Source organism: Diceros bicornis, chromosome 4 (assembly GCF_020826845.1).
Source record: "Diceros bicornis minor isolate mBicDic1 chromosome 4, mDicBic1.mat.cur, whole genome shotgun sequence".
In the NCBI taxonomy this organism is placed as follows: Eukaryota; Metazoa; Chordata; class Mammalia; order Perissodactyla; family Rhinocerotidae; genus Diceros; species Diceros bicornis.
Genome location: NC_080743.1, coordinates 6,067,098 through 6,128,045, shown reverse-complemented (window position 1 = coordinate 6,128,045; position 60,948 = coordinate 6,067,098). Strand labels below are relative to the sequence as shown.

The 60,948-nt window shown below is 40.0% G+C and overlaps 1 protein-coding gene and 1 non-coding gene across 2 annotated transcripts; both read right to left on the bottom strand.

Moving 5' to 3' along the window:
* Positions 1-1,624: 1,624 nt before the first annotated feature.
* On the bottom strand, positions 1,625-55,830 carry IL23R (interleukin 23 receptor). Its single transcript, XM_058537045.1, has 11 exons — positions 55,723-55,830; positions 54,980-55,082; positions 52,123-52,419; positions 45,513-45,636; positions 32,757-32,917; positions 28,092-28,237; positions 21,853-22,009; positions 10,859-10,948; positions 8,426-8,531; positions 5,996-6,086; positions 1,625-2,461 (listed from the first exon to the last, which is right to left on the bottom strand). Exons 2-11 carry the CDS (start codon positions 55,047-55,049, stop codon positions 1,811-1,813), a joined length of 1,893 nt encoding a protein of 630 aa, XP_058393028.1. The 5' UTR covers positions 55,050-55,082; positions 55,723-55,830; the 3' UTR covers positions 1,625-1,810.
* LOC131405067 (U6 spliceosomal RNA) lies at positions 36,094-36,200 on the bottom strand. Its single transcript, XR_009219928.1, has one exon. It is a non-coding gene; the product is annotated as a U6 spliceosomal RNA (small nuclear RNA).
* Positions 55,831-60,948: the final 5,118 nt, after the last annotated feature.

Below are 60,948 nucleotides of genomic sequence, written 5' to 3'. Positions count from 1 at the left end.
TAAGCCGGACAAAAGCTTTTTTGATGTGCGGCAAAGTTACAATCATACTGAAATACACTATGAAAATATTTCTCACATGTTAACAGATGTCTTCATCAGGTTGGTAAACATCAAAGATTTGTCTGTCTTTTGTTATTTCTATCTCAAATACTACCTGCCTCTTTGCTTCATGATGTTCTCCCTTTGGAGAGGAATAAAGCAAAGACATACAATTATTTACAAGTCAAAATATTTAATGTTAGCATTTCATTAGTGATTTAAAATATACTCCTTTCCGAATATTTAAAGTACAACAAATATACACACATTTTAGGATAACTAGATTAGAATTTCACAGCAGGGGATACTTTTTTTTACACTGTGAATAGTAATGATCCATTTTGAGGCAAAATGGCTTTAGTAAATGATGCAAAGTAAAGTAAAGAGGATTGTCAATGCAAAAAAAGAGATGAATTGTGATAAATTGCTTATATGCTGGACATTAAACAGTCTTCATAGATGGAGTGGCCATATTATTTATCATCCCAATGGGGTGCTTCTGAGAGAGAAGGGTGCATTGGTCATAATTAACACTGGCACAACAGACAGAAAGCAGGACAAACCAGGATGTATGGTCATCCTCCGCATGGGGACACTTAATGATAAAAAAACAAAATAGCTTGCTCATATGCTAAACACATGGTAGGCAACTAGTCCTTTTTGTTTAACTGCTTGAAGTGTTATAATAAAATTAAGCTATTACATCTGAATATAAATTGTTATTTTTGACAACTGTCAGAAGAGAAAGAGAAATTCAGTGGGTAATCTACCCTATTTCCAAATTGTTCTGATAGAAAATTTTTCCCCTTGACCATAAAAATTAATCAGAATAGAGAAGTCTGCTGGGTACCATTTCTCAGCTTAAAACACGCATTTCAGTTTTTAAGATCACTCACCTTTCAATATTGACCTGGTTGGCAGATAGAGTTCATCTCGAGTCCCAGCCCTATTGACTGTGGCAATCAGGAGCACTGTGTTGAGAGGATTCTGAGGCCACCTTAGGCTCGGCAGGAAGGCACATGGTGATCAGTTAGCAAGGTCTGCAGGAGACGGGGATACGGGGCAGTGTGGCAAGTATTGCCATCCCAGATTTGGAAAATGTCTGTTTTAACAATAATTCTCTGACATATATCTAATACATAGTTGATTACAAAACAAATAGTTTCATCTTTTGATCCGCTGCATCTGCTACCTCATTAACTCTACTACAGTGTAATTAATGCACCAACTACGCCACAGGAGAACAATGCCATTGCTCTAACTTGAATGAAGACAGCAACCGCATGACTTGCACACATCGCTGTTTTATAGCTCTCTCAGTCCAAAATCAAAATAAGGAAAGTTCAAATCCCTAACACCTGAATGGAAAGTGATAGAAAAAAATAATACAGCAAACATGCTAGTTAATGGCTCCTCTGTTTCTATCCTTTACTTATTTTGTTGTTGGGGGCTATAGTTTTATCTACTCAAGAGAATTTTCAGCATTTATTTCATGACCACATATTTTGTATTATTTATCCTTCATGCGACAGAGAGATCTGCTCTGTTCCTTGCAATGAAGGAAAATAAAAAGGATATAGTTGATACTTTTTAAAAAGTACAGGCGGTGTCACTAATATTGCTGCTGCTTTTGTGACCATGAAGTCTGTTCTGTCTTTGGATCTCAATTTTCTAATTGTGAAGAGCAGGCAGAACTGAATTTACGTGGAGGGGGAGCTCCAACTTCGGATTGCAAGGCAGCTGTCCCGGAATTCGTCTTGACTCCGCAGCTCTACTTTTCCAAGAGTGAAATCCTATTGAAGTGGCTTTCCAAAATATTTTGTGGAAAATAAGAATTAATAGATGGCAGCTCCTCATTCATGATCCCCAAACAGGAGACAAATTCATCGGGCAGCAGATTCTGTTCTGGAACAGTTTCGTCAGGTGAAGTATTTTCTAGAAGCATAGTGCTTTCCCCCTCTGCTGAGCTTTGCGTGTCCAGAAGACTGCATTCTCCTTGATTTAAAATGAGGCTTAATTCTCCAAAAAATAGTTTGTTGCTTAGTGAATTCATACTTGAGATAGAGAGAGGAAAATTAGGATATGTTTTAACCCTGGCATTCTTTCCCAGGTCTAAGGAATCTACTGGTTTGAAGGTTGAGGAAGCCGTTTCATCATCATCGCTGAGATGGTTTCCCCCAGTGAGAAAATTTGAAATCTGGGGTCTGTACCCAGTGTTGAGGTCAGGAATATACACGACTGTTGTATTGGTGAGCAGTGACTTTTGCAGGCAGCCTCTGGCCTCCAGGGAGCCTGTATCCTTGTCCTTCCTGTAGGCCGTGGGCTCGTGTTCTTCTGGGAGAAAGATTTCTATCTCTGTAATCACCGGATCAACATATTGGACCTGTTCGCTGGAATTATTATTCATAAATTCACTTTTTTCCTGGGAAGAAAAGACGTTTTATTTTACAAAAGACATTTAAAGGGGCCAACTGGGCAACTGAATAAGCACTGGAATTCTGCTTTCCCTTGCCTTTCGCTTCCCTCCCTCTTCTATTGTTTCTCTTCCCATACGATTTCCCACTTTTGTGTTATCCTGCTCGATTTCAAATCTTTGTTAAATTCAGCCATGAGGAGCTGAAGCAAAGGAACAATAAAAATAATCCATAGTTTAAGCACATGTCTTGGTTTAAAAATTTTAAAGAGGAAGAAGTGTCTTGCATATTAACTTGCACATTATTTCAGGGCCTTTAAAATTTGGATTTTAGAATATGTTAGAATATTTCTTAAAATCATGGAGGCTTACTACAAGAAAATATTTTGTTGCTTAAGTAAAAGAAATGGAGAGAGGAGAATCCTATTTTCCTTCCATTTGAGAATAAGATTGTAATAAATGCTTTGTGCTGCATTTCTAAACGTGTGTGGGCACTCACAATTCAGACATGTTCATGATGATCAGGAGGTGGAGGGAGGTTTTTATTTGTATAAAAGCCTGATGATTCTTCTGGGTAAGGAAAGGACTCAAGGCCTTCCAGTTGACGGCTGGCTTCCCAGGGCAAATAACTCTCACCCAACACGGTTATAAAACCATAGCCACCTGCTATGGACTGAATGTTTGTGTCCCTCCAAAGTTCATATGTTGAAGCCCTAATCCCCAATGTGATGGTATTGGAAGGTGGCGCCTTTGGGGGGTAATTAGGTCATGAGGGTAGAGCCCTCATGAATGGGATTAGTGCCCTTATAAGAAGAGATGTGAGAGAGATGATCTCTCCCTCTGCCATGTGAGGATACAGCAAGAAGGCAGCTGTCTGCAAGAGAGCTCTCACCAGGAACCAAATGGGCCAGTGTCTTGATCTTGGACTTCCCAGCCTCCAGGACTGTGAGACATAAATGTTTAAGCCACCCAGTCTGTGGTATTCTCTTACAGCAGCCCGAGCTGACTAGAACACTACCCCTTAGTCTTTGGGCAGAAAACAAAACCTCATCTGAGGGAAACCCTAGGGTTCACTTCTAATTCCAGGAGCCCAGAATGGGAAGGAAGTTTGGCAAAAAGGAAGACCTTGGACAAAGCAGTGTGAAGTGTCATTCAAATTTTCTTCAGGCTCAGCCTCCCCAGGGAACTTTCGAAGTGTGGGTTGGGATGGGCAGACATGTAGTTCAAGGTCAGACGAAGTCCAAGGAACTAGACGTGCTACAGGAAACCAGGAAAGCAAGGCGGCTGTGTGCTGAGGAAGGAGGCGTTCCCTTCAGGCTGAGTGGAGAAGTGGGTAGAAGCAGGACCACAGTGGAGGACACAGAAAAGCTACGGGGAGTATTCCAGCGTGAGGACAGGACAGGAAGAAGGGGATCTGATCACAACCAGGTCAGGGACGACGCTCTGAGCCGCGGGCGTCCCCGACTCCCTAGGGTAATTCCTGGAGGAGCGAGATAGATCTGTCAGCGGAATGAGTGTCAAGACTACAGTACCTGTAGTTTGGTGAATATACGCTTGTCCTTCGGTTAATTAACTATGTACTTCCTTACATATGTGGGTTCAGTTGTTCTAGATCATCCCTCCACTGTTAGTAGGCAGGATTACCTCCTTCAAAATTAGCCCCGTCCACTCCTTTTTCTCCTTCAAATATCAAGGATCTCTCCTCCTGCTCAAGCTGAACATTTCCACCTCATCCCTTCAGACCATCCCCTCCCCTCTTCTTCACAGTATTGTTCGATCAATTTCCCCTCTCCCTCCTTGATAGTTCTTCTCAAGCCTGTCCAATTTAGTACAAACACGCTTCTGACTCCATACCCCTCTGGAGCTACTGTTATTCATTCCATGAGTATTTGAGAGCTTACCCCTGTCAGCATAGCCCTTTTCTTCACTTCCCTTCTAGTCTACACCCATCAAAAGATGTCTCCATTCTCAGTCTTCACTTCCTCACTTTCCATTCACTTCTCAACTGAGCCTCTGGACCAGGATTACCAGTGACCTGCTCCTTGTCACGTTCCACAGACTCACTTCACTTCCTCCGTTATGGACCCTCCACAAAGTGGTCAGCACGGTGGAGCCTTGCTTCTCGACACTTTGCCCACACCTCGCTACACTCATTTCTCTGACCGTCCTGTTCTGCCTCCTTCCTCGGACCACGTTTGTTCCAACTGAGAACTCCTCACTGACTCCGCATTGTCTTAAGCAGTAGCTTTCAACCCCTGACAGCGTTCTCAACATCGGCTGTGCAGTGGAATCACTTGGGAAGCCTATGTGTCCCCAACCCTCCCTCCCCCAGAGATCCTGGGTTGTGGCCTGCGTAAATTGGGAAACTAACATGCAACCAAGGCTGAGAACTGTTGTCTTAGGGACTTCTCTGGGGCTGGGGAAGGAGTTGATTAATGGGCCTGCCAGAGCTCCAAATAGAGCCGCTTTTATTTGTTTTACAAATACTTATCTTCCTTACATCATTTGAACAAACGGTTCCTAGGCTAAAAAAAAAAAAAAAAAAATTTAAGTTTGAAAACTATTGGTCAACAGAACGAAGTCTGAGTTCCATAACAAGACCTCTGTGACCTGATCCCACTCACCATTCCAGCATTATTCCAGCCACTCCTCACGTCAAGTTTTTCGATAAGGCAACACACAACATGCTCTTCTCACTTCTGTGCTTTTGTTCTTGTTGTCCTCTCTATTTTGAATGTTCTCTGTTTCTCCTGAGCGACTCCTTCTCATCTTTCAATGTGTTTCCTCTATGCTCCCATCATTTCTGTCACTGCACTTACATCACCAGATTGCAATGCTTGGATGGTGTGTCTGTCGCATCGACTGGGTTTTGAGCCCTTTGTCGGCCAGGCCAGAGTGCCGGAAGGTAGAAGGAGCACACAGAGCACATTCCTTCCCCTCCCCCACAATCAGCAGCGGTTCCTCCATAAGCCACAAAGTCCCCTATATCCTAAGGGTCTTCCCAGCACACCCTTCTCTTTGCTGAACTGGAAACCTGGCCGACCCCTGGTGACACCATCTGACCCCATCTCCCACAGTCCTCTCACATTTATTTTCTCTAATTCCACTGGGTCTCAAGGAGTGAAGTGGTGTCCTCTTGGGATCCATCTACTTCTCCAATCTCAGGTGAAATGGAGGCCCCTTTTGTGTCTTTGCGGCTCATTCTGTTGAGCTTTTCTGCCCTCTTCCTTTCATGCCTGAAGACACCTACCAAATTGCTTGGCCACCAAGTGACACCGGCACCTGGCCCACCATCTTCCACTTTACTTTTCTCTTGTGAATAGTGTTGTTTCTTTCTTCCATGTCTCTTTTCTTCCCCTAACTCCATTCTCTCATCTCTCTTAAGTATGATTTGAGATATGTATAATTTTGTTTCTACATATGTTTACATAGTTATGCTAATATGCACACATTTGTTAATTTGAACAGAAATTCTACTCTAATTATTGGACTGCACTCTTGGTCTCAGCTGCCACTTAGTTTTTATTTGATGGTTTTAGTTACCTGTAGCATTTTCACAACATTACTGTTTTCCATATTAGGAATATCTTCATGAAGCCACTTTGGTATTAGCAAGAAGATTCTTCGTTTAATTCTAAAAAACAAAAATGATGCAATAGAAGAAGCATTTTACTTTAGGACTGGTGCAGGCAATCATGCAGAAGATTGGAAAATCAACTAGAATGGTATGCATAATAAAAATAAAACTTTCTGATGCGTGAGCAAAGATTTCCATCTCTTACTTTAAAAAGTTAAGTGGGAAGCTGCTTCAATATCTTTTCAGATTTTCCTCCTTTCTCTATTGCTCTGCTTCTCTCTAATGAGTTGGAACATTTAAAAACACACTAGATTTGAGATAAGTGGGAGAACCACCCTGGAAGTGATACTGTACACATGTTAAATGTGGCCAACCATTATAAGCAGGAGAGATCAGTGTGGAAAAATCTGGAAGACTTAAGGGATATTTTGTAGAACTTTCCAAGGTGACCATAACCACAGAAAAATATAAAGAAGAGAATGTTAGGTAATAAAACTGTATACTTCCAGCTCCTCTAATTCTGAACTTGTAGTGACTCCAAGTAGTGTTGAGATGATAGTGATGGCGCCAAACTTTGTTGCTGTGGATGGAGTAGGAGGCTGAACACTGTCCTGCAATTGTGTGGTGCAGCGAGAATGCTGGTTTTTACTTAGGCTGGGTGCTTATGAAGGATCCCTGGGGTGGGGTGATGGAAAGAAGAGGGAGAAGCTGTGAACGCCCTACTTCTGCTCCCAGGCTAGCTACCCCTTGGCACCACCACTGTGTTGAAAACACTTTCTGCATTTACAGTACAAATTGACTTGGGCAAACAGGTTGACCAGGAATTTAGAAGAGACTAAGCTGATCTCTGGCACATTTTTAAGTGTCAGCAATGGATCCGTTAACCACAGATCTGACTTGTTTATCTGTTTAGGCCGCTTCTCTAAGGACTTTTACTCAGTAACAACCAAAATGGCTGGATGAGCTTTGCAAGCCCAATTTGACCTTGAACTTCGGGGTAAAAATAATTTCTTTACACATATCTATACAATGTTTAATGATTCAGCTTTTTTTTTTTGCTAATTCACACTCTCTTTCTATATCTAAAATTAGACAAAATTAGTAAATTCACACTATTGTAGAAAAGTTTTTATACAGCATGCTGATACAGTGAGAACATATATATATATCTACCCACTCTTGGTTTCATTATTTAAAATGTTTTACCCTCCATTTTCCAGTTGTATTTCTGAAGTAAGGTTTTTATAAATAATGTATAGTTATAGTAAATAACAGTATCTGCTCATATGTAAAATAGTTATATTGGAATTATCCCATTTCTTTTATCTTTTTAAAAAGAATACTTATTTAAATAATTAAATTAGCAAAGAATTGTCCTATTTTCTTATTTGTCATTACCAATGGGAAGTTAATTTTTAGGTTATTCTTAGTAACAAACTTGATGTTATTTAAAATTTCACACTAGGACATCTTTGGGTAATAACACAAATATTAATATTTTTATGTGGTACAAGTTTGAACATTAAGATATTTCAAAGGGCTTTATATTCAAGTATATATTAAAACAACCGAAAACAAAGTTCCTTTAGTTTGCCCACCTCACAAGGGTACACATTTTTTAATGTGTGATTTAAATACTTAAGTTCTGAGGGAAAAGCCACATAAACAAGCAAAAAAAATTAGTAGTATACTTTATTTAGAATAGCTTATTATAAATCTTTCTACTGCATTGCAATTATAAATTTAAAAGAAAGATTATCTTATGAAGCAAATGATGGCAAGATAGAGAAACCCAGTGCCAGTTGGGCAAAGAACATTCCTATGTGTTAAAATCTGTGAGTCATCAGATGTGCTGGGAGACTGCCCCATCAAACAACTCTAGTCTATTAGCAGATTAGAACTACTCAGGGCAGCTAGGAAAATTTATGAAATTGAAGGCCTTGTGCTCCTCAAAGTCTCATTTTTCAATAACTAGGCATAGATCTTTACTAATACCATATTGGAAAAAAATGATTGAAGGAGGCCGAAGAGAAGGGGCCTTGGGGCTAGATGTTAAAACCCCAACACAACTAGTATAAAAGTGAGGGATTCAGACCTTGCCACTTCTCTTCACACACTTCACCATGAAGTGGTATGAGGAGAACACACAGCCACACGTGAGTCGTCTGTGAAACAGGCCTTCGAGGTTTTCTGGCAGGGTCATTGTGAGGATAAATGAATGGTGTTTGTAAAGAGTTTGGCATGAGTAGGTACTCATTTAACACTGATCCTTTTGTTTTTCCTTTCTCTGAATAAAAATGTTTATGGAATTTTCTAGGAAATAACTGAATTGACTACATTTTGGTGGCACAAATATATGGTCTAAATCAGAAAACAGAAATTCTACAAAAACCTACCCAGTTCGCAGCGATCTGTTAAAGATCCCAATCAAAAAAAGAATTGACAACGTAACGGCAAAGAAGACCATTCCCGATAACAGTCCAATGTCTTGTTGCCTGTTGTCTGAAAGGAAGGAGAAATAATTTTAGCTAAGCATTCACGTCCATGTGATGCCAGAATCATCATTCTCTCTACTCTGCTCAAAGTGAAGGTCATTGGTCTCAAAGGAAAAGAGGAAGTGGGGAACAAAATTAACCTTTACCTTGAGCTATAAAGTGAACGCCCTTTCAAACCTCAGGTTACCTTTCGTTTGAGAATTGAGCTGATGTGTCTGATATCAGTGGGCTCTAGAAGTGCATCTCTGGCCAATGCGGTCAGCATTAGACATTTTTCTGAGCTTAGGCATGCATATTTTATATAAAAATGTTTAGTGATGAACCTCATTTGGTTTGTCTGACATAAGTGAGAATTTATAGTTGCTTGTAACAGAGTCTAAAGCTGGCCACAATCAAAACTGAGGTTTTTATTTTTTTTAGCCTTTTGTTCAAGACAGAAGTAATGTACCACTTGTCATCATTCTTCAAAATCTATTGTTCATGAATTTTTTCCTGCTGAGAAAAGACATTCACTCTACTTAAAACAATCTATGTTATAGGAAAGAAATCCAAATTGCTATATATCTTGCACTCACATTTTATGTTAAAAACAATGCTTTTCTTGCATTTTGAAGTTGAATTAATCACCTGAAATTTTTAAATAATTAATATAATATATTCAACATGTGTTACCTACCAGGGTCATCACATTTTTTCCCTAGTACGTGAAAAACCCTATTTTCGAATATAGACTATAATTGAGACATATCACACTGGAGTTGGTTCTGAGCCATGCTGGGTACTGGCGTCCCTTCCATCCTCTTCCTGCCTTCCTCCCTCCCTTTGGCAAATGTTTATGGGATACTTACCATGTGGCAGATGCTATATGTGCCAGGCCCTGCTTATTTCCCAGCTGCACCCACCGTACACTTGGGGGTCTCCAAGCTGTCCAGTCCTTCTCCTAAAGCTGACTGGTGGGCAGGGGCAGTCCCACTGGGTTAGGGAATTAGTGCTTTCCTAAGACTAAAACTCGATTTCAAGCAACTAATGGGGGATCCTGGCTGCCACATACCCTTGGGCACTCATGCCTGGAAGAGGATAGAGAATCCTCACGTTAACATGGGGCCAGCAAAGGGATATAAGGAGGAGAGCAGAGTGACCGAGAGCACAACCTGAGAAACCTGGGTTCGAAGTGGACTGCCATTTATCAGCTCCGTAACCTCGGGGCATAGTTACAAACTTGCTGAAACGCCGGTTTCCTCTTCTGTCAAATAGAAATAATAATACCTATCTAATAGACTGCAGTGAGCTCCTAGCCTCCACGATTCCACACAGATATCAAGGTGCAGGTCTGTAATTAGGGGTCTGTTCTGAACCTTAGCACTTCGCTCCTAGTTGATTGACATCTACAAGTTCAGGGCGCCCTTACCTTGCTTCATGTTTCTTCATAGCACATACTGCCACCTGACTTTCTCTTGTTGTTTTCTTTTTCTCCCCCATCTATCTAGAATGGAACCTCCATGAAGACAGAGGCTATGTTCCTTTTTTCACTGCTGATTCTCCAGCACCCAGGACAGTGCCTGGCACATCGTAGTGCTTAATGAATATTTGTTGAGTAAATAAAAGAATATAATATGTTGTCAATATAACCTGCAAAAGTTCTTATACTATTCCTGCCAGGTTTCTGCGCAAGGAGACAAATGGTCTATGCGTGGTCAGTGGTGAAATAGTCAGGCCTAAAGGTTTTCAATTTGAAATTTCTATTTAGAGTTATATTTGCCCATTGCCTAACCTGATCTAATATCTTTTTATGCCTAAAACATTTAGTTATGCTCACCAGTGGAAAATACTGAGTCATTTTAACAAATAAAATGGAAGCTGGTTTGTATAAGAGAAAGAGCAGAGACTTCAGGATTTGAAAAACAGAATTTGAATTTTAGTCTTTCACTTAGCAACTGTGTGACCTTGGACAAGTTCCTCAAACTCTCTGAGCTCCAGTTTTCCCATCTCGTCTTAAAGATTGAAAAAGATGATGTATATAGCACTCCTAACACATGGTAGACACTCAAATAATGGTATTATTTTTTTAGAAAGAAGACATTTTGGGGTCTTGAGCCCCAGCGCCTATTGAAATGAAAATGTATCCAACTCATAGCAAAAGCTGGCAAAATCCACCCAAATCACTCCTTAAATTCAATTTTAAGCATATCTTTGTTGACTATTTTCCTGTAGAAATCATATAGCATATAGTCTAACCATCTAGAAACTTATGCCTGACACATGATTTTTCAGTATGGAGGGTTCAAGGGATGATTAGCAAAGAATATTCAAAAAACCTAAGTAGTATTTTCTCACCAGAAGTAAGGTGTCCTTTAAAGATGGAAGTAATCAGAAGCCGAGAATTCCGAGTATCATGTTGGAATGATTTCCACGTGTCCTGGGGAACTTAAAAAAAAGGAGGATAGCGTCAGTTTCTTACATTTTGCAGTCAGGTTGCCCAATTTCCTAAGAGGGTTTCTTCACTTATTTGGAGATGATTAAAGTAAAACGGTAACTTTAACAGGCTTGAAGGATGGACTAAAAGCAGTGTCCTTCAAGTATGTGTGTCTCTTCTCCTTTTTATTTAATTGGGTAAATCCCAAAGAATAAAACACTGAAAAGACAATGAAAACTACCTAGGGTTTGTAAAACTTCCAAGCATGTCCACTAATTTCATGAGGCTTCTAGGCAACAAATACCAAAGAGCTTTACTTCATTCACTGAGCCAGAAAAATGCACAATAACTGGTCTCTACTTGATTCCTTCCAGTAGATGATGCAATAAAGTTCAGGTTTCCTTAAGAGCCTCCAAGATGTGTCACTTCTGCCTTTGCACAACCTTTGAGATGCTGTTGGGGAACAGCATCTTGGCTCCATATAAGAAGTTTTGATTAGCAGCCACTTTGATGTCGTAACACAGGGATGGAATGCTATTAATGACTTCCCTCTGCTCCTTTCCCACTGGCAAGGATCCTGGCCAGCCCTGTCTAGTCATAAAGGCTGTCAGGACACTGCTGATGAAAGCTTCTGACCAGGGTGTGGTGAGCAGCCTTGGCAACTAACTCGCTTTTAGTCTGAACTTGAAAGAGTCCTGGAGCTTCCTTCCCCTTCTCCTCCCTCCTGATAATTAAAAGCTGTCAGAGGCGACTTCAAGGACGCGATTCCCCAAGCTGGCGGAAGACATTCCTGAAAATGGTTCTAAGCTCTGGATTCCCAAGAGTGCCTCAAGCCCTATTTATTCAGTGTTCAAATTCTTTTTAAAGAATTACTTTTGGGGCCAGGGAGAAATCACAACTTGAGGCATGCTTAACTGCCACTGAGATATCACAGGCCTATGTAACAAGCCCTGCGGCCCGGGCAACTCTCTTTGAGAAAAATATCATAGAGTTCCCATAAAAAGGTTCCTATGGGTCTTTGGAAATTTTTGAAAAAGGCTGATCTGGGTGCAGGCACAGGCTCAACTGATAGGTAGTTTTCTAAGAATAATGGGTGGGAGATTTTAGAAGATGAAAACATCGGAAAAGCCAAAAGATCTTTCCTGTGTTTTTATTCTGGCTTCTCTGCAGCAAGAGGGAAACATTTCACTGTGAATTGTGACAAATCAGAAATTCTTTTTGGCCTCTCAGTGCTTCATTATGTCTCTTTTATTCCCAAGTATGTGGTTCCATCAAACTCAGAGGGAGCAAGGTTAGGCTCCAACGGCCAACAGCCAGGTTTATTCACCTAAATTAGTATTTTATAAGTTTAAGTTCATTCTCAGGGATCCCAAGCAGGAGTCTGTATCTACATTACTTTGAAATTTTAAGAATAGAAATATTATGTTAAAATGTAACACAATTTTCAATTTGGCAAGATCATGGGTTTATAGCATATGCTGCTGGATTATTTTTGTTTTCACTTTCATTATTTTAAAATTAGCATTTTTATTTAAAAGTAGTACATGGTGCTGTTGGTTTTTAATACAGGTTAATGTAATTCTGTTGCATAAACTATGGGAGGTTATTTGGCAATGAAACTTCAGTTATTAATTTGCATCATATAAAAATAATATTCATATATGACTAGGGCTTTATTAATCCTAATAGAGAATAATCATCCTCCTTTAGAATCTTTTTGTTTCCATAGTTTCAAATCAACCAAGTGCTTTCATTTAAATTAGATTAAATTAAAGTCATTTGAAAGAGATACTTAATTATCAGAGGATAATTTCACAAAGAGTCAGATATCTGAAGTAAGACAGTTGATAAACAAGATTGTCAGAGAAGAATCAAGCCAATGACAAAATCTTTAGGCAAAGGATTGAAATGAAGCCATATAGACTATATTCTTCACAGCATACCGCCACCAAGTGGCTATGTCATTTCTTTTAAAATCATACTTAACAGTTTTCATTATAAAAGCAGTAAGTGTAAGAGAGAAAAGAATTTTAACAAGAAAAACAAAAGGGAGAGAAAAAGAACCATCCCTAATGCCATCCCTTTAATCCACTCGCTGTTAGTATTTTATAGTATTTCCAAGAATGTTAACACACAGAAGCATTCACGAACACAGAATGATGTACACACACACACACACACAGAGCCCCGATGGCTGAAAACATTGTCTATTCCAGCTCCGGTCATCAGTGGATTGCCTAACGTGCTAGAAAATTCTCATGATGTTTTCATTATTTATTTAACGTCTATGGTGTTCTGTGCATAAGGAGACAAGTCTGCCCCTGCAGCAGAACATTAAATGGTGCTTATTACTCCACAGCACGCACTTGAGGATACTCAGCAATCTCAAATCGTCTGTAATCTGGGAAGAATTTTTATGTAACTGACACACAGTGACATTGGACTTTAGAGTTGGTCTTACAGAAGACGCATTCAGAGGAAGTTAGAGTGGTTTCAAACAAAAAGACGTGGTTCCTTATTCCTGGACGGAGCTAGGAGCATAACATAACAATATTCTTTGGCCCAATGAATACCAGGCTAATTTAATCAAATCTGTGCAAAAGGACTCAGTGTTAGCCATAATGTACTCCATCTGTTTCCTCGGGATGATGCCCAATCAGTCTCCCAGCCTCCCTCTGTGTGTGCCATGGGGCAAAATGTGTTTGTTATTCTTTTTAAGCCACCATTTATTGAGGACTAATTATGTTCCTGGTAGTGTACTAGACTTTACCTGCTGTCCTTCATTAAATCCTTACAGCAACCGAATCAGGCAGATAAATACTATTGTCCTCATTTTATGGGTGAGGAGACAAAGGCCTAAAAAGGGTAAGTGACTTGCCCAGAGTCACCTTGGTTGAGGTCAAAGACTGAAAATTCCCATCCAGTCTGTGCCAGTCACTGGCCCCATTAGTTGATAACATCACTTCTGCAGCAGGACAGCTCCAGACGGGGCAGCTCAGGCAGCCCTGTGAGCAGCCCCTCCCACGCTGCAACTTGGCTGTGGCTCCTCTGGGTGTGGGCCACAGTGCATTAGAGCTGCTTGGCCTTGCAGGACTCCGGACCCCACCCCAACGAGCTATGGTTGGGCAAACCCATTTAGCACTGATTCCTAGAATCTTCTAGCCTGGAGTTATTTTCTTCTGACAGCCAACTATTTTCCTTGATTATACAAGCAATACATGCTAATTATAGGATGCCTGAAAAGTATAAAAGAGTATAGAGAAGAAAGTACAATTTTATCTTTGCTCACAAACTAGAAGCAATCATTTTTTATATTTGTCATCAGTCTTTTGTGTAGGTCCGTGCCCTGGTGGAAATCGTGCTCTTGACTAAGCGTTGCGTCTGGGTGTTTTTTATTTCAATATTATATCATGATTCATTTTCTTCATTTTATTAAAAATTGCTCAAAACCATCATACTAATGACAATTTAATATTTCATCATGTTTGTACTGTATTTATTCAATCATCTCCCCCATTGAGAAACTGTATAGCTTGTTGGTTTCAAATACCAGTTTTGGACTCAGACAAAAGTCAGTTCAAGTCCTGGCTCCACCACTCGGAGTTGCATGGCCCTGGGGAAGTTGCTTAACCTCTCTGTGACTTAGTTTCTTCATTTGTAAAATGGGATGATAACAGCACTTCACTCCTAAGGTTTGATGGGACAGTTTATATGAAGTACTTAGTACCATGCCTTACACACATTGAAAGCTTAGTACATGTTAGCTACGCTATTGTTGGACTTTTAGATTGTTTCCAAATTCTTACTATTATAATTAGCTTAGGGTAAATATCATTGTACATGAATCTCCTTTCCACATCTCTGCTTGTTTCCCAAGGCTAGATTTCTATAAGTGGAATTCCTGGGCCAGAGGGCATGGACATTTATAAGCCTTCTTTATTTGCTTTTGCCTTTGCCAATCTTGGTATCTAAGCCACGCTGACCAAGGTCTGCATCTTAAAGGCTTTGACCAGAGCTGACACAGGGAACTTTCTAGACCTTTCTTTCAGAAGGTTCTAGATATTCAAGAAAGAGGAGTCATATTGAAAGAGACAAAGGGTGTGTTTTTCAAATTATGGGAGGTTTTTTTTCTATCCTATTTTTCTTAAAACATAAACTTTCCTTTGGTTTCTCTCTTTCTAATCTCCTTCTTCTAATAATCTCAGCTGTTTCAGAGCATTTAAGTGCTGTCTCCCCAGGCCACTTAGCTCTGTGTTTGGAATTCAACATTACGGGGCTGAGGGTAAAGATTTGACACCAGCCCACGTCAGTTGGCAAAGCAGAAGACAACGGCCAGACGTATCCAATAGGCCGCAGAAGCTTGGGGAGAACAAACTCATTACCACACCTTGAAAAACAAGTCAAACGATGAATCATTTCTTGAGTCACATTGCCACCTCTGTATATTCAGGAGAGGAGGATGTGCCTAGACATCATCAGGGGACTATCTTCAGGCTTATACTCCTAGACTGTAAGTAGTTGGTACGTTAGGGAGAAGAAGGTAGGAAGTATATGCATGGCAATGATATTGTTCAAGAGAATGAATAAGAGGAGGAAAAGGTACAAAGCAGCAGCCACCAGGAAATTTTCCTGAGTGATATTGACCACACGGAGGTGTAGGTCTGATGTCAAAGTGTAGCAAAAATGTTCGTGATATGATATTGAAAAAAAAAAACCAAGACACACTTCTTCTATGTGCAAGAATGGGCAGCTTCCAAGTTTTACCCAGGGGTTTAAGATTCTTCAAAAGCGCAGCCTTGCTCTCAAGCATAACGTGCACCTGTTCCTGAGTGTGAATAGTCTAGTGGACATTTGCCATTTTTCAGTTGCTCAGCACCAGGACATGCGTCTTTGTGGGCATCCTTAAATAGGTAAGAGGCAGAGAGGGCTTCCCTCTCTGGAAGCCTCAATGGAGCAGAGACTCCCTCTCCCCACAGCCAGCAAGTAGCCACACCCAGATGCCCTCAGCCTGGCCCAGCAGATGCCCTCCTCCCCCACTGGCACAGGACACACAGCTCCAGGAAGTCCCCTAGGTTCTGGTGACAGCAGCACCAGTGGGGTGCCCAGGGCACAGGGCAGACAGGTGCAGTGACCACAGTGCCAGCTGCAGGGTCCTCACCAGATCCTTCCTAGGTAGTGATTTTGGCTGAGGTTCTGGCTCGTGCTGTCCCTTGGATACTGCTCCTGGCCATTTTGCCAGCTTTCCTACTGATTTCCAGCTATCTTTCCAATAATTCCCTCTCTGCTTAAGAGAACCAGAGTTGATTTCTTTTGCTTGCACTTAATCACAGTGACTAGTAGAAATTGCAATAGTACATGGTGGGTGGATAAGTGAGGAGATGTGGTAGGACAAATAGTGACCTCCCTGCCAAAGATGTCCATGTCCTAATCCCCAGAACATGTGAATAGATTACCTTTTTTTTTCTTTCTTTTTTTTTTTTTTGTGAGGAAGATCAGCCCTGGGCTAACATCTGCCAATCCTCTTCTTTTTTTTTTTGCTGAGGAAGACTGGCCCTGGGCTAACATCTGTGACCATCTTCCTCCACTTTATATGGGACGCTGCCACAGCATGGCTTGACAAGCGGTGCGTGGGTGCATGCCCCAGATCCGAACCGGCGAACCCCAGGCCGCTGCAGCCGGGCTCGAGCACTTAACCGCTTGCGCCGGGGCCGGCCCCTGAATAGATTACCTTATATGGCAAAAGGGCCTTGAGATGGGGAGATTATCCTAGATTATAGGGGTGGGCCCAATAAAATCACAAATGTCCTTATAAGAAGGCGGGAAGGTCAGAGTCAGAGAAAGAGATTGGAAGATGCTATGCTTCTAGATTGGAAGATGGAAGATGGGGCCACAAGCCAAGAAATGCAGGCAGCCTCTAGAATTGGGAAAAAGCAATGAAACTGATTCTCTCCTAGAGCCTCCAGAAGGAGCATAGTCTTGCTGAGATCTTGATTTTAGCCCAGTGATATTTATTTTGGATTTCTCACCTCCAGAACTATAAGATAATACATTTGTATTGTTTTAAGCCACTAAGTTTGTGATAACTTGTTACAGCAGCAAAGGAAACTAACACAGGAGATTATTACTTCCTCATAGAAAAGCATAATCTTTATTCCTTATTAGTGGATATTGCAGATCTCAGAGAGACTGTGAAACTCTGAGGAGCTGTTTTTTATTCTATAGAACTCTGGTGATTTATTAGGGACCGGAAATGAAGAAGATTACATAAATCCAGATGAAGAGTCTAAAATGATTAGTATTTCAAGGACCACTGTGTGTCAGTTTAACCCAGTTTAGTAACCATGAATCTACAAATTTATAACCCATCTTAATATGAATGAATCAGAAATCTCTAACTACAAATAATGGAATTTTTGAAAAGTACACTCTGTGTGCCATCCTCTAATTTGCGTTATATTTAATATCACCTATATTTAGCTCCATTGACATAACATTTGTTTTTTCTCTTTTAGTTACTAAATGTCCAGAAAAATTAGTAAGAATCTCTAACGAGTCATTGGTAATGCACAACCAATGGTGTGTTGTGAGAACAAAATGCACTGTGGTTCAATGTCTTGCTCGTACTTGCCTTCCTCTGGAGAACAGTCAAAAAAAGAATAACATGATTTCTCTGGGAAACTTTTCTACTGCAAGTAGCAATTCCGGCAAGTTGATTAGTCATCATGAAATGTGACTGCCCTTCCCTCACGCCTCTGACTTGTTGTTAGAGGGGTGATAGAGCCTGCACCTTTTCTGCATCGCGGAGGACCTGGATCACAGCGAGGAACTGGACAACAGTCCTGCCTAGAAGTCGTCTTTTCACCTTTTCTACAACAGTAGTAGTGAATTTAGGGAATTGACTTGCACATTTTCAGTGTTAGTTTCTACGCTAAGTTATCTTTTCCCCTTCAGGGCTTTTTCTATACTGCATACAGACCCCAAGAATTTTTACAGCGACTATCCAGGTTGGAGGTCTGGAAGCTCCAACCACAGCCCCCGGGGGTTCACAGAACCTTAGCTGAAACCTCACATCCAGAGGCAGGGTAGAGTCTAGGCAGAGGGGGTAACGTGGGATGTGATGGTTCTCTGGGGCAATGGTTCCACATCCTGTGCTTCTGGGGCTCCTGAGCTGCTGAGGTGGGCTGGGGTGATCAGCGACTCAGGAAGTGGTGGGCAGGAGGAAGAGGAAGCAGAAAGGTGACCAGATAGTACAAGAGATGATGGCCTGAGATTCTCACCTGACCACCCTTTTCCGCCCCCACCAAACCACTCTTACTAAGGCAGTGGCTTGGGCAATCAGGTCTCCCCCTTTCTGTGCACGTTTCCTGCCCACCCTCTACGTCATCCTTCCTGACACTTCTCCCTCTTGAAGGGTGTCTGATCTCTCCAGCAGCAGTTCTTACACTGCACTGCAGAAGTATCGCTTGGCTAGAGGCTCAGGAGTCTGCATTTAAACTCGTTTCCAAGCATTTCTGATGCAGATGGACCACAGGCCCCACTCTGAGAAGAACTGCTTTCTAGACACTTTACTGGGCCAGGACCAGCTGGAAAAACACATTATGAATTGCCCTGCGGTGGTCCTGTCTGGGCAAGGCCACCTGTTCCACCGGTACTTTGTCCTCATTTAGGACTGCCCTGTCCAGTCCCAAGGTCCCTGGAGTCCTGTGGTTTCATGCTCCTCGCCTTAACCCAAATCCGCTTCCACATCTTGTATTCATGCCCAAGGAGAAATAGTTGATAGCATCATATGATTAATAGTTTTTGCATTTTCATAACAAACATTACATTAAAAATGAAGCTCTTTTGGCATAGTTTTATTATTAGCTCATGTGTAGAGGAGGATTTGGTTAGGTGGTTGAGGGAGGCAGACACAGGACACTCCTAGGTCTCCTCGGAAGGAAACCAGCAGCGCTATGATTCGGGTGCTAGAATCCCACAGCCTGATTATGCCCTGGCTCCACCATTTACCAGCTTTGTGACGTTTGGCAAAACTGCTTAATCTCCCTGGGCCTCATCTTCTGCATCTGCACAATTGGAATAATAATATTTTAGGGCTGCAGTGATGAGGAAAGGACAGTTCATATGTAAAATGCTTATCACAGTGCCCAACACACAGTGAGCGTCTGATCAAGGTTAGCTATCATTATTTATTATCCTGAAGTCACCCTGGGTTCAGTCAATTAGCCTCTTGCTATTGTACCAGGAGAGAAAAATGTGAGTCTCTAACCCAGAAAAACTTCTCCCGTGTGTTTTCTAAAGCCTGATATTATATTCTAAGATATTGATTTTTTCTTTTTCTTTTTTAGTATAAGGTTTTGTTTTCCCTTGAAGTCCAACTACTCCAGGGAAGGAAAAGATAATAAGTCTTGTAAGTCATTGAACCCTTACTGTAACGGAGTTTGTTCAGTTTCTTTTGGAGACTAGGTTTTTAAAGGCCAAGGAAAGGCATTATCCAGAGGGGAAGTGAACCAGAAGAATGCTGAGGGCCCGTAGGACAAGCCGTACCTACTTTACGATTTTCCCTGCAGTGCCATCTGGACATAATTTTGAAAATGCCTTGTTTTGAGATGAATCAATTCAGTTACACACACGTAAGAATTTTAGAGAACACCTAGTGCATGGTAGGGTGTAAATGAACACTTCATGAATGACTAAATGAATGACTGGCTTTTCACGGATACCTTTAAAAAAAAGTAATTGATATTAAAGATTTACTAAAAAGCAATTTGGCAATTTGCAACAAGCATCTTAAAATGTGCTTAACTCTTGATCCAATAAGACCTAAAGACATAGGAGAGTTTATATACAAAGCTATTCAAAGAAGTTTATTGTTAATGGAAAAAAATGCAATAACCTAGATATTGTTAAAATAGGGAAATGCTTAAATAAATTATAGTACGTTCATAAACTGGTATGCTGTGCAGCCATTAAATAGGTTTTTTAACTCAACAAGATAGATTAAATAAGAAAATCAGAGCATAAAACAGTGTATACACCATAGCACCAATGGTTAAAAAATATGTGCATAGGAAAAAACTAGTATTAAATCCGTTAAAATATAAACAGCAGTTATATCTAGATTATAAATTACAATAAACTTGTATTGCTTTTACAAGCAGAAGAAAAGAGATAAATTTTCAAACAGATTTAAAATTAGTACTTTCCCCAACATTCACTGTTTCTCCTTTAACGTGTCTTAGAAAGGAATCTGTCTATGGTTCCTTTTCGCTAACCTGTTAAACTTGGATAGACACAAGTTTTCAGGGATATTTAATTTTAACTGATATTTTGCCTCTTACGTGATTTTTTTTCCTTAGGAAACAAAGACTTTACATCTAGACGTGTTGCAGGGTAGTGGTGTTGTTCCTTTCGCTTCCACCCGAGGGTTAAGACCTTTACTTTAAAGGAGAGCATCTGTGATCCAGGACTTGACCTGCTGGATACTTTAGTCAGCCGCTCCTCCACTTGGATGTAATTGGTTAGGAAAGAGATTGACGCGATTGCTGAGGGCTGGTGGTGAGTTAAGAAAACTTGTGTTCTAGTTTAGGTGCCGTTACCCACCGGCAACGTGCTATTTAGCAAGCCATGCCTCAGTTTCCTCATTTGGAACATTGTGCCGATTACACTACGAGACATGGCTGATGTAAAGGTCAAGCCAGCTTACACCTAGTAGTCCTTGGTGCGTGGTAAGTCTCAATGTGAATAATCTTGCTAGACAATTTCAGATTTAATTTAGAAATAATTGGATTATCAACTACATTCTGACTATTATAAAATGGCATGTAAAGTCCTAAGAATTTTTAACCGTACCGGCTTAGGACAGAATATCATAAATTAAAAACTAACTTGGAAAAAAGAGAACTGGGACTTGGTATTGCATGAGTCCCTTAATAGTGTGTTTCTAAGATTTGAGCATTAGGGGGCACCAAAAGAACTTTTTAGCTAGACTTGGTGGCTTCAACTGCCTTATTTGGCGGCCATCAATATTTACAATGTATGTCAAAGTACTTTGAAACATAAAATACAGTTTCAAGATGTTACGTTATAACAAAGATGATATTAACAATACTGTGATTATAATTAAGCCCTTCAGTTCTGAAAGACAGATTTAAATCTAATGTATAAGCTACCTAACAGTAGGGAGACATCTTCAGGTTAATGGGGCCGTTACGGAGTATTACAACAATTACAATAGATTCATTTTATTGTTTGCTTACAACTGAAGTCTGTTGGGCTAAGATTTTATTGAATGACATGTGTAAATGGATAGAAAATTAAACTGATAATATTAAGAGCAGGAAATATCTAAAGATAAAAAATAGGTTAGCTAGATCTTATTGAGAAGAATATTAAATAATTCCATATATTTAAGTGTTTTAACTCTTTCTAATTGCTTTGCATATAGTAAGTAATCAATATTCATTGATAAGATTTAATTTGTGTCTCTCTTAGGAGAATATATTTTATCAGTAGTGGCCTAAACAGTTTAATGTAACTTAATATTTTTCGAAACGAGGTCTTAAATTATAATAAGCCTCACAATCACCCAGGGTCTTTGTAACAAATGCTGAATTTTGAGCACCCCTCTCCCCTTACCTCAGACCCGGGGACTCAGACCCTCTGGGAGCAGGGACGGTAAACATGCATGTCAGGCAGTTTTCAGTGTTTTTTATGCCCAGGAATGTTTGAAAACCATTACATAAATTGTGGTCAGCCTTAACAAAATCAAAGTGAAATGACAATTTAAATGTTACCACCTGCCCTAGAATAGTTTTGTCAACTTTGATAGAAGTCAAGGAGAAAAAATATATATACTTAGAAGAGAGACAGAAGTCCAAAGAAAAGCCTAAGTGATCAAATATATAAATACACTCACCTCTATCAGGTGTTTTATGAAAAAAAGGTGAACTCCAGGGCTGCCAGTACCTTTTACCTGTTTCTTGACATCTCACTTGAAATACGTACTTAATGTTTGAGTCCAAGTAGAATTCTGACTGTTGCATGTATGTAAAATTGGTGTCAAATTCTTTAACCTAAAATGGATGAATAACAATAATGAAATGATACAGTGTGCCTTTAAAACAAACAATTACTCCATTTAGCAGAAATGTATGGAGCATCTACAATGTTCCAGGCACTCTTTAGACACTGAGAAAACAAAGAGCAATAGGGTGCTTTGCATAAAACATGGCCATACCGGTGGCGCAGCAGTTAAGTGTGCATGCTCTGCTTCGTTGGCCCGGGTTCGCAGGTTTGGATCCCGGGCGCGGACTGACGCACCGCTTGTCAAGCCATGCTGTGGCAGCATCCCATATAAAGTAGAGAAAGATGGGCATGGATGTTAGCCTAGGGCCAGTCTTCCTCAACAAAAAGAGGAGGAATGATGGGTCGGCCCCGTGGCTTAGCGGTTAAGTGCACGCGCTCCGCTACTGGCGGCCTGGGTTCGGATGCCAGGTGCACACCGACGCACCACTTCTCCGTCCATGCTGAGGCTGCGTCCCACATACAGCAACTAGAAGGATGTGCAGCTGTGACATACAACTATCTACTGGGGCTTTAGGGGAGAAAAAAAGGAGGAGGATTGGCAATAGATGTTTGCTCAGAGCCGGTCTTCCTCAGCAAAAAGAGGAAGATTAGCATGGGTGTTAGCTCAGGGCTGATCTTCCTCATAAAAAAAATAAAATAAAATAAAAAATAAACTAAAAGAGGAAGAATGGCAACAGATGTTAGCTCAGGGCTAATCTTCCTCACCAAAAAAAAAAAAAAGAATAAAAAATAACCAAATACATGTTATTTAACATTAAAAGTGAAATGCACATTGTTTTGTGTTTGACAGCTCTCTCAAGCTTTTAAATTTCAAGAAGGTCCACAGTGTAATAAATTCTTTTTTTCCTCCCCAAAGCCCCAGTACATAGTTGTGTATCTTTGTTGTAGAGTTGTAGCTCTTCTATATGGGACGCCGCCTCAGCATGGCTTGATGAGCTGTGAGTAGGTCCGTGCCCAGGATCCAAACCGGCAAAGCCCGGGCCGCCGAAGTGGAATGCGTGAACTTAACCACTATGCCACCAGGCCGGCCCCAATATAGTCTTAATTTTGTAACAGCTGATTTTAACAGGGTAGGAGAAGTGGGGGACTTAATAGCAATTGTTTGAATCCAGTCTCTCTTCCCTTCTTCTCAATCTCTCTCCCTGGAGTTGGATATTTAGATCAATAATTCTTCATGAGTGACGAAATAATTTCACTTGCTAATGATGACTTTTGGAAAAAATTACTCATAAGCTAAGCTGTTAAATTGATACTTATTGCAGATTTATGCAGATTCTATAAGGCCTAATATATATATGTGTGTGTGTGAGAGAAAATAAAACATTAAGAATGTTGAACTGTGAAAACCCAATGGAAGATAAGCAGAAAATAGCTGAAGTATAAAGTTACACATCATTTTCTGGGGCACTACAACCTGTTATAAAAACATGGTAAACGGCCACAAACAAGCTGGTTGAGACAGGAGGGAGAAACCAAGGCATTTACACAGCACCTTCAGTAGGTTGTGACAAGCGGATTTAGTGAAAAAAGTGAAGCACAATTGAAAGGTAAACATAACGTATGTCTAGAAACGCATTTATGCAGCAACTGAGAGAAAACAGTTACCAGACACTTACAGAAGAGAAAGTTGAAACTATTAAGATTAAAAAAGAAAAGAACAAGTTATCAACCTTATTTAGGGATTTTTCTGTTAAAACTCAATCTTAACATAAATCTTTAAAACTTGCATTGCATTGAAAATGTGAAAATCATGAAAATTTCGATTTGGGGATGTCATGTTCCCCATAAGACATCATTCAGAGTTTCCGTAAGCCACATCTCTACCCGTGGCCCTTGGAATTTTCTGCTCTGTAAATATGACCAGTGGCATCTGGGGTCTCCTGGTACCCAGGAGAGACGTTACTTGTGCCACAAGTTTGACTTTCAAATGCACTCTGCTTCATATTAGCTTCTCTTGGAGGGGAGTTGTTATTCCTTAATATGTCTCTTGCCGTTATGTTGATAGATAAGTCCTCTTGAAGAAGAGAAATACCCTAAAGTACAGCCAGAATTCCAACAAAGAAAGAAGAACTTCTTGCTGTTAGTGCTGCCGAGTGGATTCCCACTCGGCGCGGCCCTGTGGGCAGCAGGGCGGAACACTTCCCAGTCTTTTTGCACCATCTTCTCATCTATTTTATCATCTCTCATCCTCTCTCATCACTGTCACCTCATCATCTCTCATCTCTCATCCTCTCATCAAAGAAGAATTTTATGGAACTGTTAACAGAGTTGTTGCTACTATGAGGCAAACCAGGTGACTGCTTAGGGCCTTGCAAGCACAAGATGATACCTCAACGTGATCTTTCAGAGGCTGAAATGAACATTGAGAGAGCCAGACCCAGCAGACTGCCCATAGAGAGGGTAAGATATCAAGTGCAAGAAATATAACTTTATTTTTTATAGCAGTTAACTTCTACGTAGAGCCTCAATTCTGAAGGTGGCAGCATGGAAACTTAACCTCCTTCAGTCTGAGGCACCTCTTTTCTTAGGGTTGCATCTAAGTTTCTGGGAGCACCCTTGGATGCAGGGAAGGCGAGTCTCTAGCCTATGCAGAGAGTTCTACAATCCCAACTTGCTCTGACTCCCAACCTGGGTCATGGCCCAGGATGTGGGGGCTCTTCTCTGTGACCCACCAGTGTCTAAACTCTTTTGGTTCCTCGTCCTTACCCCACCCCCCAATGGCCCCCTCTCTCTGCCCAGGCAGTCTTTACCCAGTGTTTGGTGGAGGAGGGGGGTGGTGACTGGGAAACTTGGTCTTCACTGATCACCTGTTCTTCCAAGTCTTCTGTCTTCTACCAGCACTTACGCTTTTGAAATGCCAAGGCCGAGGATTCGACCCTCTGCTCTGCGTGCTGTGCTACTAGCCTTTCCTGGGAAAGAACGGATGCTTGATTTTGTGCAGCCCATGAGCTAAGAACGGTTTTTATATTTTTAAATGGTTGAAAGAAAATCAAAAGAAGAATATTTCATGATGCATGGAAATTGTATGAAATTCAAATTTCAGTGTCCAAAATTAAAATTTTACCATGCCCATTCATTTGCATATTGTCTATGGTGGCTTCCACTCTACAAATGCGGAGTTCAGTAGTTGGGACAGAGAGCTGTGGCCTGCAAAGCCTAAAATGTTTACCATGTGGCCCTTGAACAAAAAGTTTGCCAATACCCTGGTCTAGCTTAATTAGAGAAAGGAGCCACCATTTACGTGAACCTACAGCCACGATTTCCCTGCCTTACTGTCACTGCTGTTGGGCACCATTAAAGGCAAATAATACTACTAATAGTGAATGTTTCAAAATATTATCTACATGAACTAGCCATTATAAAAATCAGGGAAGATACAAAAGTGATTATGGAGCAACCCTGTTTTCCAGGGGCTCATAGGTGAAGGATGGGGAACTAGAGGTGTAAACACGTAAATATAGACAACGTGGCAATTGCTCCTGAGATAAGGGCCTGGAAGGGAGCAAGGTTTGCTGCTGAGGATTGTGAGCGCAATTTTGACACAAGGTTTAGGTAGCAGCGAGACAGTTCATGAAGATGACCAACAAGTAGATAAATATTCTCCCCGTGGTGTCAGCCTCGCTGGATCACCTGAAGGACTGGCCAATACCTCATAGTCCATATGCAGCTTAGCTAAAAAGGGCTCGAAAGCACACTCAGTGCGCTGATTTTGATTTTCGGGCGCTCTACCACGCCTGCTGCATGACAGCAGGTTAAAATGAAGCAGTAATAATAAGATGAAGAGTAACAATTACAGCCAGCATTTACTGAACATTAACTCCATTCCAGGCTCTGGGCTACCTTCTTACATCATTTGATCGTCCCCACAACCATAGGGAGTAGATGCCTATCATAGTCCTATTTTTGGTAATGGAATAATGAGGCTCAGAGAGATAAGGAACTTGCCCACGGCTGCACAACTAGAAAGTGCCAGAGCCAGGCTTTGAACTGGAGCCTGTGCGCTGAGCTGCGCAGCTGCCCGCCACTTTGAGGTAAAGAGGCTGCCTCCTGCAGTATCTGACGGAGTCCTGGGTGTCCTCGCACTCTTCGTGACTCTGACGTCCGGTCTCCCCACACGGAGGCAAAGACAGCATTGTATGCATGACCGGACGAAACTGACGGGGTGGCAAATGTGAAAATCAAAGCCTCACTCTGGCTCTTACGGACTGGACGTGGCTCATCGGGATGGAAACAGTAATCCACCTTTTCTGTGGGAGTGGTTACATGTGGAGGGAAACCTGTTCCTTCATTTTCCAAATATTTTTGGGTGCCCAAAGTGATGTAGGGTCTGTGAGAGGCACTTAGTCACTAACAGTGTAAGTTTGGAGAACCTGGCTTAAACTTCTTCGAGCCCTCTGTCCTCATTCTATAATAGGGCTGATACTACCTATCACAGAAAGTTGTTATGAAGATTAAACAAGATAACAGATATTCTCTTAACTCCTACATTTGCCTTCTTCTGATAAAGGGAAGATTTTGAAAAGTAACTCAAATTTACCTCTTAAGTTACCAGGGCAGGGGACAAGAGAACACGAGCTTCAACCAGAAAACGGTTGGTTTCTGAAAACCTATTCAGAGACACTAGTAATATAATCCCTCTCCATTTTCTAAACATTCTTATAGCCTATTACCTCCTCCTACTTACGCCGAAGAAAGGAGTTTCATATTCTTAGTATCATCCTATGACCGTGACACCACACAAGGGCCCCACGTGTCCTATTAGAGTAAAATCCCATTAACTCAAAGTCTAGGACTTGAGAATTTCGTTTGGGTTGTTTTTAAATTTACATAAAATCCACATATGCAAAAGATTGGCTGTGGGTTTTTGTTTTGTTTTTATCTCGCTTGCCCCAGGCTGTGGGGTTGCTGCGCACACAGCTGCCGTGGTTATTTAGTCAAGGAGCCCAGCGGGATCTGCACTCGGTTACTGACCAAATGATGCAAACATGGACTCACATCTAAGTGTAACCTAAACAGCTATAAAGTTCACATTCTGAACAAGAGAAAAAAACAAGATGACATCAGGGATTTATCGCTGCAGAACAATCTTTAGAGTACGTCATGAAATCAGTAGAGCTGAACCCTCCTCTTCTTGACACTGTTTAAACACGCTGCTCCACAGCAAAGCCTCTGTTCAGGACGATGAGGCTGGAGCAGGAGAAGGCTTTGGAGTCACACCAATCACCAAAGATTAGTGTCAAATACACATCATTTCATTTAACTCCCTGAAAGCTGGTAAATTCATACATGATACATAACTCTTAATTAAGCAAAGCCAGAAAATCCATTCCTTAACTATTTTGATTAAATGGCAATTTATTGTACTTGAAAATAATATAATGGCATTCTTTTCAAATACACCAAAATTGGAACTTTTTCAATCAGACTAGTGTTCCCCCATGGTTCAAATTAGCGAATTTTTATTATAATGTTCACAGGTGCTGTGATATGATGTGATTTTATTAATCAACCTTGAAGCTTACATCTCTCCTAAGGCACATGGTAACTTAACCGTTGGTATTTAAGGATGGTTGGCTTGTCTAGACTTTCACTTTTTACCTTACGCTCATCTAAGACCAAGCCTATACTAGTAACAAATCTGACATTTTGAATTGCACATTTTTCATTTAGAAAGAGATACCCATAAATCTGAAGTTCTTTTTGAACAGTTTTTATTTCCCTGGAGACCTGTTAAATTTCAGCATAGAATCCTTAACTTTATGTCTGTGATCACTGATATAAATTTCACCCTAGGAGACGCTGAATTACAAGGAGCTAAATGGATGGATCCCTCTTAGTTGGACATTTGTCTAGTTAGCAGTTTACAAAAGACAAGAGGACCTTTTCAGGAAACATCTCTCTGTTTGGAAGCATATGGTAATTATTACTAAAACTAGAGTGGATTGAATATCACACAAAACATAGAAAAACAGGTAAAATAGACCGTTATACATCCACTTCGGTCACTGACTGTAGGTTGGCTTTTCTTTTGTTAACTTACACGCTAAAGAACAGTGAAAGTTAGCTTACATTCCAGGTTTGGTTTGTTGTAGCCTTGTATCTCATTTCACAGGAAACCTTTTCTATTGTTGATTGACTATTCCAGTGAATTATGGTCTTGGGCACTGTAGTATTTATATCCTCCGCCCTGGAAATGATGGATGGAGAGGGTATCACTAGAGTAAAACAAAAACAACACCCCAGCAATTTAAAATTTGTCTAGGGAGAAATCAGTATCTTTTCATCAATATGTAGACATGTTAAAACTCAAAGTACTAAAAAACAGTTTCATGAGCTAATGAACAATTAATGAATTTTTTCTTGTTTTCTAATCTATTATGTAGGAGAAGATTGCCGTTGTTAAGTAAAATTCTATTCAGCCCATTCTCCATTTCTTTTAAATGGAACTCTAACAGTCTTCTCTTTCCCCCACCTCTCACCCTCCTATAATCCTAACTAATGAAATTCCAGAACCTGGCATTCTTAACAAGAGTGTGAAGAAGAAATAGAGGCAATATCTCTTCTTTGCCGTATCTGTTTAGGGAGAGACAATGTTGTGCATCCTAAATTTAGTTCAGAGAATTTGATTTGACAAGATGTTAAATTGAGACCTTTCACAATATTATTTTTATTTTCTTGTGTTATAGGGAAATTTGTATGAATAGTTATATTTATTGCTAACTTGTTTTTTTCTCCATTAAAATAAGTCTGTACTTGAAAGTATGATTTGAACAAAGCAAGTCTCTCAAGACTCTAAGGTTTTACCAATTATTGCCATGCTCTATGATAATAACTTTCAAAAGGGAACTGAAATTCTGATTGGTTACCCTACTAGTTATTTTGTTGTACTAGGAGTGATGGCATAACTAGAGTCTCTGTATTTCTAAACTGTGTAAATACTTGTGAGTCTGTTCTGTCCAACCAGAATAGAGTCATTGGCACTTTCCATTTCTCCTATATGCATGAAAAACACTGAAAACCTGTAATTTTGCTAGATGTATTATTTAACAAAGAACTCAAGAGCCTGTTTGTGTGTTTTTAGGGACCATTGTTAGAGTTTAATATTCTGTATGAATTAGTTTTCTTTTCATTTATTCTAAGTTTATAAAGTATTCTTTGGGGAAATTATTGTTTTATTGTCAATAAGTATTATCTAAAATTATGTGCATAGGTATAGAGAAATATAAAAATTAAAGATTTGCTCTCTAGTAGCACAGTCTTATAATAAAATCTTTGGGCTAAACCTAGCGTAGGACAGAAGTAGTAGTAGTAGCAGAATTAATCTAATTAAAGAGCTTAGTGTACTGAACTTTTATCATCTGAGTTTCATAGTTGGTTTCCTTTAGTTAGTATAAGCTTCTTGTAATAAGAATCAGTATTCAGAGATTTCTGGGATCAGGGAAGTGGATCTCCAGGGCTCTGAGACCATTTGGGACCATGTAAGCACCCTCAAGGCTATACGTAAATTACCGGCCCCCTCCTGCCTCCCACCTCTGAGTTTGGCCTGCCACTGGTATAGCAGCACAAGCAGTCTGAGACACGTTTGCAGAAAGAAATATTCTGGAGAGGAATCAAAAGTCTGTGTAGTCCAATGAGAAATGCAGATCACATTTAAGTCAGAATTAAGATAGAGTCTTAGCACGGAGCAGTAGCGATCCAAGCCTTTAGGTTTAAATGAGCTCATATTTTTTCAAATGAACTTATGTTATATAACACGTACTTGACCATGTAACTTGTTACACAAGACTCAAATGTTGAATTTTTGCTCTCATTGCTTAGGTTTCAAACATTCCCATAAGATCTTACATCTTTAAAAAGTTGTCAAATCCAGACCCCACCGTAAAAGGGAACTTAGCATATGATAAAAGTATATGATAAAACTACAAAAGGAAATATCTGTAATAAGAAGGAAATGATAAATATTTTGGCTATCCATTTGAAAAACAAACAAATTAAATTAGATCCTGTGGAAGACATTATTGATTGGCTGTCATTCCCAAACCTCTTTTCCTTGCCCGCCAGAGGTGGCTTCTATCCTTAACTTTATGGTAATAGTTCTACTGCTTTTCATTTATTTTTTTACATCATATCTATTTATCCATAAAATTTTTCAGTTTTGCCTGCCATGAAATATTTAAAAATTGCAAAAAAAAACCACCCCAAACTGTCAGATCATCATAGATGCCATATTATCAGTTTCCACTTGTATTGAAATAAAGAACCAATGGTAGTTGTTTGGTATCTTTCCAACAACATGTATTTACCCATAATTACCCAAGAGAATTAATGTTCAAAATGGCAGCCAGAAGGCACTATGCTATCTGTGTTTGAATGTATTTCTCTACAAGAGAAGTTTAAGCATTCCTCTCTCATGTCATTTTGGCACAGCATTACTGTGCTATTAACTCAGCCCTGCCTCTCAGCACAGCCTCCCCAACTTAATTAAAGCCCAATCCCGTAGCTGTTATGTGGAAATTGCTCCCAGGAGAGTCTTCTGTCCTCAGTTTAATAAAAGAGTTCATTTATCTAACTTGCAATGTCTCATTCTTAAAGTGTCACAATTGAGTATAGCTCATCCATGAATAATCTAGTGACTTTGCTAGGTGGAGCCTCCTACACTGTCAACTTGTATTTTTCAACCTGAATTTCTAAGAGTCTATTTTCGATAATGAGAAAGAAAAAGGAAGAGGAGGTGGAGGAGGAGGAAGGGGTGGAGGAGGAGGAGAATAACAACTCCAAACCAGAGGCTCCCTGGTTCACAGTTTGAGAACCCAGATTTGGAGGTGGTGGCCAGATGAGATTTTCCCTTGGTGGGAGGTGGGGTGGTGGTTAACTACGGCAAGTCTGGGATGAAATCTAACTCTCCTCCTTATTAGCTATGTGACCTTGGGCAAATGATTTTATCTCTTTCTTCATCTGTAAAATGGGCACAGTAGTACCAAGTATGATTGTTTCCAGAATTTAATGTGATGTGCATGTTAATTGTCTGGAACATAGTAGATGTTCAATAAATGGATGAGATGATATTGAGATCATAATAAGATCACAATGATAATAATAACAGTAATACTACTAATAATAATTTAGTTCCTAAAAATGACATTGCCAAAATGATACTAGACACAATAGCCTTTAAACGTCATTAATCCATCAAAGGGAAGCTGTTATAAGAAAAGGGCATACTACGGCATTCTACTTCAAAGTGTAAATTTACAAAAATGTGTAGATCACAGTCAAGAGACCATAACTCCAAGAACACACAATACAATGGAGTTGTTGTTCATCCCCCTCATCAGCAGCGTTTGTTTTCAAATCCAATATCCAGGGCATGAGGACAGATTTTTAGACCAATCCTGTTGGTTGAGATAGTTGTGTTTAGTCAAGACAGAAGTTGAGATGTGGAGACATTAGTTCCAACAGAAGACCCCAGTGATCCCCAAAAGATACCCATGTTGTACCCCAGGAGAAGGTATCACATCCTCTAGATTATTACTCAGCAGGAAGGTTGTCAGACACATAGCAATGCGCTTTTAAATAAAGATTGAGGACAGGAGGCAAGGAAATTGGAATTAGAAGCTCTCTAGCTCTGCAATCTCAGATTTCCTGATGCTGCCTCGCCTTGGTTTCCCTGTGAGTAAATTATAGTCTTTTCTACAAAATAAGGTTACTGTGAGAGTTAAATAAGATAATGTACATAAAAGCACTTAGCACTGAAGAAAGTGCCCCATAAATGTTAGCTTGCTGAAATCATCCTTCATAGTGAAAACAAGAATAATTGGCACTAGGATCTCCAGATAGAGGGTGATTCACACTTGGTGCTCTTTGGCTGAACTCTGGCTCTAGGACTGAGATGTAGTTGTAAAAGGCTCAAGGACACTTATCTTAAGGAAATTTATCTTAAGGAAATTTTTGTAATTTTTGGAATTTATCTTACAGGAAAAACCAACTACTGTGCAAAAACAACCAAAAGGTTGTTCATGGCAGTATAGTTTTTAACGGTAAAAATTTGAAAACAGCCTAAATCTCTAACAGAAAGGGGATAGTTAAAGACATCCATTAAAAATAATATTGTAGACTAAATTAATAGAAATATTTATTCTATACTGTAAGTTAAAAAAGGCAAGGTCTAAAAATATCTGAAGCAAAAAATGTTAACATTTGTTAAATCTAGTTGGTGAACACAGAGATGTCTACATAATTCTCCACAATTTTCTATGTTGCAAAACTTTTCACAATAGTAACAAACAAAAGCCTAACTCGCACAATAGTGTATACAGTAGAATTCTTTAGACTGTTGTACTTCTCACAACATGAGACTCATAGCACACTACCATGGTCCTTGTTTCTTTCCATCTTCTCTGGTAGATTGCAAGATATGTGGGGCAGCAAGTACCTTGTCTATCTTATTCTCCGTAGCTCCTGGAACAATGCTTGACCATAAGACATTATCAATAAGTATTTGTAAAAACACATACACCCAAAGAGAAATTAGACTCGAAGGATATACAACAAAATGGTAGCAGTACTTATCTTTGAATTGTCTTGGGCAGGTAGATTATGGATATTTCTTGTTTTCCTTATCATGATCTGCAGGAACTTTCAGAGAACTCCTCTCAGATCTAGACTTCATTTGACTAGGTCAGCACAAATCAATTGTTTCTTTGTAAAGACATTATAGACTTTCTTGTTCTTTACCTATATCATCCAGGTGAATTTGCAATTGTTTCGACTTCTCCGTGCCCAGTACATTTGCAGCTTGGACCCAAACCAGATAACTCTTGCCTCCTTTTAATGAATCAGTGGAGATGTTAACACAATTCGAGGTGAGATATTGTTGCTCTTCTTCTGTCTCTAAGCTTAAAAAAAAACATTATAATCACCAGTTATGTTTGGTTTAAATTAATTATTCCTCAATTTTTTGATGCTACCTTTTTGGGCTGCTTTCAGAATGCAACGTTTTACTGAAAAAATGAATCAAAATTGATTTTATTTTGAGAATTTTAAAAAAGAAATTCAAGACTATCCAGGGCCAAAGTGTGACTTTCGTGGGCCCTAAGTACTTTTGCCTTCATAGACCCCTTCTTCCATTAAGAAAAAAAAGTATATGGGCCAGCCCCGGTGGCCTAGTGGTTAAGTTCTGCACGTTCTGCTTCAGTGGCCCAGGTTCAGTTCCCAGGCGTGGACCTACACCACTCGTCTGTCGGTGGCCATGCTGTGGTGGCGGCTCACATACAAAATAGAGGAAGATTGGCAACAGATGTTAGCTCAGGGTGACTCTTCCTCAGCAAAAAAATAAAAAAAAAAGAAAAGGAAAAAAAGTATATATGTGTGTGTGGGTGTGTTTATGTTTATATATACACATACATATGTTCATATAAGTTATGTTTTACAACTGTTGGTATAAGAGCAAATATATGAATGTTACATAGTAAAACAGTTTCTTTGACTTAACAGTTCATTTTTTCTTCTGATTTTAAATGCAATTAAACATTTTTGTGGACTCCTAAAAGTATCCAGGACCCTGGGCACTGTGCCTACTGTGCCTACTGGATAAGTCAGCTCTGGACATAGCTTGAAATAAAGGAGCACCCTCTGGAAGGAGCCTTGCATAGGGGTTCAGTCAGACATTTCTACCAGATGTAGATGTAGGGTGAGGGGTAAGAATGGGATTCGAGGTCAGGATGGGGTGAGAGATCTAGATAGGGTAGAAGAAGACCAACGTTCCAGGCAGAAAAACCCAGCATGTTCTAAAACAAATAAGTGAAATGGCATGCCATTTATGAGAAAGTTCAGTAAGTTCAATACTCTGGAGCATGAAAGTGCAGGAATTAACCGTAAGTAGAGCAGACCAGGTCAGAAAGACCTTCTGTGGATTTTGAAAGTAGAACTGTCTGTACCTGGTGGCTGACTGGATGAGGGGAAAGGACGTCATTTCTTGACAAAGAGGATGGAGAAGAGAGAGGGCAGAGACCTAGTTTGAATGAGAGACAGAGACAGCTATTAAAATGTTACTTCAAATTATATTTATCTAAGTTTTTATAATTGAATGATTGAAGATCTCTAACCAGCCAGTTAAACTTGGTAAAATTTCAAATGTTATTTGTTAAGGCTAAAATGTAAAATTTTATTAGTTGATGTTGGCTTTGGACAGAAAGTTTGAACCTCTCTTTTAAATCTTTTAAAAATATCTACTCCACCATATTTTTAGCGAGTGGGCGTCAGGAGTAGTGGTGAGGGGAATGCTGGGGAATGTTTCTTTCCTCCAGTTTCTGGTTTCTGTAAGGAGGAATTGCCCTTAAACCTCCTGCCTCTTGTCCTGCCCTTCACTCACTCTTTCCTCTTGAAGATAGAGATGATTCTACTCATGAACAACTGCGCGGGTGAACCTCAGTCCCTTCCTCTCTCCCTTTTTCTCTCCGGAGTCAGAAGACTACAGAGGTGACCTGTTCTGGTCTACTCCTCCAATTTGCTGTAAGATTTAGAGGAGTGAGCCCCCCATGTGGGGGCCTGCACTGTCTAGGGCCAGCTATGATTAGGGGTGAGGGCAGGAAATCTGTTTATTCTAGGAGGATCGGTACTGGAAAGTTTACTGTTGCCACATTCCAAAGCTGTGCTCTCCATTATCAAGCTTCATCAGTAATAAATATCATACAAAATTTAAATAAATATTTAAGATATAAATATTTTCATATTTTGATTTTCACCTGCTGACTCTCTGGTTTCTCTCAGTTGGTTTAGAACTTGTGAGGGAAATCTGCAGAGATAAGGATTGGGCCCCTCAGTCTGTTAAACATTGTTATCTATCATCAGATCCATTCATAACAGGAAAGTGTTTTCACTAGATTTCACTGAGTTTACATTTCTTGAACGCTTTGAACTACCAGTCTTTTTATTTCCTTTTCTTAAGCCTCTCAGTCAGATTGTCAATATCCGTGGTAATTACATCAAGTTACAATTTCCACTTGCTCTTTTGGCCTTCTGTTGTGATTTCTGCCTTCACTTTTCCCATGAATCTACTCTTCCAAAATGGTGTGCTTTCCAAGGTGAAGTCCCCTGAATCCTCTTTTCGGCATCTGTCGCTCTTGATTACTTCAAATTCTTACCTCCCTTGGCTTCCCAGACCCTGTCTTCTAGGCGAGAGCCCTTTCGTCTCTCTCACGTCTGCTTAGTGACATCTCTCCTCCGACCCTCCTCCTGCCGTCTCCACCCTCCTCCTCCTGCCCCACCACACTGAGGGCAGCCCTCGGCACCCGCCTTTCCCCAGCTCTTCCCCTCGGCTCACTCGCCTTCCTGGCTTCCATCGCTGTTCCACGCATACGACCACTACGACGTATCTGTGCTCCCACTGGGAGCTGCGTTTGGATATCCGCCGGAGACCAAAGCTACAGCATATTTACAACTCAATTATCCTTCCGTGTAAATTGGCACATCTTGCCAGTCTCTCCATAGTTGTCAACAGCATGCTGCCTTTCTCATGTCCTCAGTTTGCCATTTTTAACAACTTTCTCTCCATCACCCTGAAAAGCCACCAAAAGAAGGTGAAGCTTTTTTTTTTTTTTGGAGGAAGATTGGCCCTGAGCTAACATTTGTTGCCAATCTTCCTCTTTTTCTTTTTTCTCCCCAAAGCCCCAGTACATGGTTGTATATCCTAGTTGTAGGTCCTTCTAGTTCTTCTATGTGGGATGCCACCTCAGCATGTCTTGATGAGCAGTGAGTAGGTCCGCGCCCAGGATCCGAACCAGCCAACCCCAGGGCCACCGAAGTGGAATGCGTGAACTTAACCACTATGCCACTGGGCCACCCCCAAAGCATTTTTTAAAATATTATTTTCTTATTTCATCTTTCTTCTGTGTTTTGATAGCTGTGGCCATGGTCTAGGCTCTGTCTCTATTTTATCTGTTTGGTATATTATTGTATTGCGTTGTGAAACCTAGCTTGATATACACATGCTAACTTAGAAGAGAAATAACCTTGGGATTTGAACAATGGTGCAACAATGGTGAAAAGACAAGTACCCTACATTCTTATATTTAGAGAATAGAAATGCTTCACAAATTTGCATGTCATATTTGATCAGGGGTTGTGTCCATCTTCTCTGCACTGTTCCAATTATAGTATTTGTGCTGCTGAACCAAGCCCTGGCCTGATTTCTGTAACTAATACCGTTGACTGCTCTCTGTCCCAGGGGACTGACTTGATAGCCTTCGTGGGAAAGCAAGATTTTAAAAATCACTGGCGTTTTATGAAATCCCTAGAGCTCCATTTCAGGTCCTAATTCTACCGTCTGTCTGTTCAGCAGATCCCGAATTTCTGCAGCCCCACAGTGTCCCAGCCAGGATTATAACTTGCCAGCAGCCGCTTAGATCTGCTGGAGTCCAGAGTGACACGCTTGCTGAGACACAGAACTCCGGGGAGGAAAGAACGAACCAGCCTTACACTACCAAGCAATAAATGCATTTATGAATCAAAATACTGCAGAAATTACGTATCTATATTTTAAACTTACTGCCGCTACCAGAGCCGGATAACCTCAGCAGGCCGTCGAGGAATCTCTGTGAGGCTGGCCCTCTAGGGCGGGTGGGTGGGTGGGGTGAGGGGGTTACATGGCGTGCAGGTGGCAGCAGCTACTCGAGCTCAACTCAGGTTTTTAACTCTCAGTGCATATTTTCTGGTGCTGCCTCTTCCTCCTTCACCGGCAGGGAGATCACTGTGAGCACCATGAGAGGACAAGAAGGGCACATCCTGGTGATGAGGAGCACAGGGCTCGGGTTTTAGAGGCAGACCTAGGTTCAGATCCCAGATCTGCCCCTTGATAAACAGTGGGACTTGGAGCTGGTTACCTCACCTCTCTGTACTTCAGTTTACTTGTCTGCAGGACAGGAATATAACACTGCTGTTGTCATGAGTACAGGAGATAAGTGAGGAAACGAGATAAGAGAGCAGGGAGCAGGTGGAGGCACACATAATAAAAGGCTTATTAAACAAACAATTATTATTATGAATTAGAAGGTACTTATGACATCTGACTTTTAAACATTCTAAAGAACACGAAAGAAGCCTTAAAAATTGTTTTATCTCAACAAGTGAAATTTCTTTTAGATTGCTTGTCTCTGAAGTCAGATCATGCCATTAAATTCAGGTGTTTACACAGTTGCCTTATATTTTTTCTGAAATAAGGTGGAACATAAGTAAAGTAACAGAGAACTTGTTAGAAGTTCGCTAACCTCATGCTAAATAAGAATTCAAATGTGAAAATAAGAAAATGGTAACTGTGTATAAGTAGTAAGTAGGGCATCTCTGAGTATTTTCCAGTTAGAGAAAACCACATACGTGTTCTTAATTGGTTTGTGGCTAATTCTTTTACCACACATATTGAGACCACAAATCGAAATGGAAATGTATTGTCAAACCGACATTAACCATAGTCACTAGGTAATTTAATTCTGCTTTTAAAGTCTACCCTCGTATTAACACCTAGACCACAAAGCAGCTATTTTAGTGAAGAATCCAATAATAATGACTGACTATACTTTAGGACTATTTTTACATAAAACTGTATATTACAAATTTTTCGAAATTATTTCTATTTTTTTGTGTGTGCTAATTAATACATAACAGATTATTTGTTAAAGGGAATCAGCATGATTTATATTTCTCTGAAGTTTCCTGTGACCTAGCCCTAGTTGTAGTTAATAGATTCTCAGTGAACACTGCCAATTTGTGGTGATAGTGGTGAATAATGTCTTCCATTTATCTAATCACTCATTCACAAATTTATTTATTTAATACCCACTATGTTCCAAGCGCTGCTTTAGACACTGGGGCTACAACAATGACCAAAACAGATAAAGTCTCAACCTTCCTGGAGCACACATTCTGGTGGAAACGTATAAATATATAATACATCCTGTGGTAATAAATGTTCAGAAGAAAAATAAAGCAAAAAAAAGAGTTAGGAAGTGCTAGGAATAGGGGTTGGGGTTTTTTTCAGGCAGATGGGGAAGGCCTATCTGAGGAGGCAACACTAGAGCAGGAGAGCATCAAGTCTTGTGGTTCCCTGGAGGAAGAACATTCTGGGTAACTTGCAAAGGCCCTGAGGCAGCATCTTGGTTGGCCTGTTCAAAAAACACCAAGGAGGTCAACGAGGCTTCAGTAGAGTGAGGGAGATGGAAAGGGATTAGAAATGAGGCCAGAGAAGTCTGGAAGAGGAAGAGATTAGAAGGCATTGTAAGGTCACATAGGGCCATTGAAAGACTCTAGCATTGACCTCTGCGTGAAATGGGAGGTTTTGAGCAGAGGAGTGATGTGATCTGACGTTCATGTGAAAAGGATTACTCTGGCTACTTGTGAGTAATGGACTGTAGGAGGGCAAAGGTGGAAACCAGGGCACCACTTAGGAAGTCCTTGTACTAACCCAGACGCGAGATGAGTGGCTTGGACCAGAATTTCATTGTAGGTGGTAAGAAGAGGTCAAATTTTAACAGATAGATCCAGTAGGTTTTGCTGATCCATTGTGTGAGGGGTGTGATGGAGAGGAATCAGGGAGGACTCCAATGATTTTGACCTGAATAATGTGAAGGAGGCAGTTGCCGTTTACTGAGAAGGGAAGACAAGACTGGGGAGAGGAAACTGGATGTTTGGCTTTGAGACTGTTAGCTCTGAAATATTTCTGGACATCGAAGAGGAAGTGCGGAGTAAGATGTTGGATACATGTTGGCTGCAGTTCAGGGAGATGTCTGGACTGGAGATGTAAAAATTAGGGAGTTTTACACCATACATTTGGAAGAGATCTTCTAAGTAATGAGTGAAGGTAGAGATAACAAGAGATCCTAGGATAGAGCCCTGAGGCTTTTACTTTACTAGAAATGAAGAGGAATCAGCCAAAGAGACTGAGGAAAAACATCCAGGAAGGAAGTAGGAGCACCAAAAGGGAGTGGTGTTCTGGAAGCCAAGAGATGGAAGGGAAAAGCTAACTTAGATGCTCCTGGTAGTAACTGCTCCTGGTAAGGAAGATAAGGCCTGAGAATAAACCAATGGATTTGTCACTGGGGAAGTCATTAGTGACACTGATAAGACCTGTTTCAGTGGAGGGCAAAGACTTGACTAAACTAGATTTAAAAGAGGATGAGAAGAGAGGAAGTAGAGGCGAAAGTAGAGACGACTCTTTTGGAGCTTTGCCATAAAGAGGAGCAAAGAAATAGTGTCACAGAGAAGAGGGACCAAGGGATGGTTGTATTTTTCAAGAGGGCAGAGACTACAGCATGTTTGAAAGCTGATGGGAACCATCTAGGAAAAATAGAAAAGGTGATGGTGTCGGAGAAAGAGAGGAAAATTGTTGGAGCAATGTGCTCCAGGAGGCAGGCGGAGCGAGAGCTAGTACACAGTGGAGAGTTGGCCTCGGGGCAATGGTAGTTCGTCCACAGTAATAGAAGGGAAGACCAAGGGTCTGGGTACAGATGTCAAGGCATCAGTAGATGAGGGAGGCTGTGACGTTTCTCATTGCTCCTGTTTTCTCAGTGAAATAGGAAGCAGGTCATCAATAGAGATTGAGGAGGAAGAAAGGATGTTAGAGACCAGAGATGAGAGAAAAAAATCATCAATTTATCTGGCTCAGTGCGAGAGTGACTTGGCCAGTGAAATGTAGTAGGACTACGGGGTGGCTCTCTGGGCCCAGCTGAGGGTCATGGTCATGAATATAAAGTAACATCAGTCAGCAAGTTCGTGTTTGTCCCCAGTCATAATTAGCTCTCCAAGAACAGGTGCAGAATCAGTGAGGAAATGAAAAATATGAACTGCTTATTGAGTCCTAAAAGAATTACTGAAACATAACATCAGAGACTTAAAAATATTTGGAATTGTATCTAAGAACTCTTTCTGGTTATTAGGATATGCATATGGAGAAGAAGATGTGGCATAAACAAGCAGGCCTTATGAATTGGCTGAGTAGGCAGTTGATTTTAGGGGATCTGGAATGATATCTCATCTAAAAATAATTGCCCCATTGTTCTTTCATGGTGCCTGAAAATTCCACCATTGGTGTTATTCTAAAAAGTTTATGAGCTTGTCATGCACAGAGGTGGTATCTATTTAAAAAAAAATCTCTAGAGTTTAACACGGTACCAAGAAGACAAGAAATGTTAATAAATATTTGCTAAGTTGACTTGAACGGAATAGAACGAAGGGCCATCATGCAATCATTTTCATTTACAAATTATGTATTGAGTTGAAGGCACTGTGCCAGACAGTACAAGAGCTTTCAAGATAAAGAAAGAATGTATATACCTGAAGCTATTGAGGGTAATGGGGCAACAGTAGGTAGATGCTTATTAGCAGAGGTTTATTTGTTTTCTCTGTTACCACCCATTGATACATAGCAAAATATAGAGGGGTACAGGAGGGCTGTGAATGGCCATGCAGCTCTGCTAGTGGGGTCACTCCAAAGTTACTGGGGAGAAAGAAAGCTCTTGAAGCAATACAGACACAATTCCTCTACTTTACAACTTCAACCCAACACCAGAGGGAGGCCCGATGGCCCCTATGTTGCCGTGGAGGGAACACCACCTTTCTCCTACTGGTGGAACAAATGGGTGGGCTGAGTGAAATGCCTCTCCGGATATGTGATTTTACGGGAAAACTGAACCACACAAGCTGGAAGTGAAACCTTGCAAATGCTGATGTCTACCTATCTGCCAAAGTGGAAAATACCCTAAAAACCCAGGATCTAGAAGAGCCTTTTTAAACCTGATACTTACTACCTCAACCACAAAATTCATTATAAGTCAACTTTTTCCTGGGGGGAAAGACTTTTTTGATCGCTAGTTAGAAGAATTGACTTTCTCATCTCTAATTTTTTTCAACTCATGGGTGTGTTTTTAATTAATTGTAAGATGAATGGATGTTTATTTCCTTTTCCAGTTTGTGCTTACAGGAGCTCATTCTTTGACATTGCTAGAGGAGAACATTCATTGTTATGCTAATCCTTCACATCTTTATGTCTTCTTTAAAGTATGATAAAAATCCATTAATCTGGACTCCATCAATTCAAAACTTGGGTTAGATTTGTTTGAGTTTAGCTATAATTTACTGTTGGATTTCAGGAAAGATAGTGAAAAAACTGACTTTTACAAGATATACAACCTTGTATTATTATTATTATTATTATTTAATGAAACTATAGAGAGAGAATGCAGAAAATGTCTATTTCTAGTTATCAGAATAATCACTTGACGAATATTCATTGAGCACTAACTATGTGCCAGGCCCCATTCTAGGCTCAAGGGATACAGCTGTGAATGAAACAAGCAAAAATTCTCGCCCACATTGAGTCTACACTCTAGTTTGAATGAATGAGTGAATTTACTATCGACATATACACAACAGCTAGAAAATTAGTCTTGCTTATTAGAGCACATTTAACATCTCTTTCTAAATAGCCATCTGTCCAAAATTACTGTTACTTGAAAATAATGTAAATAAAATTATTGTTTATAATATTCTGTAAATGATCATTTTTTTATGGCTTTACATTAATCTTCTTCTCTCCCAAATGAGTCAGGTTTTGACGTAAGAACAAATCAAACAAGCCTAGGGAGGCAGCCTTGGGTGTTACTATACTACTCTAATGTCATCTTTTTGTTGTTGTTTCTAAGCATTTCCTATTTGCATGCCATTTCCTATAATTTTGCTTTTCTATAAGTTTTATAGCAAACCAATACGGTATTAATTATCCTCATTTCACAGGAGGCTGAGGCTCATCAAAGCTAAATAACTTTTCCAAGATCACACAGCCAGCAACCATGGCAGATCCTGTTAGATGATGGTACTAAAATCCATCTACAATGCCCTTCCACACAGAGTTCCCATCCACATAGAGGAGGCATGTGGCTCACTTCTGGCCCATGAGATGCACACAGAAGTCCATGGGAGGATGTCCTTTACCCTTCACCACTCTCCTGCCTGGGACTTGGATGAGAAGCCTGGAGGTGCAGCATCTGAGAATTAAAGCCAACCCTCTCAAGATTGCAGAGGGGAAAGGTGAAAAGTGCCTGGGTCCTTGGGGTATCATGGAATTATCATGCCAGCTCTGACTACCTACCATGATGGCCTGATGTTAATAAAGCCCCATCTTTAATAAAGTGAATCACTGCACTTGAGTTTTCTGATATTTGCATCATAAAAGACACCTGACTGAGTAAGTTTCAGAACTGGAAATCAATGTAAAATTCTAAAGCCTCTGCTCTTTCCAATGGACACCTCTGACAGTGTGATCTTTAGTAGATCAATTCTTAATGCTTTTAGAGTGACTTTTTGAGTACTGAGAACAATCTCAGTACTCATAATTATTACAGGTATTCCTCACTTTGTAAAAGAGATGTGTCCCTAAAAGGCCATGTGTAAATAATTTCAACATATATAATTTGAATGCATTAATGGATTTTAAAAGAAATCTATAATTACTAATCTTATAAAATATACGGAGAATAATTTTACGATACTAAACAATATTTTTATGGTACTAAATAATACTTGGTTGGCAAGTTTTTGTCTAACAAATATATTTTCTCAAATTGTAGTATGTCTGTCCCAAATTTACATTGCAATTTTGTCAGGAACCTGAGAAAGCAATAAATAACAAGATAATAAGAAGTGTTGGCAAGGATGTGGAGAAATTGGAACCCTCATACACTCCTAGTGGGAATGTACAATGGTGCGGCTGCTTTAGAAAACAGAACAGCAGCTCCTTAAAAGGTTAAAGAGTTCCATATGACCCAGCAATTCTGTGCCTAAGTACATGAACAAGAGAAATGAAGATATATGTCTCCACAAAAACTTGTACATTAATGTTAATAGAAGCATTATTCATAATAGCCAAAAAGTAGAAACAACCCAAACATCCATCAACTAATGAATGGATAAATAAAATGTGGTATATCGATGGAACATTATTCTGCCGTAAAAAAGGAATGAAGTGCTGATACATGCTACACCATGGATAAATCTTGAAAACATTATGCAAAAGAAGCCAGTCACAAAGGACCACATATTGTATAATTCCTTTTATATGAAGTGTTCAGAGTAGGCAAATCCGCAGAGGATGCAGGGCTGGGAGAGTTGAGGGGAAATGGAGAGTTACTGTTGATGGATATGGGTTTCTTTTTGGCATGAGGAAAATGTTCTAAAATTTATTGTGGTGATGGTTGCACAACTCTATGAATATACTAAAATCATTGAATGGTACACTTTAAATAAGGTGATTATATGGTATGTAAATTCTACTCAATAAAGCTTTTATATTAAAAAAAAGAGAAAGAATTAATCAACAACCAAGATCAGTGTGTCCATGAGGCAGTAAAATGTTCTAGGAGATAGCAAAAAATCCTCAAGGCACTAGGCTTTCTCTGTCAATCTGGCACTACCTAGTTTTTCTGCTCCCATACTACCCTCATTTCCACATTCCTAAAGTTGACTTAGCAATGAGACTCTAGTTTCTTGTCCTCATGGCCTCTTTCCCTCTCTAGGGGACAGAGGTAAGGGGTAGAGGTTAAGTCTTGGACCCACGTTAGAATCCTGGCTCCCTTACTTCTTAGCCAAGAAACTTTGGAGAGGCAATATAGGCTCTCCAAGCCACCTATAAAATGGCAACAATAATAATAGTTACCTCACAGGGTTGAGCTGAGGATTGAAGACGTAATGGACAAGAGGTATGGAGCAGTGTTTCGCATGTTGTATATTATCTGTCAATACAACCCATCCCTGATCTCAGTGTTTCCATCACTTCATTGACACTGACCATCCTCAGTTTAACCTCTACTTAGAAGGAACGGTATGAGCTTCTAGCCCATGGCATGCAGCCAGGAACTCCAGGCCTAGCAATGTGTTCATGAAATCTGTCTAGTTTTTACCCAGAATCTCTTGAATGGAGAGGTGTTACTTTTTATGTTTCACTTAATCACAATTATTCTGAGTATCTAACAGGTGGAGAGAGAGAGAGCAAGACTGGAAGGTTATTCTCTTCCACAATGATGAGACCTGGGTAGCATCTCTTAAATATGCGCTGTGATCTGGCTCTCCACACTGCTTCAGAGAAAATAACTAAGTTAGGAAGAAGACAGTCGGGCTAGCCCAGGTTACTCCCACCTCTTCCCCTCTACAGCTGCGTGGCCCTCACCTAACCTACCCTCACTAAGCCTCAGTCGTCTTGTCTACAGGAATCAGAAAAGCAATCGTATGTGCCTCACAAGGTTGTATAGGGAATTAAATGATGTAGCACGTATAAAGCTTTTGGCCCAGTGCTTGCCAAACTGGTCCAATAAATGCTTTTTTTTTAATAAGGAGTTTGTGAAATTTTTGAGAATTATTGACAGAAAAAGTGTACTTCAAATACACTACTGAAGGCATTCTTTTTTTAAAACAAACAAAACTAAACAGAACACGAAACACGGATAGGGTGACCAACTTATCCCAGTTTGCCCACAACGTTTTTTTTTCAGATGAATGGTTTCATTCCCGTTGTTAACACTGTAGAGGGGTCCAAAAGAGACTGATGTACAGGGATATAGTTTAAATGTGATGAAGAATGATTTGAACTACGTGCATTGAGGAAGAGAAAGGGATTTTTTCACATCAACCTTTTCCTATTTTGCAGTTTCTGAATAGTAAAAACTAAACATACTTTTTTTTCTGATTCAGTTTAGTGTGGAGTAATACAAGTTTTATAATTAATCATTTGTCTTGAAGCTTAAAACTTAAGAGACTTTGGCTGCATGGTTGTGTCGGCTCCTGAAGTTTGGGTGTTGTTAGAACATAACAAAAGAGCATTTCTACAAGCCCACCTCGACTGTAAGTAGAAAATCATTACTGTCACCACCTGTGTTCTGGGAACTCCCGTAGTCTCAGGCAAACCAGGAAAGATGGTCAGCCTATATAGACACCAAATTTAAGATTTTGGGGTCATTATTAATAATTAATAGCTTACATGAATTTAGTGCTAACTGTGGACCTGGCACTGTGATACGCACTTTAAAGGCTAAATTTCACTTAAATAATTAGAACAAACTTGTGCATTACATTCTATTTTTAGACTCATTTTAAAGATAAAGAAAGGGCAATTTGGAGAGATTAAGTCACCTAAACCCTAGAAGGAGGATAGAGCTGGGATTTAAGCAAAGGTCCTTTTAAAACTGTGCTGTGCTGTGTCACCATTAGGCCCTGCCACCAGTCACCTACCGATGAATAAAAAGGGCGGGAAGATTATAGAACACATTGCCCCCCAAGTGAAAATATCAATAGCCTGAGAAGGGTGTTGGTAGCTTACCAATCACAATTAGGGAGCTGGGGAGAGTCAGGGTACGTCTAATGTTTGAGACTGGATTCTTGGATCCCTGCTGGAGGCAGGACGCTGGCTGGACAGGGAGGGACTGCTCGTGTTAAACTGTTGAGGAAGGAACCTACCTCTTCACGTACACCACATACTTTGTGTCTATGTAGGTGGGCTTCCCAGCATTCCAGGTGCAAGTCACGTTGCCTGAATACTCATAAATGACACAGGTTACCTGGTCAGGGGCGTCTGGTGGATCTGCAACAAAATCGGCCACTTAGGAGCCACCATAGAAACGTAAAGGTCCTTACAAAGTAGCGAGTTGATAACCTTTCCACTTCATTTGGGGAAACAGGTCAACCTGCGCTCAGCGCCTCCCTGGTGCCACCCCTACCACCGCACCTGGCAGCCCACTTGGCCGTCAAACATTGCTCCTCTCTTTTGCCTGTGTTACTGTATTCTCCGCTCCTTCGGGAACACTAATATGATCAAGTTCCTCTCATTCAAAAAAAAAAAATCCCTCCCCAAATTCTCTCCCCTCAGCTACCACTGTATCTGTCTCCTTTTCTTAACAGCTAAACTTTTTAAAAGCCCCCGTTATACTGGTCTTTTTCTTCATCTCTCATTTACCCTTGAACCCCAAACAATCAAGATCCAGCCCACAATTCCACCCAACACTGTTGCTAAGGTCATTCCTGACTTGCTAATTGACAAACCCCAGGACCTCTTTGCTGTGTCTTTGAGCTTGGGCTCTGCAGCATCTGGTATTTTGGTCACTTCCTCCTTGAAACCTCTGTCCTTTTGGCTCCTGTGAAAGGGTTCTCTTAAGTGTTTTTCTACTCTGGCAAACTGTCCTCTCCTCTGGAGCCTATTCCACTACTCACTTTAAAAGTTTAGTGCTCATACATACAATGGAATATTATTCAGCCTTAAAGAGGAAGGGAATTCTGGCACGTGCTACAACACGAATGAACCTTGAAGACATGACACTAAGTAAAATAAGCCAGATGCAGAAGGACAAATACTGTATGATTTCACTTATATCAGGTATCTAGATTAGTCAAACTCATAAACACAAAAACTATGTAGAATGGTGGTTGCCAGGGGCTGGGGAGAGGGAGGAATGGGGAGTTATTGTTTAATGAATACCGAGTCTCAGTTTTGCAAGATGAAAAGAGTGCTAGAGATGGATGGCGGTGATGGTTGCACAACAGTGTGAATGTACTTAATGCCACAGAACTGTACACTTAAGAATGGTTAAAATGGTACATTTCATGTTGTATATATTTTACCACAATAAAAAAAAAAGATGAAAAAAATTTTGGTATTCACAGAATTCTATTTCAAGGTTCTATCTTTTTCCCTTCCCCTACCCCTCCTCAGCTCTTTCTCTGCGCGGTCGTATTACAGAGAACGTTGTTAGTTTTCGTCTGCTAGCATCTTTTTTTTTAAGGACTGACATCTGGGCCAGCCCGGTGGCATAGCATTTAAGTGTGCGCGGGTTCGGATCCTGGGCGCACACCAACGCACCGCTTGTCAAGCCATGCTGTGGCGGCGCCCCATAAAAAGTGGAGGAAGATGGGCGTGGATGTTAGCCTAGGGCCAGTCTTCCTCAGCAAAAAGAGGAAGATTGGAGACAGATGTTAGCTCAGGGCTGATCTTCCTCACAAAGAAAAAAAAAAAAGAACTGACATCTACCTGCCCTACACCCAACCTCATCCCCACTCTACCCTCGCCCCAAGAGCTGTCAATCACTGGGCTCCACACAGAAGTGTGCCCTTGACCTAGGCTGACTAATTGAGTATTTCCCTTGGAAATTAACACGACTCAAGATGAACCAATCAGAATTCTCCAAGGGACTTTTTCTGGAGCCATTGTAAAAGAAACACTCTCTTCCCCCTTGAAATTGTTGTCTCAGTAATATGTGAGCTTTGAGTGGCTGGTTGGCCATCTTGTTGTCATAGTGAAACAGTCTATTTAAAAATGAAGCCAACAGAGGGGAAAACAAAACCCAAGAGATGGGAAAAGATGAGAGCGTTCTCATGACACTGTGTGAGCCCTTGGGGCCTCTGAAGCCCGTGAAACCCCCATAACTAGAGAACAGCACCTGGGGTTTTCAGTTACATCATCCAATAATAAACCAAGGTCAAAAATGAACTACGGAAATATTGAGTGTTGATTATATACTCACTTTTCAGGTGTGCACTCTCAGCTTTTTCACATGTGCAATCCTGCCTGGGAAACTAGACTACTCAGAGAATGACCAGACAAATGGGAGAATGGGGGCTCAGAAAGAATAAAAACACAGACGTTTTTGCACCTAAAGCTACACCCAAAGATTTATCCTAAAGATAATTATACTCCTGCACTTCATCTGCAAATCACCAACCAAGAATATTACTTCCAAAATAATAAATAAATAAATGAAAAAATTTATCCTCATTGCAAATTGATACAATAATAGATGGCATTTAGAACTATCCAGTTGGCATGGCTTTTGAAAAATGGTAATCCTCAGTGTTGAAATGGACTCAAGGAAATCCTCTAACACACTGCTGGTAGGAGTGCTAATTGGTACAACCTTTATGGATCATATCACAATCTAATCTTTAAAAGCTGCAGTAGTACCTTGCAGCCCAGCAGTTTTATTTCTAGGAATGCGTCCTTAAAGAAATGTTCATAGACATACAAAAATATTTGACTAAAGGATGTGCCTCTTAAAGTATTGTTCATAATAATGAAAAAATTGGAAATGACCTTAATACCTCAAAATAAGGTTAAATAAACTATAATATACTCCTAAAATGCATTCAAAAATAAAGTTGTAGAAGACAATTTAAGTATCTGGCCTTTGGAAGGCACTAGAAATATGTTTAATTAAGTCAGTCAGTAATGGCCATATGATAAAGGGAAAAAAGCAGGTTGCAAAATAGTATAGTATAGTCATCTCATTTGAGAGACAGACAGATGAGAGGGATAGAGGGAAGGAGAGACAGAGAGAGACAAACTTGAAAGACATATTTCAAATTATTAAAGAGGGATATTCTGTTAGTGGTGAGATTATAGGATTACAGAGACAAAGGCTATTTCTTTTTTGCTAGTCTAAATTTTTTAAAACTTTCTACATTGAAATTAATTTGATTTTATAGTTAAAAAACTATTTTCAACAGTAACAACACACCACAGTAGTAGTATTATAGAATACTACAACAGTAAGTTGTAGTATTATAGAATACTACAACAGTAAGTTGTAGTATTGAGTGACAATGGGGAGAAATGGGACTCCAAGGAGGGTAAAGAAATCTTTTAAGTTTCATTTGAGCTTTAGCAGAGGTAGATGTGGAAACACAAATTTAAGTCACTTTAGATATTGACTCAGTTGTGGTCACTCATGGATTACAGTGATTTGTGCTGAAGCTATTTTTCTCCTCTGGTTTTGGATGGAGAGTATCATTGATTTAGCCTCACAAAAGACAACTGTCAATCTTTTGGGCTGTGTTATTCCACAGCATTCTATATGAAGTGAATGCTCAGGGTTATAAACGTCTGATGTTTAACTAACTTTGAAAAAATCAAATAGATTCTATACACATATGCAAATAAACACAATATTTGTTAATGTGAAGCTCTGTAAAGATGGCAATGTGACTATGGTTGTGAGAGTAAGATCAAATTGTTAGATCTCATTGCCGGGTTACTCAGTGTCCGAGGATAAAAACCTGATATACATCAAGTTACTAGGGAATACCCTGAAATATACAAGCATGAGGCTTAAGTTTTTGCTGTTTCCTACCAATTTCATCCCTCCTTTATTATTGGGGTGCTCATTAATCACAGGCCAGATTTCCTGTTAATATAGGGTGCAGCCAAGGATCATTTTCTACTCAGAGCTTCTTGAAGGCAGAGTCTGCGATTCCTTCTTCTTTGAATTTCTATGCACACAATTTTGGTGCATAGCAACCTGTCAGCAAAGTGTATTTCATGAATTGATTGGCTTGATTAATAAAATGACCATAATAAGAAGAATTAAAATGAAGAGAGGCCCAATAGCTCTGGCAAACATCACTCTTCAATTCCTGACCCAAGGAGAGCACAGGTCGGCCTAATTATGCCAGTATTGGTGCTTAATAACAACATTAAAGACAAATATTCAGGGACTTTTTTGTGTGTGTGAGGAAGATTAGCCCTGAGCTAACATCCAATTCCAATCCTCCTCTTTTTTTTTGCTGAGGAAGATTGGCTGTGGGCTAACATCCGTGCCCATCTTCCTCTACTTTATATGGGATGCCACCACAGCATGGCTTGATGAGCAGTGAGCAGTGTGTAGGTCTGCACCCAGGATCCGAACCTGAAAACCCTGGGCCGCCAAAGTGGAGTGCGTGAACTTAACTGCTATGCCACCTGGCCGGCCCCTATTCAGGGACTTTTATTGGATAACAAGTCTGCTTTCATCACAATAAGTAGAGATCAAAGAAGGTTAGAATTTAAGTCAAAGATATTTAAATTTTTAAATAAATGATTAAGTGTAAATATGACTATTCCATGTATGGTTTATTTTAATTTGGTATTTTTAAATGAATAAAGACATCTTACAGTGTTTTATCCTATGATTGGTGTGACTCTGATAGAACAAACTTCCTGTAATATGTGTGCATTTAATCATAGATAAGAATTTAAGAAGTGCTTAAGATTATAGCTAAAAGTGGAAATTGTGAGAATGATAGTATTTCACAAATTACACATTAAAGTAACCAACATTTTAAATACATTTGGATATCTTTTCAGGGAAAGCAATGACTCATTCATCTTCTGCCTTTTATGATTTGTCTCCAGTCTAAAAAAATACACATAATCATTTTGTTCGCAGCAGTGAGGATGAGTTGACATGGTGAAGCTCACAGGACGAATATCCTGCGATCACAGGGACCCAGGGAAAGCAATGTGATTTTCTAGAGTACCACAAAAACCCTCAAAAACCTTTTTTTGACCTACTTAAATAGGAAGTTTTGTTTGCTAAGAATGCAGAGCCCAAGAACACAGGGTTCTTGAAGCCAGGGGTTTGAGTAAATTCTTACCTGGCAGTTACAAATTCACACTCATAACCAGAGGTCTGTGTAAGAACTTACAACTCACGAGCAAATAAATGGAAAGAGTGATGTTCTTTCTAAGCAGCCATCAGCCAAGAATAGAAGTGCTTCTGCTATCCTGGAAGGGTGGCAAAGGCTATTCCCTGACCCCAAGCATTGCCTGGTGGTTGTGTCTGGGGGCAGAGGCCCTCAGCCGACACTGGGAGAGCTGATGCGAGCCATCGGCCACCAACTGCGACACAGGGAAAGAGGCGATACTTCTTTGTCTCCTTTCTTCCTCTGGCTTCAATTGAAAACTAACCTTTTCCCATAACTGTGGGAGTTGCTTATTTGCCTCCAAAGAAATTGTATGTTGTCTCAACACCCCCACCTCCACCTCAAAGGGATAAATGGTAAAGTATTTAAAAGCATTAAGGGTCCTTTATGTTTCCTGAGGATGTGGACAAGCTAAGGAGTCTTCACACATCAGATAAGATGTCTGCCTGTGGTTTCAATTCCCACAATTTAGGGCAAGTTTAGCATGTTATTATTAGGTTAAGGCATAAGTGTGCCAACCTTATCTTTGACTCTAAAACTTACACTTTCCTTCCTCAATTCACCTTCGCTCTTCTCTCATTTGAAAATCATGTGAGATCAGGTGCCCAGAGCTCAGCAGGACAATGGCTGAACTTATTGATCTATGCTTCGTAATAGCAGAACAAAGAATTAAGTATATAATTGTACAAGTCAGCCCATATCACTATAACTTAAACATCTCCAGAATACTTTGAACATAAATTGAATTTAGCAAATATTTTTAATATTAACTTGATTAATCTTTTTCTTGATAATTATAGTAGCAAACAAAATTGTGCAGGAATTGTGTCAGAGTCTCCCCATATTTTATCAAAAGGATGCATTTTTAAAAATTTAGGCACATTGTACTTTAAAAGTCTATAATATGCTTTCAAATAAATTATTGAAATTCAATGCTTACGATAACCAGGATAATTTGGCCTCATTTTACAGACATGGAATTGAGGCTCAGCTTGGTTAAGCAACTTGCCCAAGGTCACACAGCTGATAAAGAATATAGCAGGAAGACAAAGCTAGTTAGTTTTGCAACTGTTTTTTCTCCCTAAATCTTAGCGTCAAATTTCTCAATGGAATCCACTTCAAGGTTAACGATATTAGTTTGGAAAGCAAACAAAGAAAAAACATAAGTGAGATACAGATAAAAAAGAGCAGCATTTTTAATCTGAGGATGCTGCCCCCCACGTGTGCTGTGTTTGGCCAGACTCGTGTTGAAGAATCGCTTTTGAATGCATTGGCAACATTTAAAAATTTGTAGAGTTCACATGAAAAATCCATATTTCTGTCTTCTTTTGAAGAGTCAAAAGGTCGAGGAACACCGGGCCCTAGTAGATGCCGCAGCTGGAAGCGCCCCCCCCAGTAGACCGTCTATGGCTTTCCTCTCCTGGCACATCTCACCAGCCACCTTAACTCGCGTGTTTCACCACCCTGGCCCCTGGAGACGTTTGAGTTGGCAATTCTTATATTAAACTAACATAAGAAGTGAACTATCTCAATTTGCCTCTATTTTTAGACAAGATTGGGAATTACCAGTTAATTGTTAGACTGGCTTTCTTTTGAATTTTGAATGCACCTCAGCACTTACATCCAGAAGAGATGTCTTTTCCGCATATCAACGTCTCTTGAAGATATCCAGGACACTCAGCAGTGCAATGCACAGAGGCACGTGGTTCCAGAAAGCTGTTGTACCAAAGCCGAGCTGTTGTTCTATTAATTCTCGTGACTTGAAATCTTTCTTTGATGCCATTTTTATAAAAATAAAGTTTCCTTGGTTGGCAATTCTTAATTGCTGCTTCGCAATATATAGAGACATTCATACCCATTTTAAAAATTTTGGCTGGTTCTACCCAGATGTGGCCAGAGCAGTTTATATTTGTAATTCCTGGAAACAAATAGATAAAATAATAAATTCCATGTAAAACATTAAAACAGGAGATTCAGAATAATATGTTATTGCATTTAAAATTTATCTTTTCTATTAAGTGATTTCCATTGGAAAAGAGGTTTAGGGCTAGGTGTGTCTTTTACTTGATTAGTTTATTACAGTATGTTTTTACCACGCTTCTGTTCAGGAGCATGACACATGACTAGAGCCAGTCTTTAAGCTTCTCTAACTGTCTAAAGAGCAAATATAATTAACTCTCCTTTTTTTTTTTTTTTTGTGAGGAAGATCAGCCCTGAGCTAACATCTGCCAATCCTCCTCTTTTTGCTGAGGAAGACTGGCCCTGGGCTAACATCCATGCCCATCTTCCTCCACTTCATATGGGACGCCGCCACAGCATGACTTGCCAAGCGGTGCGTCAGAGCGCACCCAGGATTCGAACCGGCAAACCCCGGGCTGCCGCAGGAGAGCGCGCACACTTAACCACTTGTGCCACCAGGCCAGCCCCAACTCTCCTATTTTAAAGCAAGGGGCTGAGGCATTATGAGGCTACCCCATTTTTCAAAGGTAAGATTAGAAGTAACGGCGCTACAGAATCCAAGCCCCATTCTCGGCTACTCAATCAATCATTCATTATTTTGTAGATAAAGGCAACTTCTATCAGAAAACCTTGAGTTTAAAAAACAAAACCATACACTTACTAATGGCAAAAATCTATTGCTTGACAACCACTTAAAATTCATCATTAATTTAATAATATGGGATAATGTTCAGAATATATTGTTAGAAAGCAAGTTGCAAAACAATGTATATAATATAGGATCAATGTTAGAAATAAATAAATGGATGGATTAAAGAGAACCACACTAAGATACTAACAATGATCATCTCTGTGTATTAGAATAATTTTTTTCATTTTTAAATTGTATATTTCTGTGTTTTAAAAATTATATGGTGAATGTATTACTTTTATAACCAAAAAACATTAATATAAAGTGATTTTCATAAACTGAAATAACAATGCAATGCAATATTAATTAAGTTCACATTAAGGAAAACATACTAAAGTTTCTGCCAAATTTGTTATAAACTTTTTCTGGAAACACCTGTATTAAAATATCTTAAAACCTTATCAAAATAGTGATAATTAAAGGTCAGTATTTGACTTTAAATGGTCCTTATCTTTGGAATACATAGCTTAAAGAATTAACTTGTATAATATAAATGTAACTGAATAGTTCCATTTATGTAATGACCATTTACATATAAATTATAAATATTTAAATGTTGAAGTAGTGATAAAATGATTCCATCCTTATCAATAGGGAATTGAAGGCAAACATACGAAAATGAAATTTTGAGAAAGCATCTGACTGCTTTAAATGAGTTCAACAATTCAAGTTTAGACAAACTGCATCTCCAGCACCTTAAAAAAATATGTGAATAGTATCATGGAACCCTTGTAAGTAGTGTTTGAGAATACACAGAAAATGTCAAAAAATGTCGGAAGACTGCAGATTTGGGCAAATGTTATTCTGGTTTTCAAACATGGAAGAAAGAAGAACCCCAGAAACTCTGTACCACTGAGTTTCCCAACATTCAGGAATTTATTAGCAAGTCAGTGATTTTTCAGTACACAGGAAAAAAGTCAGTGATCAGTTGGATTCAACATGGATTACATAAGAATAAGTCATACAAAAATATGTTAATTTCTCTTTTTAATAGGGTTATTAAATTAGTCAGAGGAATGTTAAACATAGTATATTTTCTATTTTAGGCTATTGGAAAGGAGCAACATAACGTTGTAGGAGAAAACTTGGAAAAATGTAGTCTGGATGATATTAAAAATATTCACAGCAAATTGAACAAAAATGTATAAAATACTTTCTAATGGACAGCTGGAAGTTCTCTAACACCATGTCACCGGGTGACATCTTATTTCTCTACACTGTATATTATTAATCACTTGACTGTATAAACAGAAGTCTTACTTATCATTTGCCTATATCAAGAAACTGGAAAAAGTAGTTAGTGTCTTACTTCCCCTAAATCTTCTTGGATAGCTGTTGGCCTGACTCTGGAAGTGTCCAATATCCTGCTGGAAGGATTCTAGTTCTGATAATGGGGCTACCTCTATATCTCTAATATAACTGTGTCCCAATCTATAGAAAATGGTTTTGCTTTTGTTATTATTCCGAGTAACTTGCATGATCTGCAAAGCTCCCTTCAAGGTCTGGAATGCTGCCTTGGTTTTGCTTGTCTCCTAGTAGTGGAATCCCTGCCACCTGCCCAGGATACCATTGCCCCCAGTGGGAACTCCCAAATGCCAACAGCTTCCCTGCCTGCACTTCTGACGATCCCTTTCTGGGTTCCTCAAAGCTGCTTATGCCAATCTCTGCCATAGTGCCAGATGTTTGTGTAAATTATCAAATTACCAAAAAATTTTTGGTAATAATTTTTGATTCTTCAGAGATTCTAGCATGATGCCTTGAAAATAATAAGCACTCAATATTTTACTTGTTGAATAAAAGATAGAGATAAGTACTCAGAATACTATACCTCCATGACACCAACTGAAGAATATGTAAAGGGCTATTATCACATCCCATTGAAGTGTGACCTGATTCATGCCTGAAAGCAGGAGAAAGCTCTTTGTTCTCCTCTAGAAAAAAATATGAGAAATGTTTAAATTGTAATATTTTAATAAAATAGTAAAAAGCATTACATTTTTTCCTAACACTTATTATTGTCTTTGATGAGAACCTTTGATTAGGAAGAAAAGAAAAAAGGAAGGAAGAATAGAAAGGGGGCAAAGCAAAGTCAGTGGTGTGTGAGGAGGCATAAAATAGCAGGGGGAGTGAAGTACAAGAACGGAATTTTATACCCTTCAAAAGTCACAACGAATTACCTTAGTAGGACTTTTTGACCCTTGATAAAATAGGGTCCCGCTAACCCAGTCTCTCTCATCAGAAATCTCCTCTTTCTGCTCTAACTCCTGATGATGAATTCTCCTCCTGACCAGATTTATGTGCCTCGCAGGCTCCAGAAATGCCAGTCTTGGATGAGTAAAATTGGGGAAAAGCCCAAAATTTCAGAATGTCCAGAGAAAAAACACTCAAAGTAAAGAAAGATGAAGTGAGACCACGGCACACGTGCCGTCAGCAGTTACTTACAGAAAGCTCTTTCAAAAGAAACACATAATAGACATTCCAAACAAGACTGCCATCAGTTGGCACCTGGAGTTACATTGTTCAGTGAACCAGCTACTTACATTAAGTATTCGGATGATCATGTCTCTTTACCTTTCAACCTGTTGGAAGCACATCATGTAGCTTCAGAGCTAGGCTGCTACCCTCGTCACCTGCGTCGAGTCTTCTTCCCCACTGCCTGCCTGGCAGTGATCACTGCTGGTCTTCAGCTATGAGGCAAATGGAAATGTCAGCAGAGCCCCGACCTACATTTCAGATTCTTGAAGAGGAACTCAAAACTGTCCAGTTCAAAATGACTGGCCCTCATGTCACTCTTTGGGAAAACCCAGATTACCGAAAGTGAACTGCTTTGTCAGTACTTCTTTTCCTCAGCTTAATTTAAAACGATCTCTCTCTCCAAGAAATAGAACACATACACGTGGTTCATCTGTCAAAATCTTTGACACCAAAAACAGGATGCTTAGTTTTCATTTGCAGCCAAAAGTGATATTAATTAGAAATCTGATACTAATTATAATTCTTTCTTAAAAAAAGAAAGTTTAAATGCTACTGTTGACCATTCACTTATTTAACAAGCATTTTTGAGCATCTAATATGTGCCAGGTATTCTGGGTATTGAAGATATAATGATGATTAATTACAGAACAGTTCCTTTGTTGTATTGTTTCCAGTGATTAAATTACAGATTAGTTGCTTTGAACTCTTGTTCACGGTTTAGCAGGATTCTCCGAGCAAATAAAAAATCTACCAAGTATTCAGTTGGTTTATAGCAGGCACCTCCGGGGCCTTTCCTGGCACACCTTTTCTTCCTGCCTCCTCTGTTTGGTCTACATGCAGACCCTTTCACTCTTTGTACTCCTTTCTCTTGTAAATGACAATTAATTTACTTGTTTACTCTACAGTGAACTTTTTGAAGTTAGAAACTCTGTTGCGTCTTTTCAATTTTTCTGTCTTTAGTCCCTAGTACATTAGATACTCTGGGGGAACATTTAAAACCTTCTATGCTCGGATTCACTCTAATCAATGAAGTCAGAATTTCTATGGATAGAGGCTGGACATCAATAGTTTTTAAAAGCCCTCAGGTGATTATAATGAGCAGGCGGGTTGAGAACCATTGGAATACAGGAATAAGAGTGTCTTTGAAGACCACACAGAAGAAATGACCGTCAACTGGGTTTTTTTTTTTTTTTTGTGAGGAAAATCAGCCCTGAGCTAACATCCATGCTAATCCTCCTCTTTTTGCTGAGGAAGACCAGCTCTGAACTAACATCTAGTGCCAATCCTCCTCCTTTTTTTTTTTTTTTCCCCAAAGCCCCAGTAGATAGCTGTATGTCATAGCTGCACATCCTTCTAGTTGCTGTATGTGGGACGTGGCCTCAGCATGGCCAGAGAAGCAGTGCAGCAGTGCGCGCCCGGGATCCGAACCCGGGCTGCCAGTAGCGGAGCGCGCGCATTTAACCACTAAGCTACGGGGCCGGCCCTGTCAACTGGGTTTTAATGATCAGAAATAATTTTCCAAGCTGTGAAGGAGAGGGTGTGGGAAGACATTTTACACACCAAGAACAGAACATGCAAGTAACATGGATGTGCTGGGACTGGAAAATTGTTTCTCTAGATTAACGGGAATAGGATTTGAGCTGGAAACTAAGGTCAGTGGCAGATGTAATGGTGTTTGTGTTCCTGCTAAGTGGTTTAACCTTTATCTTGAAGTCAGTCAAGAAATAGCAAAGATTGTTAAACAGAGACATAACATAATCCGATTGGATATTAGAAAGGTAATTCTAATTATCGTGTGGAGAATTGATTGAAGATGAAGAGCCCAGTTAGGAGGCTATTGAAAATCAAAGCTGATGAAGGCCTGGTGCAAAGCAAAGGCAGCAAGAACTGAGAGGAGGAGACAGAATTGCTGTGCAGAGGCAGGTTGGACAGGCCATAGGGGCCAATAAAGGAATGGTGCCCCCTGGAGCTGTGCAGTGAACAACCTGTGCACGAGGTTAAGGATCTAGGAGCATGAGGAATGACTGTGGTGGCTATTTTTGCTGACCCAGTAGATAAGGACATTAACTGCACACACAGGGGGAGGAGTGACGTGGGGAAGTGATAACTTTGGTTCTGGGCGTGTTGACTTGGAAGGGCTTGCCACATGTTCAGAGAGAGCAGTCTGGTTAGCCATTGTAGGCATTGGTAAACTTGGGAGAGAAGTTTGAGCTGGAGAGCTAAGTCTGGAAGATTTCAGCATGTCAATAGTATTAAAACTAAGATTAGAATAAGAGAAGTCAGAGAGAACATCCCAAGGGATAAGGAAAAGGAGTGGATGGTCAGAAAACGTTGACCAAAGAACAAGAAGAGATACAAGGAGTGTGTGGCCAGTGTCGAATGTTTGGAGATTAAATATGATAAAAAACTAGAAAGAAGTGTTGGTTTTGACATTGGTCAGTTTTCCCTGAGAACAGTTTCAGGAAAGAAATGGAGGTGGAAAGGAGGTGGCAGCGAGTAAGAACAGAAAATAAAGGAGATCGCATTGGCTGATCTTTCAGGGATTTGGCCAGTGGACATGAGATTGTTGCAGAGCTGAATGCAAATCAGGATTTGTCGATTTATGTTAATGGTGCTGGTGGTGGTCCTTAACCATCTTTTCATGTGTTTATTTGCCCTGCATATCTCTTCTTTGGTGAACTGTCTGTTCAAATGTTTTGCCCATTTTTATTGGTTTGTTGTTTTTCTTTTTGAGTTTTGAAAGTTCTTTATATATTTTGGAAGCCAGTCCTTTATCAGATATGCGTTTCGCAAATATTTTCTCCTAGTCTGTGCCTTATTCTTTCACTTTCTTAACAATATCTTTTGAGAGCAGTTTTTAATTTTGATTAAGCCCAATTCATTAATTATTTTAACAGTTCTTTGTTTTTTGTCCTGTGAGCCTCTGCTTACACTTTCATCGACGGATCAACACACAATCTTGTTTTATGTGTGTTTCTGTTTAAAGACACCTTATTTAATACACATATATTTTTAATTCATTAACATTGAACTCAGGGCCAACAGCACTATAGCTCACGCCTGAATGAAGCTTATCTAACACAGACTTTCTCTGTAATGTACATTGCAGCCTTCTTGCGCTTAAGAACACGAGACAGAACTTCCGAACTATACTTGGGGGGCCATTTTAAACAGCAAAATCACCAACAAAAAGCACAAAATGTAAAAAACGTGGCACTAAATAGACTTTGAAGAGGACTCTTATTTACAGTATGAGAGCTGATTCACGTTCCTCAGCTGGGAACTTGCACGTTGGGCGACTTTGTCGGGGGAAGAGGGAGAATCTCCCTCTGCCCTTTCCCTTAAGGTTCTTCTGGCTGGCCAAATAATCAACAAGACAGGTTAGCAGGAGAAAATAATACCAAGTTTAATAACATGTATACATGGGAGAAAGCAGGGACACTGCGTTTCTCAACACAATAGCAGAAATTCTCGTCTTAAATATCATTTTCAGCCAATGACAAAGGAGGATTTTGGGGGTGGGGGAGTCAATTACAGGAGATTACCACTAAAGCACAGTAAACAAGAGTAAGGTTTATTATACAGCCCCAAGGCCTCATCTTCCACATTGATAAGTTACTAGAAATGAGCTCACCCCCCCTCTCTTCTCCAAACAGAGAGGGAGATACCTTTACAAATGGAGATTTCCCTTATAAATGTAAATGATTGTCTGGCAACTCCTCGCAGGGCCATCCAAAGAATGTGGCCAGAGAGACAGGACTCCCGATAAGATGGGCTTGTTGGTGCCTTTTCTATTGTAACCTCTATCCTAAATTATCTTTTATAGCAGTCATGATAATAACCCCTTCCTAAAACAGATTTTTTTTGGTTTTAAATTTTTTAGGCAGTTTGGGAGGGGAAACTCAAATATTTTTCCTGAGCTCTCTGAGTCCTTATTGTCTTCAGCTCGAAATAATCCGCATACCAGAGTGGTGCTTCCTGGGGCAGCTTGCCCTGAGCACCATCAGTTCCCTCCTCTGAAACTTCCCTAGAAGTTTCACATATTAAAAGCTGAGCTGGTGACTGTGGAGAGAGAAATCGTGTTAGTACCCGGGTGATAAGAAGTCTGCAAAGAGAGAAAAGAACATAGATTAGAATGAGGATGAACAAGCAGAAAAGAACAAATCGGAGCACATTTCCCCATACTCCATTAAACCAGTCCCCCAATCCTGGAAACAAGTCAGTCCAATAAAATGTGTGAGCTTCGTTTATCTGATGAAAAATGTCAATCTTCTCTTTTAATAGATTTAAGTTAGATATTACTTGACCTGTTTGATTCACATAAAAACAACATTTTTCTCCAATGATTGCGCATGCTCCTCCTTGCTGGGCAGTGAGTACGTTCAGAGCACGCCGATTTTGGAGCACCACAGATGCTAGGCTGTTAATCTCTGACTGGAGTATGTTTAAGGTTTGCATGGTGGTGTTGAACTCTTGTTCCATTACCATAGAGAGATTTAATATTGCTTTCTCCAACTCATAATCTCCAAAGCCGGGGAATAGGACTCTCAAGGCTGAAAAGAACTTGGAGTTGTGATACACAAGTGGATTTTCCACGATTTCTCGACTGGCACGTTTATGTGGCACAATCTTATGAACAAACGAACCCAAGTTTGTAATTTGGCTAGCATTTAAGGTGGAGTGTTTGGTGACAGAAGGAGCCAGGTATCCAAGTCCGCATCGTCCTGACCAATTAGGTGGGAATCCTTTATACACTTTGTTGCCGCATAAAATGAAAAGACCAGTGTAGTTTAAAGACAAGGTTAGAATTGAGTCTGTAGTTCCCAGGATCTGGACTATTTCATGATCTGTGCCACTTGCACTGTTACTACCTAAACATCTCCATTTCCCATGAACTCCAGTCAGTCTGCGAGAACAGAACAGATTGCGGAATAGCTGGTACAGGAGGCCTGCAGTCTGATTCTGACAGCTATAAAGCCTGGTCTTGTCACCTGACCAGGTGAGTCCAGATTTTTGATCCACCCATATATAGTCTGTGGCATTGGGCAGCTTAACCATGCGGATAGCTGCTATACCCCAAGTTGCACACGGGTGGCTCGTAAGCCATCCAGAGCACTTGGTGATTTGGCAAATGTTTGTGCCAGAGGGAGCAGTGATAGAGTCACTTACAATTCCCTTGAGAGTTCTGAAGATGCCACCTGCGGAATCAAACCACAGAGTTTGACGGCAATATTGTCTCGGTATATCACCCAGGAAAGGTCCAGTGCCATGTTTACTTTCAATGCAGAGGGAAAAACTTTCACTTATTGTTTGTGCTTGGGC

Excerpts from the sequence above, each read along its gene's own strand:
- IL23R (XM_058537045.1), bottom strand. The coding sequence starts at position 55,049 with ATGAATCAGGTCACACTTCAATGGGATGTGATAATAGCCCTTTACATA. Across the intron at positions 28,238-32,756 it reads AATTCACCTGGATGATATAG|TGATACCCTCTCCATCCATC; the intron begins GTAAAGAACAAG and ends GTTTTACTCTAG. Across the intron at positions 2,462-5,995 it reads ATGTTGTGAAAATGCTACAG|GAAAAAAGTGAATTTATGAA; the intron begins GTAACTAAAACC and ends TTTTCTTCCCAG.